This window comes from Pinus tabuliformis, chromosome 7, assembly GCF_031772625.1.
Source record: "Pinus tabuliformis cultivar Carrire ecotype Pingquan chromosome 7, CPIR1, whole genome shotgun sequence".
NCBI lineage: Eukaryota > Viridiplantae > Streptophyta > Pinopsida > Pinales > Pinaceae > Pinus > Pinus tabuliformis.
Window position 1 is genome coordinate 881,765,057 of NC_142293.1, and position 72,089 is coordinate 881,837,145.

The 72,089-nt window shown below is 34.5% G+C and overlaps 2 protein-coding genes and 1 pseudogene across 2 annotated transcripts; 2 read left to right on the forward strand and 1 right to left on the reverse strand.

The window, feature by feature from the left end:
- Positions 1–22,852: 22,852 nt before the first annotated feature.
- On the forward strand, positions 22,853–23,644 carry LOC149250427 (disease resistance RPP13-like protein 4). The gene is made up of 2 exons (XM_089453645.1): positions 22,853–23,261; positions 23,397–23,644. The coding sequence occupies exons 1-2, from the start codon at positions 22,853–22,855 to the stop codon at positions 23,642–23,644; spliced, it is 657 nt and encodes a 218-aa protein (XP_089309771.1).
- Positions 23,645–25,280: 1,636 nt separating this feature from the next.
- LOC149250428 (putative disease resistance protein At1g61300) lies at positions 25,281–26,618 on the forward strand. The gene has a single exon (XM_089453646.1). The coding sequence runs from the start codon at positions 25,281–25,283 to the stop codon at positions 26,616–26,618; it is 1,338 nt and encodes a 445-aa protein (XP_089309772.1).
- Positions 26,619–30,647: 4,029 nt separating this feature from the next.
- On the reverse strand, positions 30,648–32,945 carry LOC149250429 (ABSCISIC ACID-INSENSITIVE 5-like protein 3; annotated as a pseudogene).
- Positions 32,946–72,089: the final 39,144 nt, after the last annotated feature.

A 72,089-nucleotide genomic window follows, 5' to 3' on the forward strand; every position in this document is an offset into this window, starting at 1 on the left:
GTGATTAACTTTCCTTTCTTTTACAACATGGCTCAAATTGGTCAGACTCCTCAGGGTACAAATTTGAACAATTATTTATTTCCTGTGTTTTTTAAACCTTGATGCACAACACCATTACATAATATATTTTTCTTGTGTACATGCAGTTGTAGGTTTAGCTCGTCCTTATGTAAGGTCTTCTCTGCAAGGATTTTTTATTTGGATTTCTTCCTTCCTATCTCACTGATGCCTTACAGGTGTATAGCCTCTAGTTCTATGGCTAGATTCAACACTTAGAGAATATAACTAAGAAATTTTTCATTAATAACTTGCTAGGGAATGATAGTTAGGGCTTAATAATTTTTTGTATTTATGTCAAGAATCTTAGGAAATAAGATGTCACTGTTACGTATGTATACATAACTACTGTCATCAACAATTATAGAACCTTAATAGATAGGGATTCATTGATACTCATATTCTTAAGTGTGATTAATTTTAGATATATTTCTCGTATAACATTTCCCTATACAAAAATATTATCTATAGAAAAAGGAACTTCCTGTCGAGTGATATTATTATACTTAATTTAAATGAGAGCGATTGGCGATTTTGTTCCAGTGATTGTGTTTACTGTGTTAATTTTATTGATTTTATTCTTGTGCCAAAATGTTATTATTGGATTTTGTGGCTAGAAGTTAATTCATATTTACTATCTTTTGGTATAACTTTTCTTTTGATTTTATAGAAAGTTATGTTCTTTAACATTTGTATTCGTAGATTCAATAGTTATGCTTATGGGATATCCTTTGAATGTTTCTAGTATGTCTTAAATTGTTCTATAATTATCTTTATTTATATTTTGTGGGCCTATACCAGTTTTAGGTTGGTGTTCCAATTAACTAGACCTATGAACTAAATTGGCATATCACATTATTGCACTGCACTTCTTTTATTTCCTTGATATATTTATGGTAATAATTATATGCTATGTATATAGATAACAATGCCAAGGGGTTCATAGTTCCTTTAATCATGATTGATGAAAGGTTCCTGTTGAATACTTCTAGTATTAAAAGGTGCAGGGTTTGATTTCCCTTTCAGACCCACCAATCACCTTTTGATAATACTTACGCATCATTATTCATATTTAGAAACATGACAGATTTCCAACCCAGTGCTTTGCTCGCTAGGAAAGTCAAACATATTTCCCTTGTTCTTCTTCTATAAATAAATCAATAGAAAATTTATACTAGAGAAGAAGAAAAGAAAAAAAGCATTCATCTACAATGATAAGATATATTATTGTCCACTGGAATCATGCGTATTTCCTATTCTGTTCATTTACAAAAAATTGGTATGTTCTGTAAATACCTACTCGAATCATTCCATTCTATAAACAAAAGACTGCATTATTCTATTCTAAAAACATAAGAGGGTGGATTACTCATCTATTAAGATAAATATTATTGAGGATTTCCACTAAGGAAGTAGACCACTCCACCCACCCATGAGAATGGAAATTACGTCCAATTCTCCCCCTTAGCTTTCCACTTTCCAGAACATATTTTTTTAGACAATGACCTAGAGTAATGTTTTCTTGGACATCAACACCTTGTTATACAATATTTTTTCACACCTCCTGCACTTCCTTGTGACATACCCTAAAGTGCCCGAAACATGACCATCATGCAGTGTACTCATCCAGATATGCAATTTAGATCCTCCCTAAAACATTGACGGAAAAAATGCCTTCAGCTCCCCCTGAAGGAAAAGGATCTTAAACCCTAATTTTAGCATCATCCCTCCCCTGACACTGAGAACCTATGTTGGTCTCTAGTTGCACTATACTAGCCTCACGATACCAGTGCACTTTTGGCTTTGAGACTCGAAATGATCCCTAAAAGGAAATTTTTCCAAAGAGGACAAGAAGCTTTGTGATATAGAGGCTTCTAGAACAACGAGATTGAGGTTGTTCGGCATGGATGAGGTTCAGTTTTTTCAACTTCACCCTTTTTTCTTATCCTTATAAGCTACCTCCTTGAGATAAGGGCCTTCTCCTATCTTTGGAGAGATCCTAACTCCCTTTCCCTACCTATATATTCAGCCTCTCCCATTCCCAAATGGTTGGTCTTTGGATATTTTCACCTTTATGATGAGATTGTGCCTACATGCTACTCATTTGGCTTGGAGAAGGAGTGCTTGGAGAGCTTGAGCTTGGACTTGGACATTCACTCAAGCAGAGCTTATTAATACCAAGTTTTAGTTGTATGCTTCGTCCTTTATTCTATTAATATATACAATTTCTAGTTCACTTTCCATAAATGTGTATTTTAATGCATCATTTATCTTAATGCTCCTTGATATGTTAAGTATGTTACTTGCAATTATGCTATTTGAAATTGTATGCTTTGTTGTGTCTTGATATATTGTGTAGGCATTCAAATTCTGCGAGCATTAGGACTGAGCTCGTGACGCAAGTGATTTGAGGACTTCAACAAAGGAGGACGTTACAACATCGGAACAAGGTAGGTGATCTCCCTCCTCTCCTATTTCGATTGTAACTTAGGAAAATGTCTAGTAGATTGTCACGTAGGTTTTTAGTCCCACTCATTGGGCTAGAGGGGTCATCTTTGTCTGCAAAGAGGATTTCCTAGACAACAAAATGGCGACTCCATTGGGGAAGCTATGACCCTTTCCATCGATTCCTTCAATCATATTGCCTGATGAGTTTGACCAGCCATCAATTTCTTAGAGTGTTTGCTTCTCTGTAGCTACTTTCACTCACTAGTTATTACTTTAGGACACTCAGTCTATTCTGGCCTTGAAGAATTTTTATTTTTCCCTATTTTTCTTGCCCATCGCAGGTTTAGCCTTGACATTTGTATTATCATCGTTGATTTTTTAATTGCAGTAGCACTGATAACCCAATCATCACAAGTTTTTCTATATAAAGTAGCATTGATCCTTGAATGTGAAAATTTTTAAGGTTTCTTCCTTAGAATACAGTGTGTCTTGACCCCTAAGGTCTTTTTTCCATCCTATATGCTTGGATTTGTCAGTTCTTTGATTGATTGTCTTGATTAATTTGCAAAATTTATCTCATTGGCTTCAAAGCGAAATTTGACTGAGTTCTAGGGTTTCTTGTAAATTGATCATTTCTTGTGTCTTGTTGGTGTCATTGAGGTGTTGTTTTTGCTAATTGATTGAGTGTTGTTTTCAGTGGAAATCATTGAAAACATCATTGTGCATTTTTCTTAGATTGATTTTCAAAATTTACTTTTTGTGAAAATGCATTAGATAAGTTGCATTGAAAAGCTACTTTTTTGAGATTCATCATACTTTGACAATAGATCACATTTTTCAGTGATTGAAAGCTAAAAAATGTATTAGGTGCATCAAATCATTCAAAATGAAAAGAAAATCATAATTAATATAAGTGCATATTAGTAAAGCCAAAATCATTTTTCCTTTGAAAAATTGCATTTAGGATAGTGAAAAGTGAAATTTGTTTTTACTTTTGGCATTGCATTTGGAAGATGAAAGTGAAATTTAGTGAATGTCATTATGGATGATGCATTATTGATTGACATTTATTCCCTTGATTAGTATAACTTTCATTGAAACAAAAATTTTTCATTTTCTGATATAGTTGCATCATAGGTGTTTAGGTGACATCATTTGAGCCTTAAAGCCGAAACTTAATCCAAGATAAACTTAAAATTTACCTCAATTAACCTAAGGAGCATTTGTCATCTAACAGAAATATCTAGAGGTCTAGGCTAGAGATGTGTTCCGACATCTTTAAACATAACAATTTTCGTTAACTACCTTAATCTCATCCCAGTATGGAAGTATATAGAAGGTTCTCTAGTACTTTTGGGTATATAGGAGGCACTTCAGAATGATAAGTATATAAGTATGATCTCATCGAACGGTTCTGCATTAGACAATTCTAACACAAATTTATGCTCCCTGTACCACTGCGTATATATCGGGAGACCCCATTAGGTTGCTATTCTTTAGCCACAGGTAATCAAGTCAACCGCATTGTAAACGTGATAGACCAAACACAACATTCGAGGAGATCAGTCATCGTACGTCAAGTACTCGGTTTTAGCTAAGATGTATATAACGGTTCATGATTAATTGGTAAACCCTATTGCCTAGATTGGCCCTTTTTTATTTATTTTTGTTAAAGTTCTAAAATCAATTAATTCATCGCGGTGTTATCACTACAAAATTTCTCTAGAGTTGTTGTGAAAGAAATAATAGAGGTAACCACAAACCTACTTTTGAGATCAGGATCTAGCCTTCCTAATGCTCAGAGAGGGCTCTCTCTTTATGATTTAACTTTGTTTAGTTAATTGATTTTAGGCTAGTTATTTAGGCTCTGATTGGGTTTTGATTTTGATTTGGTGGTGGAATCACTGACTTAGATGGATAGAGGGATGTCTTTTACCATTGGGCTATGGGGTCAAGTGTCAAGAAAATAGGATTGGATCAAGTTCTAAAAATAGTGTTTACAAGGCAAGGTGGCTCAGTGAATTTAGATCTTTTAGGCTGGATGGTGAAGTGGTTTTCAATCGGGGTCAAGGAGAAATTAAGGGTTCCTCAAACTGGATAATGAGGGAAATGGTAGGGGTCAATCGAAACTAGGGAGCAATGAAGGATTCCCTACTCTGGATATCAGAAGAAAACATTAAAATGATTAACTATTCAAGATAGAGTGTACTTAAACAAATTCTGTAATAAATTTCCAGTTATTTCATTCAATTTAGATAACATTCAAGTTTGTGAAACACTTAAGAAAAATAACAATTTGACAAAGAGAAAATACTTCACTGAAGTGGCCCAACACATGAATCCTGTAATGCAATGTCTTTATTACTCAGTCCAGTCTATTGACTTGAAACAATTGTACAATGAACCCTCAGGTTTCAGACCAATACAACTATAGTAATGCCAATCAATCCACCACCTGTACTTCGAATTCTGAATTATTTATACAAAAACTTTATTATAAAATATCCCAAACTGTTTTGGGAATTAATCTAGGAAAAAGAAATATCTTCATGCAAGAAGATAGAAACAGATATTCAACTACTGCAATCTGTCCTTGTTTATTTGGCTCTATTGTCCTATGCTTTGATCTTTTATTGTTTTTCCTCCTTTGCTGTTGGTCTTCCACACTGATTTTTCTTTTACTTTTTCTTTTATACTCTTTCATCTGATACTCTTTTATCTGGCTGATCTGTTACTTTTCTTTCACTGCTCTGCTTTTAATTTTACCTTGCAATTTCATAGTAAATCATTTAATTTTTCCCAAGTCTCTGTGTTTGGTAATTTAATATTTACCATTCTTCTATAGACTTCATCTGCTTCTGTGGACTTTGCAAAGGTGGGCTTGTTCACAAAAAGGTGTTTTACCTCATGCTGAAGGTAAAATAGGTTCTCAAATGTATGGTATAGAACCTTTCCTGTAGGCATTGCTTTCATAGAAGAATTATTGGCTTGATCTCTTGCCACTTCTCTAATTTTCCTGTTATAGTCTTCCTGTGCCATTAATCTGTCATTTCTTACCAAGCGATTTGGCAGACCTTTTTGCCTTAAAGCATCAAACTTAACCATAAACCTGTCTATATCCAGCCCCATGGTTCGGCATTTGTCGTCAAGGTTCATCATTAAGTTCCTCTTGGTGAGAACTTTCTTCACCTCTAGTATAGTGTCAATTTGGTCAGCTATGTCCAACTCCTGCAATTCATACTTATTTCTAGACTTAAGGAATTGGATTATTCTGGTGGCTTCTTTGGCATGTCTCCAAGTTCAGCCTTAACTCTCTGAATTGCTTCAATAGCCTCTTTGACTAAATAATTTTGTTCAAAGATGACTTGTATAGATGGCCAAATATCATTAATAGAATCAATGATATAAGCCCAAAGTTGTTCTTTAGCTTGGGCAAGTGGCTCCTTCAATGTTAACTCTTTCTCCAAAATTTTCATTCTTTCAGTTAACCTATTTGATTTCTGTACTTCATTCTTGTGCATTATTTGGGATAGTTTATTCTCATCCTTTAGACTTCGTATTTGTTGTTTGAGTCTATTTATCTCAATGGTATGAATGGACATGTCCTCCATGGCTTTGATCAATTTACTTGCCTCATCACTTGGTTGAGTTGCTGTTGTTATTGAACCTGTTGCTAATGTAGATGTTGTTGCAGCTGGAATTGTTGTAGCTAATGGAGCTATCGGTGCCAATGAAGTTGCGAAGGTTGATGGAACTGTTGTAGTTATTGTGGGAATAACAGTGGCAATGGATGTCTCCAAGCCAGCCTGTTTCAACTATATCAAACCATCCAATTCCTTCTCCATTTCATTCAATTGATCATCTAATTGGAGAATGAGATCCATCGTCTCCTCCTGCTGGGTTTGGCTCTCTAGGACCTCCTTGTTCTATGGATGCTCTGAATGAGGAAGTTTCAATTGTTTCTTTAAAGCAACAATATCCTTATTCTTCTTCTTTATCGGTTTTTCAGTAGCTTTGACATCACTTGGATTATATCCAATTTCAATCACCAAGTCTTCCAGTGGCTTGATTCTGTTGTCCTTGGCCTGTGAGGATGCATTTTCTAACTTTAACTGTGTTGTAATGTTATCTAGTGAGCTTTGAATTTTGTGCATAGGCATTTCTTTATTTGTCATGGTGGAATAAATCATTTCACCTGCCTGCTTATGGAATTCGATTTGGTCAATAGGATGAACATCCCTAGCCAAAACTTCGAATTCAGTCTCCCTGTAGTTTGATGATGATCTGGGTTGCTAGAATGTAGGCTGCATGAAGGTCATTTTTATTTTTTTAGTTTTAATGTCAAAGGCTGACATTAACCTATTATGATTTGCAAGTGTTTTTTTGAAGTATTGGGTATAAGTCTCAACCTTTAATGCCTCATTCCTCAACTTAATTTCCTTGAACTTCTCGTTTATATCTTTCTCTTTATCCATTATCTTTCTGGATGAAGAGACTTGAATGCTAAGCTGTTTCTCAATAAGTTGATTGTTTGAGGTAGAAGGCTGGTGAGTTTCTTCTGAAACTGCTGGACCTTTTCTCTTTCCCACCATTGTGTCAGTGTTAGTTATTTCTACTGTCTCAATGGTGTCTTCTTGCTCAATTATAGGATTAAGCTTGGGCCTCTTCCTGTAACTAATCTCAAATCTGTCATCTATAGTGTCCATCGCTGAGCTAGAACCTTCTTCCCTGGTTCTTTTCATATTTATATCTTCATTGGCTGGAGTGTGCAGAATGGGAGTAGTACTCATTTGTTCTTATAGGGCTAGAACATGTAGAAAGGAACTAGTATCAATCTGCTTTTCCACATCTATTAAAGTATTCTCCACATCTATTAAAGTATTTTCCAACCATTCTATCTGGTTGGCATATCTTTCAATGTCTAGCCTCGGATCATGTATGAAAGGACTCAATTTAAATTTGAGCCTTAGTTTGTTTATGGCTCCATTAGGGTCATACTGCCACATAAAATTGCTCTTTAAGTTCATCTCCTGTAAGATTTTCTCTACCTCTGGTCCAGCTTCCCTATTATTACAAATAAAAGGGCCCAATTGGTTTTTGATCTTAAATTGAGTCTTCTTCTTAGCTGACAGGAAATTAACCTCATCAGAGTTTATGATTTGCCTAAAATATTCTAATGCAAATATCCTCATGGGGAGGTATTTGGGTAGCTTTTAGGGAGTGAGTTGGCATCCATATATTCTGATTTTTGTGTGGTCCTGGTATAGATACCAGTCTCCCACTCTACGGTTCTTAGTCAACTGTAAAAATATATTAATCTCGTCACTTATCCTGGGTTGCTAGCTACTGGTCAGCATGTTTATAACTGGATGAAAAAATTAATCAGTGAACTATTTATAAGTAAAAACAATGAAATGCATTTGGATCAATGGTGTCCAAAAGATGACAGATCTTGGATTTCCCTTGGTGTCTAACTTTTGCATGCTGACTGGAAACTTATTTGACTGAAAATATGGGAACATGTGAAACAATACAGATGATTATTTGAATACTCTCTCATTTGGAAATCTGATAAACTATTCTGGATTCTGTCTACCAAGAACTGAGCATAGTTTTAAACTGTAGTAGGAGGCTTGCCTTGGCAAAAGATAGAAATGAAAGCAAGAACAACCTCATCCACATGTTCATCAATGTTGTACCCTAGAATGCAAGAGAGAATGGTTATAAATTTTCTGCCTCTCTTAGAGAAAATGGTAGCAGCATATGGAGGACTATCTGTTGGAGTATGAGACTCTTCAATGATGAAAGTCTGAAAGATCTGAAATTTCATGGGAAGGTCTCGCTTTGTGTAGAGTTCAAGTAAGCCTTGAATGGAAAGTTGGGTCTCATTTGGGCTTGGATGGATCTACAACATTTGATTTATTGGCTCTGCAGTAGTGGTAAATAAAACCTATTAGTTAGGGGTGACTATGGCTCTTTGACTTGGGACATAGTAAGCTTGGTAGAAGAGGATGATTTCTGGGAATAAATGTACCTGTGGGAACAAGTACTTGGGAAAATTTCACTCCCATAGGTGAATGTCATCATTCTGGTTCAAAAACTTGTCATTACTCGAGTAGTGGAGTTTCAGTAGGTAGCTAGGGGAAACAACATCTTTAATTTGAAATTATCTATCAGCTAAGGAGAGGTGGTCAATATCTAGGTGAGCTGTTTGCAGGGGTCTTACATCCAAAGAGGTTTGGGAATCCATAATTTGGTATATTCAACTGGATTACTCTTTTTGTGGCTTTAGGAGTAAGGTCAGGAGGTCTAGAATTGTGGGGATGGTAATTACAGTGTGTAGAACAGGGTTTTTGGATGCACAGTAAGGATTTCTTGATTTTAACAAGGTATTTCAATTAATTAACCTTTTAATATTTACTCTTCATAGTTCAAATTTACAGGGTCATTCTTGTTCTTTCAGTAATACCTCGAAATTGACGGTTTTTGGTACACATACATGGTTATATGGTATCTACAAAGGTTACTGAGGCTTCAACTGGCTATTCATTGCTTCAACTTGATGTATGCAACATATTTGGTCGGAAAAAGGTGGTTAATTTGGTCACACAGAGGTTCAGGGTGTCAGAATTGGTTAATAGAGGTTTATAACGAAAATAAGCGAAAAGAGTAAAATGGGCTTTTTCGACCTTTCAACCAATAACAGTTACATTTTGGCACGATATTTATTGAATGAAAAGTGGGTAGTTTTGGTTTTGGCAAGGAGGTGGTTTTTAGGACATATTGCACCACTTTTGGATGGGGATGGTAATTTTCGCAAGCACGCAATATAACCTAGTGCTGCCACACAACAAAATAGTGCCCAGCCAAAACCGCGAATCTCGCATGCTCTCGGATTGTTAACTGTTGAACGATGAATCTACATGATATTGATATGCTCTGTTGGATCTAGGGGTGTGATATTGGAGGGATATCGCGCGATGAAGTTTCACGGGTGGAGTTGGAAAGTGGTTGGTAGGGCTCGGGGGTTTAATTACAATGATTTGTAATTAATTAATAAATAATGATAGGATTTTAATATAGCAATGGGTTAATTAAAATCGGGACCATGGGTTTATATGGCGGAAGGTTTTAACTATACACCAAGGTTTGGTGAGTTAAAGGGTGTCGGGGAATTATAATATGGGACTTTAGGGAATAACTTAGGATAAAGTGTTTTAGTGGGTTTTTATGGGGAAAGGGGGAAATTAATAAGGGGGGAATGTATTATTTGTAATGGGAATATGTTTCACACTAGGGAAAGGGGTTTTGGGAAGGGGGGATGATTTTTGAAGGGTAATGTCTAGGGGAATGTGTGAAAATAAAGGGATAACAGGTCAAAATGAAGGGAAAGGGTTTTTACAAGTAATGAAGGGATAATGAGGGGAGATTAATAAAGTAAGTATGTGGGGGCTAGTGAAATGAGGGGAAATTAGTAAATAAACTTTAGTGAATATCCTTTCTCTTTAAGAATTCCTCCTGCACATGAAACATAGGATTAAGCATGATGAATGTGCTTTTTGACTTAACAACCTCGTGCACCTGTAAAATTTCTTCTACCTACCCTTGATTTACCCTAGCATTTTCTCTTCATTCATTGGGTGAATTTGAGCTTGCTGACCCTTTATTTAGTTTTCATTTGAGAAGAAAAATCTCTAATTCTAACCTTATAACTTCCAATGGCTCAGATTAAACTGTTGAGCTCGTTTTTATTCTCTACCTAACTAGTGATCTACCAAGATTAAATAGTTTGGCTAGATCTTTATTCTCTATCTATCAACATGAAATTAAAAGCATGAATGAATCAAGATTAAACTATTTGACCATCATGGATTGTGGCATTTTTGACAAGCTGCACACAATATTATTTTGCAAAGTAAAGTAAAAGGTAGTGGCATTTGAATTTGCACACTTTCATGATCTATTTTCATCTATTTTTTGGGGTTCATATTTTTTACTTTTTTGATCTTTTTCTTTATTTTTGTACTTTGATTATTCTTTTAGGACATACCCTATTTACATTTTTTATTTTTAATATGGGAAAAAAATTTGCGGAAAGCAAAAGTATGTACAATATTACAAGACTTAACCATGTCCAATTCAAAATTATGAACCCCATTGCTATAGGACCCTAACAGTGGCTCCACATGGGGATGGAATTTCTTGGTGAAATGTCAAGTACTTTAAGATCAACAGCCTTTGAAGCTTTGATTGTGGTCAGCTTGTAACTGCATCCTCTATGATCTGTGTTATTCATACTTATGATGGTAGACCTTTAAAAGCTCATGGACTTCTCTTCGGGCTTAGACTTCAAAAGATTACCATCCAATACAATCTAAACTTTGCAATGTTCTATACAATGAGAAAAGTAAAATGAACTACTGTGAATACATGGATAAGTAATGCTTCAACATTCTATCATTGAATGGTCCTCCTGGTAGATCCATTCCATCTAATTGTCTCAAGAAAAATGCATTGTTACCTCTATAACCATAAATGGTATAAGAGCCTTGCCATAGGAAATTAAATTTACCATGTTTACCCTTCTCGTCTCTTCTAAAATCCCATTTAAGTACTTTGTCACCTATGTAAAAATCATTAGCTTTGGTTTTCTTATCAAAAATATCTTTGATTTTATCCTGGATCACTTGTGATTTGAAATAGACTTCTTCTCTGGTTTGCTGCAAGTGTATTGTTTGATTTATCCTCCTTTGGATATCATTTGGTTCTACTTCCAACTCTTGAATCATTTTCATCACTAGTACTCCTAAAGCGGATGGAAAAACAACATCCATGCCATATACTGGCTGATAAGGAGATGTACCAATGTACTTTTTGGTAGTTAGTATGTCTGTCCATAAGGCATTAACCAACTTTTTGTTCCAGGTCTTTACGTTGTCTTCTAGCAGTTTCTTGATGATATTAACAAGGCTTTTGTTTGAGGATTCTGCAAGTCCATTACCTTTGAGGGTAATAGGCAGTGCGATGGCCAAGGGTAATGTGATATTTGTTACAAAAGTCTACCATTTTCTTAGATTTGAAAGCAGTTGCATTATCAGTAATGAGCTTTTGAGGGCATCCAAATCTAGAAAGGATGTTGTTCTCAAGGAATGAAATGATGACAGAGACTATGGCCTGTCTAAAATGGATGCATTCTATCCATTTAGTAAAGTAATCAGTGGCTATCAAAATCCATTTATGCTGGGTTGAGGAGGATGGGTGAATTTCGCCAATGAAGTCCAAATCCCATTGTTGAAAAGGCATTTCTATGGAGATGGGTTTGAGAGGTAATGGTAAGAGTTTCCTTTTTCCTTCAAATATTTGGCACTTGTGATAGGAGGTCACATATTTCCTAACATATGCAAAAGGGTGGGCCAGTAAAAACCTTCCCTTAAAATCTTATCAGCAATTGTTTTCCATTATAGATGTCCTCCACAATCTCTTGCATGAAATTCTTGCATAACTTTGTCATCTTCATCTTTTAGTAAACAATTTAATAAAATGCCACCATTATCTTTCGAAAATAAAGCATTGTCTATGATACAATATTTCATTGATTTCATTTTCAATAATCTACTTTTAGTTCTAGATAAACCAGGAGGAGCTTGTAAATTTACTAAAACAAATATGATATCTACATACCAGGGTGAATCTATGAAAGATTCACTGACCTGTGGAGTTTCATTCTCTTCCTGATAATCTAGGGCACCAATGAAATTTATATCTAAGGCCTAACAGTTTGATTTAGCCATGAGTTTAGCTAAACCTTGGCCTTTGATAGGTTTTGTAGATTTTATTTCTATGTCATATTCCAAAATAGTGGCAATCCATTTGCCTCTCTTTCCTTTAGGCCCATTTTGTGTCAAGATGTACACTAAAAAAATTTTAATAGATAAAGAAAGTGCTTCTTTTTCCATTATGTTGTACTTTAGTGTAACATCTCTCAAAGATTTCCTGAAAAATGCAATAGGCTACTCATATCCTTGATCATTCTTTTGCAACAAGACAACTACAATAGTATGTTCTGAAGAAAAAGAAAAAATTATAAAATATTTTTTGAAATTAGGACTTATGAGGACTGGAGTTGTAGTAAGGGCTTCTTTGATTGCCTCAAAAGACTATTTAGCCTCTACTATCCGCTTAAGTGTTGAATCTTTATTTATAATGTTATTTAATTCTCTCATTAATTCTGCTCAGTTAGAAATGAATCCTCTAAGAAAAATTATTTTGCCTAAAAATGATTGTAATTCTTTAATTTTTCTAGGATGAGTGATGTTTAGGATTTTCTTTATTCTATCTGGATGTATTCTAATTCCACGTTTTGATATTATGTGTCCTAAGAGTTTTCCTTCTTCTAGACCAAAGAGTGTCTTTTTGGGATTCAAGGAAATGCCAAATTTTTTACATTTAATAAAAACTCTTCTTAAGTGATCTAGATGTTCACTATCTGATTTGGAAAGCACTGTGGTGTCATCTTGGTAAACAACTAGAAATTCATGGATTTCCTTTGCAAAAGCTATGTCCATGTCTCTTTGGAAGGTAGCCCCTACATTCATTTGTCCAAAAGGCATCTTTAAATACATGAAAGTACCCCAGGGAGTGGTAAATGCAGTCTTTTCTTGATCCTCTGGTTGAACTAAGATTTGGTTGTATCCAGAGAATCCATCAAGCAATGAAATTTTGGATGAGCCAACTACCCTCTAGAGAATATGGTCCATTTTAGGGAGAGGGTAATTATCTTTTAATGACACTTTGTTCAAGTTTCTGAAATCAACACAGAGTCTGATTTATCTTGTTTTATTTCTGTTAGTGACTAGATTAGAGACCCAATCTGAATATCTAATTGGTCCTATGATTTGTGCATCATACATCCTTTTTACTTATTTTTCAATTAATGGCATAAGAACTGGATTAATTCTCCTAATCTTCTGTTTAAAGGGTTTTTGATCTTCTTTGAGGGGTATATTATGTTGAATAATGCTGGTATCATAAGACTTAAGGTCTTCATAACTCTAGGTAAAGACATATTGAAACTCTTTGAACACACTTATGTATTTCAACTTTTCATCTGGAGGTAATTCTTTTGATATTTTGATAAGCTTGGGTTTTTCTTAGGTTCCTATGTTACATTCTTCTATGTCTGCTCTTAAAGGCTCCATTTTTGGTTTTCTAGCTACATCATTTGAATCAAACAAATCTTATAATGGGACTGATCTCTTAGGCAAAATATTATTTTTAAGGTTTAAAATCTTAGAATCATCATTGATTATTTCTTATATTTCTACTTTTTCTAAGTTATCTATTTCTAGTTTAGCGAATTTAGTGGGTTTATGTACATCTAAAGAATTTATATCTATCTCACTATTTATGATGTTCTCTACTGTACAATTAATATCTATGTTACAGTTCTGAAACTCTCCTTCAACATTCATGAAATCATAGATTTGAGAATCTTGTGAAAAAATTTGCCAATATTTCATATTATCATGTATGATAGGTCTGTGTCATACTTCAACAATGTACTGGTGGTTGGGCTGAAAAGGTAATCTACAAGTGCTAGCAAAAGTAGCTAAACTGTGAGCTTGCATGTTCTATTTCCTAGGAATAGAAACAAAATCAATTTCAAGGAGGTCCTTAATCAGATCTAGGACAATCTCTCTGTATTGGATAAGTCTAGGATTATTCACATAATATTCTCCTTTGATTTGTTTTATGATCAATTCTAAGTCTCCCATGATAGAAACTCTCTTGGCTCCAAGTTTTCATACAATTTTTAGTCCTAAGATTAAAGCCTCATACTATGCCATGTTGTTTGTGCATTTAAATTTTAATCTAAAGGCATGACCTTCAGAGTGATTATTTTCCATGTTATGAATCCAAACTCCTACACTTGCTCCTAATCTATTTACAGAGCCATCAAAATCCAAATTCCATAGAGACTCATGAAATATTTTTTCAGTATCAGGTGATCTGTATTTTTCTTCTAGAGCTCTAATTTCACTTTTGTCAGTGCCTAAATTATACAAGATAAAAGAGTCCATATCAGAATTCATGGAGTATATAGGGAAATTTTGTGGTTGTTTTGCACTACTTACCATGTATTTCATCAATGTCTCTCGGTAAATCTTTCTTTTCTGACCAAACACAAAGATGGTGCCATATGACATGTCTAACTATAGAGATCCCTGCAATTTTGCTCCCCATGAGCGAGATAACAACATTCCATACTTGGGTGGGATATCAGCAACTACTATGTCCATAACAATACTCTTTTATGGGCACTAGACTAGAGTCACACACAAATCATTAATCAAGCCAAGGTATTTGACATGGCTAGAATGAAAGGAAAACATGTCCTTATAGGGTCTGGTGATATCTAAATTTAATCTTTCCATGATTGCCTTAGGCATTAATTTATGAGATGCCCCTGAATCTAGCATAGCATTATGTACGATTTTATCATGAACATTTAATCTAATGTAGAATCTAGGAATACGCCCTTGCTGATGTGTGCCATTTACTTCTAGACCAAATAATAACTCAAGCTAATCATCATTAAGGTTCACAACATCTTCTTCTTCTCCTATGTTTAGTGTTTGAATGATTTGTGCTTTGTACGATTCATTTTTCAGTAACTCTGTCAAAGGAATTGATATTTTCAATTTGGCTATCTTAGTCTTAACATTGAATGACAATTGAGTTTTGCTTAATTGTGTGAGATCTTCTCGAGAAATTGTGGTCTGTGTAATTTTATCTTCTTTTGCAGCACTTGGCAATTCATTTTGTGTACCAGTTGTTTTGTTTTGCATTCTCTTATTTTGGAATAGTTTGACTAGTAGTTGAAGTTTGAGTTTCAGCTGAAGTTATAGCTACAATTTTTTGGCTGGAATCCTCCCGAGTTCCTCTAGGGAGAATTTGTAGCATTTTGGTCACAGGAGCTTCTATTATTTTTTTAGTTTGGATTTGGATTGATTTCATAATGGGAATTTCAGCATTCTTTTTACTTCTAAGGTTTTATTGTTTGTGAACTTCATAGATAGCAAATTTATAGCCTTGTTTGAAGTCAAAGTACTCTCCAGATTCTAATTGTAATTTTTGTAACATGTGTAATTTCTGTTCTTCCTAAGTAAGAAAAACAAAATCTTTGTTTCTAATCCCTAATAGGTTTATCTAGGTGTCATCCTCTTCTTCATGGTTTTGTGAACCTTCAGCATAATTTTCCTGGAAAGGTGGTATAACTTGTTGATCACGTATAACATTTTTTCCAATATTTAGATTTTTCCTAAAGTTGGGGTTCCTAATTGGTGGTGCTTGTTGACTTTCCCACTGCGTTTTTCTTTCCATATTTTCAAATCTATCCATTATCCTTTATAGACTTTTAGCTAAACTATCTATTTTACCATCTGAAGTGGATGGTTCCTCTTTAATGGTAACTATTTTCTCATTTCTCATCCTAGATTTCTTAGCTAATAAATTGGCTTGTACACTAACAACATTATTTTGCATTTGTTCCAATGTTTCAGCATTTCTTTCTCTCAATTAGTAAGACATATCAATGTCAAAACCATCGCGAAATTTGATTAGTTCTAGGTCTAGTGGAGGTTTAATGTTTGCAGGGATTGCATTATAGATATTGTTGATCGTAGTACAATAATCCTGAATAGATTCATTAGGAGCTCTTCTAATTTTTCATATTCAGACAATATTTGTAAATGGTTTTTCTCTCTTTCCCATCTATCAATAAACAATCTATGAAAATTAGCTAAATCAACAATATGATTAGCAGGTAAACCTTTAAACCATTTCTTGACATCCTCTGCTAGTGTTTGGGCAAATAAACTCATTTGCACATCAGACTCATCAATCTCATGTTACTCAAAGTAATCAATCATTTTATTCACATGTTGTTGGGCAGTATACTGACCAGAACCATCAAACAGAAAAATTTTACTTTGGTAGTCTTGGGGCATGGCATGCAGTTGAGCTGGTAAGACCAAAGGTGCATATCTATCTACCATGGCTAAGGTTCTAGCTTGATTAGGAGGTAGAGTAGTGGTGATTTAAGTAGGACTTGAGAAGGTTGTGGATGAACTAGGTGAGCTTGATATGTTTGGTTGAAGAGGAAGTTGAGGAATAACCTTTTTAGGGGAATGAAATGTGATGGATATTATAGGTGAGGTGGTAGTAAATGAAGCTGTATTTACAATTTTTGATGACTCTGTAGAATTTTCAGGGGTAGCAGCAGTTAAGGGAGTGAATTCAACTAATTGTTGAAGATAGGCCACATCTATATGCCTGATCAAGGTTGAGGTAAAAGCTCCTAGTTTATCAAAAGTATCCAAAACATGTAGATCTAAATCAGGATGTATAGGCACCTTTTTTGACTCAATAAATTGAATAAAATTGGGGTCTATTACAGTATCATGAATTGAATTTCCGGATTTTGTTCTAAACAAAGAAAGCTCAAATGATAGATCAAATTGAATATCCTCTAATGTTAGGCCCCTATACTACTAGTGTAACCCCTTATTGTTATTAGTACAACCCCCTTATTATATTGTTTTACCCATGTAGTCCCCATATTGTTATTATTGTGCCCCATAGAAGCCCACTATTGTTATTATTATGCACACGACCCGCCACAACGGTGCACGCTTCATTCCTCGACCACCGCAACGACAAACCGATAGGAAGTAATCCACCCACGCTTGTGACGATGCAGTAGCATGTGTTGGTTTGCGCCTCAAGTCGAGCGGCGAACCAACCTGAGCAGTTCGACATCCGATCGAGATACATCGACAACCTCCATCCGCTTCCCTCATGTTAGGCCCCTATACTACTAGTGTAATCCCTTATTATTATTAGTACAACCACCTTATTATATTGTTGTACCCATGTAGTCCCCATATTGTTATTATTGTGCCCCATAGAAGCCCACTATTATTATTATTGTGCCCTTACATTATTATTGTTTTGTCGGCTCTCATTATATTATAACCCCTTAGACTCCTATATATAGAAAGGAGGTCTTGTCATTTGTATCATCCAAGAATTGTTCATTTGTGTAATGTAAAGGAGGTTCCCCCCTCAAAGAGGCTGAATTCTAAGGTGTTGTTCTATCTTTTCTATTTTTTTGTGAGCTGGTTTCATAACATTTCGTATCAGAGCTTTGGATTCTAGGGTTTCGCTGCTCCAAATAGGTCATTGTGGCATTTTTTCTATAACTTTTTTTCTACGCCATTTCAGATGCTAAAAACAAACCCGATTTGGGTTTAAATCATTCTGAACCTTGGGTTCAAATTTCAGAGCTTTTCGTGCTATATTTGAGGAGATATGATCTGAGGAAGTTGGACTTTTTGCAGACTCCTGAATCACATTCCAAACAGCTGACCTCGGGGAAAATAGTCATAACTTTTGTTTTGAGCATTAGATTGAAATTTCGTAAGAAGTTACAGAAAGAAGATGGACTGTAGCTTCGTGTGTATATTTTTTAGATCCTATGGTCAAAACAGTGACACGTGGCACTTCATGCAAGTTTGTTCTTATGAAAAGGTATATAATGAGGTCGTCTTGGGAGATTGTGTATAACTCTTTCTTGGACAATCTAAATTCAATCAGACTAGTGGCAATTGAAAGAGGACGTAGAGGGCTACTACAGGTCACCATTTCAGAACTTAAAAATCTGAAAGTACAGAGTTATAGTTGTTTCAAGATCGAGTTTCTAAAATCAAGAAAAAATGAGATGAGGAAGTTTGATGGCAAGGATCTAGTGAATTGGATATTTCAGATGGAGAAATATTTTGGTCTACATGGTGTACCACTATTACAAAAGGTATGTATTGCACCTTCATATTTAGAACAAGATCAATTTTTATTGTATAAAGGGCTTTGTTCTCGTAAAAAAATTGTTACGTGGTCAATTTTCATAGAGGAAATTATAGCACATTATGAGAATACAAGGAGCAACACCTTCTTTAGAGCAACACCACAAAAATTGGAAGAAAAATGAGAAAAATGGCTTTGTTACAAAGTGGAAAGAAAAATTATGGCAACAAGGAATTATACCCCTCACTGCTATAAATATGGAAGTGTTGTTTCTCCTAGCCTTCCACAACCTATAAGGGTTACACCACAACAATTGGAAGAAAAAAGAGAAAAAGGGCTTTGTTACAATTGTGATAGAAAATGCACTAAAGGTCATAAGTATGCTGAGAAGGAATTATTTTACATAGAGTACGAGGAGGAGGAAGAAAAGGATCAAGAAACATCAAAATAAGAGGATATACACCAGGACACAACCCCAGATAAAGAAGAAATGAATCTGACCATATCTTGTAAAGCATTGGCAAGAATTACCACTCCTCAAACTACCAAGATAGAAGGACATATCAAGAAGAAAAATGTTCGAGAAGTGAAAGATCACATCCAGAAAGAAGAAATGAATCCAACCATATCTTGTCATTGGCCAGAATTACCACTCCTCAAACTATCAAGATAGAAGGGCATGTCAAGAAGAAAAATGTTCAAGAAGTGAAAGATCACATCGAGCAACAAGAAATGAATCCAAGCATATCTTGTAAAGCATTGGAAGAAATTACCACTCCCAAAACTCTCAAGATAGAAGGAGATATCAAGAAGAAGAAGGTTCAAACAGTGAAATATCAGGAAGAAAAGTATCAAGAAACATCAAAAGAAAAGGATACTCACCAAGAACCAACCCCAGAGAAAGAAGAAATGAATCTGACCATATCTTGTAATGCATTCGTTGGAATTACCACTTCTTAAATTGTAAAGATAAAAGGACATATCAAGGAGAAAAAGGTAATAGTGTTGATTGATTCAGGTAGTACCCATAATTTTATTAATTGTAATATAGCCAAGGACTTGAATTGCATCCTAGATCCAGCACCAAAGTGTCAAGTGACGGTTGTAAGTGTAGGAACCATAAATTGCTCTGGAAAGTAATATAATATCAAGCTATCCATGGGAGAATATGTATTGAATAGCCCAATGTTTTCCATTCCAATGGGTGGTGTTGATGTTGTACTAGGAGCCCAATGGCTACAATCCTTGGGTACAATAGCTTTTAATTTTCAAGAACGTTTTATGAAATTTTGTTTGGAAGGAAAGGAAGTTGAATTAAGGGGTATCACAGGGAAACTATGAAATATAATCAACTCTGACGGAATGATAAAGCTTCTAAAGAAAGAATAACGAGGCATAATTTCACAATTATGTTCGCTAACTGTTTGCACATCGAAATCATGTATTTCTCCATATCTCAAAAACGTCTTGGACTATAATTCTAAGGTATGTGAGACTCCGAAAGGTCTACCACATATTCGTGATCATGATCATGCTATTCATTTTATTCTAGGATGTGTTCCTCTAAACGTCAAGCCTTATAGATATCTATATGCCCAAAGGAGTGAAATTGAACATATGGTTGTAGAAATGGTAGAGGTTGGTACAATTATCCAACCAAATTTGATAAACAAAGGAAGGTATGAATGGAAGAATGGCGAAGTAGGGTGGGAACTCATTCAAAAGTCTCTGAATATCCCAGTTCCAACAATATTGCCAGAACTTGACAAGGAAGGAAAAATAATATTGGAACCTGAAGCATTTACATAACCGAGAAGTTGACACCTACGAAATCGATCAATTTCGAAGCATCTCATCAAGTGGAAGAACTTACTTGTTGAAGATTTCACATGGAAGGACAAGAATTTTATACAGAAGCATCAAGAACTACTCAACCGTTGAGGACAACACTTTTTGAAGGAGAGGGGAATGTTAGGCCCCTATACTACTAGTGTAACCCCTTATTGTTATTAGTACAACCCTATTATTATATTGTTGTACCCATGTAGTCCCCATATTGTTATTATTGTGCCCCATAGAAGCCCACTATTGTTATTATTGTGCCCTTACATTATTATTGTTATGTTGGCTCTCATTTTATTATGACCACTTAGACTCCTATATATAGAAAGGAGGTCTTGTAATTTGTATCATCCAAGAATTGTTCATTTGTGTAATGTAAAGGAGGTTTCCCCCTCGAAGAGGCTGAATTCTAAGGCATTGATCTATCTTTTCTATCTTTTTGTGAGCTGGTTTCATAACATCTAAACTTGATAACTCCTAAGGGAGTGAATTTGCTTTAATTAACTAACTACTACTTCCTTGAGTTTCTACCTTTTTTATTTTTCTTAAAATTTTGTCAGGGTCATCAACTATTGTAGCAGGGTTTGGATTTGGATTTGCCTTGGTATAGTGTGTTCTTTTGCGAGCTAGAACTTTAATTTTTTAATTGTTTAATGAAACTTTTTTAACAACTCTAAAATGATCTTAAGATGCAAAACATTGAGATTTAAGATTTCTTTAAAGTTTTATTAAACTAAGGATCGTTCCCCAGTATGGTCGCCAATAGGTTATCACTCTAAAAATTTTCTAGAGTTGTTGTGAAATAAATAGTAGAGGTAACCACAAACCTACTTTTGAGATCAGGATCTAGCCTTTCTAATGCTCAGAGGGGGCCCTATCTTTATGATTTAACTTTATTTAGTTAATTGATTTTAGGCTATTTATTTAGGCTTTGGTTGGGTTTTGATTTTGAGTCGGTGGTGGAATCAATGACTTAGATGGATAGAGGGATGTCTCTTACCATTGTGCTATGGGGTCAAGTGTCAAGAAAATAGGACTAGATCAAGTTCTAAAAATAGTGTTTGCAGGGCAAGGTACCTTAGTGAATTCAGATCTGTTTTTGCTAGATGATGAAGTGGCTTTCAATCGGGGTCAAGGATCAATTAAGGGTTCCTCATATTGGATAATGAGGGAAATGGTAGGGGTCAATCGAAGCCAAGGAGAAATGAAGGATTCCCTACTTTCGATATCATAAGAAAACGTTAAAACTAGCATTTGCACCACATGTTGCAAAGAAAACGTCGTAAGGCAATGATGAGAAACAATAGCATAGAAGAAAGAAGTCAAAAGTTTATGCAATTTTGTTTCTTTATTGATGTTTTTTTTATCATATGTTATGTTTCAGGGAGATTCCAACGGGGATATCTTCAAAGTGAAGGATTTATGAAATTTTTTGAAATTTTTTTGCCCGGATTCCGACCACTTTTGGCGGTCCAGGAAATTCCTCCGCCTCGATAAACGCCTCCAGAAATATCACGGGCGGCTCTGCTAGCTCGTGCTCATTCGGAAACAACCTTTGATTCTGGCAGTCACTTAAAGCGCCTTTTGACTATTTCACTTACTCTACAAATCTAGTCAACAACTTTAAAACTTTTGACTATTTAATTGACTTTCGAAATTTAATCAACCCTGGCATGTTGGATCTACATAAACTCAAGGGTTTGAGGCAATTGGAGATAATTGAATGTCCTAGAGTAAGTTTGTTTCTAACAGAATTTGGTCACAAAGGAGCATTTCCTCTTCTGGAAACATTTTCTCTTGCTTGGCTACCTACATTAAAGGAGTTGCCTGTAATAGAGAAAGGTGCAATGGCTTCACTTAAAATATTTAATATAATGGCACGTACAACATTAAATATATTACCAGAGAGTTATATGGATCTGAAGACACTTCAGAAAGTAAGAATTTTTGGTTGTCCAATAAGAAATATAGGAACTAGAGAGAACACTAATGTAGAAGTGATGGCAATGTCTATGGTAGACATGGAAGAAATTACAAAGAGATATTCCCAATTGTGAGATAAAAGGGAAAGTTGGTTGTATGGTGAATTTTGGTGCAATGAGCTCTTCTTCTTCAAGTACTTCCCATGGCCCTGTTGTTCCAACAGGCTCTGCAAAGATGAAATTGAACGAGGAGCCCCTTATAGTGGGACAGGATAAAGCATTTTCGATTCTCGAAAAGTTGGTGTTGTTGACAAGGGTGGATCCGAAAAAACTCTTCTTTTGAAGACGCTCTTCAATAGCCAAAAGGTACGAAGTAATTCTAAGGATGGTTGATTACTTTGGCTCACTGTTTCCCAAAGTCCCTCTTTTACAAGTCTTAGAAATGCACTACGTACCCAAATAGCCACACACAAAATGTAAATATGGGCGAAAATATGAACGAAGAAGAGGTAAAGCGATGGTTGAATTAGACAGTGCACCAGAGCACCGGGTTTATTATGTTCTTAGATGATGTATGGGGATGCAATGCTGCAGAATTGTTAGAGGAATTAGGTGTAATGTGCCCTGTAAGGAACCACTCCACCTCCAAAGTCATTGTCAGTTCCAGGGTTCGCGCTGCACTCTTAAAAACAGGTGTCGCATATAAATACATAATAACAATGGAGGACTTGTCGGAAGATGAGAGTTGGAAGTTGTTTGCTTGTCACACTTTTCCATATAATAATGGAAATCTGCCAGCAAACATAGAAGAGGGAAAAGCCAAGCTTGTGTGTAAAAGGTGCAGAGGGCTTCCCCTCACTATCAAAGTGGTTGGCAGGGAAATGGCCGGCAGTACTCATCCACAACAGTGGGAATGGGCTGTCCAAAGGCTGCCAAACGTGGACAATGTGTACAATTGTGTTAGGTTGAGTTATGATGCACTCGGCTATGAGGATGCTGACCTGCAATTGTGTTATTTATATGGAAATCTGCCAGCAAACATAGAAGAGGGAAAAGCCAAGCTTGTGTGTAAAAGGTGCAGAGGGCTTCCCCTCGCTATCAAAGTGGTTGGCAGGGCAATGGCTTGGAGTACTCATCCACAACAGTGAGAATGGGTTGTCCAAAGGCTGCCAAACGTGGACAGTGTGTACAATTCTGTTAGGTTGAGTTATGATGCACTCGGCTATGAGGATGCTGACCTACAATTGTGTTTTTTATGTGTAGCTGCAAACATCTTGGAAGACGCAGTCGTTCATGTCCAGTGGGCGATTCAGGTATGGATAGGGGAAGGCTTACTTCCCAAGAAGACATTGGAACATGAGCATCGACCCGCTTATGATCCATTCGAGCTGGGAAGATATTATCTCAACATTTTAGCAGATCGTTGTTTGATCGAGCCAATGATGAGAGACTTTGATGGGCAAGTACTCTGTTTCATGGTCCATGACTCCCTGCGTGATATGGCAATCTGAATCGCAGAGGAGGAAGAAAATTTCTACTGCCATGTGGGTAATGGTTTGACAGTTGTGAATGCAAATGAGTGTTTGGGCCGCATTCGGCTTTTGTTGAGCGAGAACAGATTGACTTCTTTCCCCTAATCACATCGTCTACACAAATATGCTCATTGCTTCTCTGTGGAAATCCATATTTAACAAAGATCCCAACAAGGGTGATCAGGAGTATGATCTCCCTTAAGGCGTTCTCTTTAAGTGGGACGTCATTGAAATCATTGCCAAAGAGTATTAGGTGTTTGGAGCAGCTAATATATTTGGGTTTAAGACACATGCCCATCAATACGTTACCTGCATCTTTTACCAGTCTTGTAAATTTGGAGATCCTTGATCTTTCCTATTCTTCCATCCAAGAATTACCGTCCGCCATCCATATGTTGTGATCTTCAAGGAAATTAATCTTGGAGGGATGTAGAGATCTGCAATTTCTACCTCCCTGTATCTCAGGGCTTACCTCTTTGGAGCATTTGGAAACTTATGGTTGCAAGGATTTTTTGGAAGAAAGATAAGGGTACCAGATGGAAAAAAAATAGCTTCTATCAACAAATTGGCAAGTTTAACACAACTTAAAACATTACAACTACAAAATAATGAGGAAATTATTAGTGATGGCACACTGGGAAAGATGACTCAAATGAAATCCCTCACATTGTCACTCATAAAGCTCGAAATTCTACCCAACGATATAAGAAACATGTCAAAATTGAGAAGACTGGTATTATTAGAATACTTTCACTTAGTTAAAATGGATTATAATTTTTATGACTTCCAATATTTAGGCTATCTTAAATTTGCTGGTTGTCATCTCTTGGAAGAACTTCCACATCTACATAAACTCAAGGGTTTGAGGCAATTGGAGATCATTAGATGTCTTAGAATAAGTTTGTTTCCAACAAAATTTGGTCGCAAAGGAGCATTTCCTCTTCTGGAAACATTTTCTCTTGCTTGGCTACCTACATTAAAGGAATTGCCTGTAATAGAGAAAGGTGCAATGGCTTCACTTAAAATATTTACTATAATGGCATGTACTATATTAAATATATTACCAGAGAGTTATATGGATCTGAAGACACTTCAGAAAGTAAGAATTTTTGGTTGTCCAAAAAGAAATATAGGAACTAGAGAGAACACTAATGTAGAAGTGATGGCAATGTCTATGGTAGACATGGCAGAAATTACAAAGAGATATTCCCAATTGTGGGATAAAAGGGAAAGTTGGTTGTATGGTGAATTTTGGTGCAGTGACCTCTTCTTCTTCAAGTACTTCCCATGGCCCTGTTGTTCCAACAGGCTTTGCAAAGATGAAATTCTTCTTCAAGTACTTCCCATGGCCCTATTGTTCCAACAGGCTCTGCAAAGATGAAATTGATCGAAGAGCCCCTTATAGTGGGACAGGATAAAGCATTTTCGATTCTCGAAAAGTTCCGGAAAAACTCTTCTTTTGGAGACGCTCTGCAATAGCCAAAAGGTACGCAGTAATTCTAAGGATGGTTTATTACTTTGGCTCACTCTTTCCCAAAGTCCCTCTTTTAAAAGTCTTAGAAATGCACTCCGTACCCAAATAGCCACACAAAAAAAGGTAAGTTTGGGCGAAAATATGAACAAAAAAGAGGTAAAGCAATGGTTGAATCAAAGAGTTCACCAGAGCACCGGGCTTATTCTGTTCTTAGATGATGTATGGGGATGGAATGCTGCAGAATTGTTAGAGGAATTAGTTGTACTGTGCCCTGTAAGGAACCACTCCACCTCCAAAGTCATTTTCAGTTCCAGGGATCGCGTTGCACTCTTAAAAACAGGTGTCGCAGATAAATACACAATAACAATGGAGGATTTGTCGGAAGATGAGAGTTGGATGTTGTTTGCTTGTCACACTTTTCCATATAATAATGGAAATCTTCCAGCAAACATAGAAGAGGGAAAAGCCAAGCTTGTGTGTAAAAGGTGCAGAGGGCTTCCCCTCGCTATCAAAGTGGTTGGCAGGGCAATGGCCAGAAGTACTCATCCAGAACAGTGGGAATGGGTTGTCCAAAGGCTGCCAAACATGGACACTGTATACAATTGTGTTAGGTTTAGTTATGATGCACTCGGCTATGAAGATGCTGACCTGCAATTGTGCTTTTTATATGGAAATCTGCCAGCAAACATAGAAGGGGGAAAAGCCAAGCTTGTGTGTAAAAGGTGCAGAGGGCTTCCCCTCGCTATCAAAGTGGTTGGCAGGGAAATAGCCAGGAGTACTCATCCACAACAGTGGGAATGGGCTGTCCAAAGGCTGCCAAACGTGGACAATGTGTACAATTATGTTAGGTTGAGTTATGATGCACTCGGCTATGAGGATGTTGACCTACAATTGTGCTTTTTATGTGTAGTTGCAAACATCTTGGAAGACGCAATCGTTCATGTCCAGTTGGCGATTCAGGTATGGATAGGGGAAGGATTACTTGCCAAGAAGACGTTGGAACATGAGCATCGACCCGCTTATGATCCATTCAAGCTGGGAAGATATTATCTCAACATTTTAGCAGATCGTTGTTTGATCGAGCCAATGATGAGATACTTTGATGGGCAAGTACTTTGTTTCAGGGTGCATGACTCCCTGCGTGATATGGCAATCCAAATCGCAGAGGAGGAAGAAAATTTCTACTGCCGTGTGGGTAAGGGTTTGACAGCTGTGAATGAAAATGAGTGTTTGGGCCACATTCGGCTTAATCACATCGTCTACACAAATATGCTCATTGCTTCTCAGTGGAAATCCATATTTAACAAAGATCCCAACAAGGGTGTCAGGAGTATGATATCCCTTAAGGCGTTCTCTTTAAGTGGAACGTCATTGAAATCATTGCCAAAGAGTTTTGGGTGTTTGGAGCAGCTAATATATTTGGGTTTTAGACACATACCCATCAATAGGTTTTACCTGCATCTTTTACCAGTCTTGTAAATCTGGAGATCCTTGATCTTTCCTATTCTTCCATCCAAGAATTACCGTCCACCATCCATATGCTGAGATCTTTAAGGAAATTAAGTTTGGAGGGATGTAGAGATCTGCAATTTCTACCTCCCAGTATCTCAGGGCTTACCTCTTTGGAGCATTTGGAAACTTACGGTTGCAAGGTTCTTTGGAAGAAAGATAAGGATACCAGATGGAAAAAAAACATCTTCTATCAACAATTTGGCAAGTTTAACACAACTTAAAACATTACAACTACAAAATAATGGGGAAATTATTAGTGAGGGCACACTAGGAAAGATGACTCAAATGAACTCCCTCACATTGAAGCTGGAAATTCTACCCAACGATATAAGAAACATGTCAAAATTGAGAAGACTGGTATTTTTAGAATACTTTCACTTGGTTAAAATGGATTATAATTTTTATGACTTTCAATATTTGGGCTATCTTAAATTTGCTGGTTGTCATTTCTTGGAAGAACTTCCACATCTACATAAACTCAAGGGTTTGAGGCAATTGGAGATCATTGAATGTCCTAGAGTAAGTAAGTTTCCAACAGAATTTGGTCACAAAGGAGCATTTCCTCTTCTGGAAACATTTTCTCTTGCTTGGCTACCTACATTAAAGGAGTTGCCTGTAATAGAGAAAGGTGCAATGGCTTCACTTAAAATATTTACTATAATGGCATGTACAACATTAAATATATTACCAGAGAGTTATATGGATCTGAAGACACTTCAGAAAGTAAGAATTTTTGGTTGTCCAATAAGAAATATTGGAACTAGAGAGAACACTAATGTAGAAGTGATGGCAATGTCTATGGTAGACATGGAAGAAATTACAAAGAGGTATTCCCAACGTGGGATAAAAGGGAAAGTTGGTTGTATGGTGAATTTTGGTGCAATGAGCTCTTCTTATTCAGAAAGCTTAATACCATTATATGATTTATGATTTATGTTTTGGCCATTATCTTTATTTATTATCAAATTTTAGACAAAAATGTTTGACATTATAGAAATGAGCTTGATAAATAGTTCATAATTCTTTATAATTCTTTAGATTTTTATGACAATTTCAATTTTTTTTTTATCTCAAAATTAAAAAAAACAATTTCAATTTCTTAATCTCTAACTTAAAAAAAAAAAAAGAAAACGGAAATTCACTTGTACATGGCTATGAAAAAGGATGAGAAATAGCGGAGAAAAAGAGTGAATCTAGGGAAAAAGAAAAAAAACAGAGCGGTCCATCTCAACAGCTTTTAAAATGACACTCCCTTGCAAGAAATAAATGTTTATTTGCAATGTCATAATGTATTAATCTTGTTGTAGAAAACTATTCAATTGAATGACCAACCTCAAGGCCTTGGCCCAGTGAAATGGTATTCACGTCTCCATAGAGTAGAGCAGCTTCACATAGTTTTATCTCTTTGTGTGACTCTTTCAGATGCCCCCACTTTGGTTGCCTTATATTGCCTATAAGGATTACAGAGTACCACGATTATATAGAGGTATATATTTTATTTGTTTTTAATTTGGAGAATGATTTTTATAGATTATTTTTAGCTAAGATACAAGGCTGTGAGGGGCACATCTACAGTAAAAGTCACTCAGAATTTACACTCAGCATCATCTAACTTAATAGAAGACCAATCACTTTACTACTTGGGCTAGACCACAATCCGGTAGGCACAGAGTACAACAAATTAAGAAAATATGGAACAGAGTACCAAAATTTCCAAATTTGGACTCACAATGGTTCCTAGCTTTTCTCATTATGAAAGGATAATTGAACCAGACTAAATTTTCAGTGCTATACAATCATGGTGCATATAATCTCCCTCCTTACTCCCGCCCCAATAAAACAACACTCACACAGTTTCAGTGCAGACATCCAAGCCTTTTTAAGTGAAAGCTTATGCAAGAATCTCTCATCAAATTTACAATACTTTGGATGACTATGTGAATTTGAAATCTGCTATACTTCAGATTGTAGCAGAGGCTTCTCAGAGAAAACTATACCGTCCACACCCAATTGGATGCATCAACGAAAAACACATTCACTAATGTCCTCATAGATGAAATCACACATTCCTGTGGACGTTGCTGAGAAAGGAAACACATACAACAGAATTCTTTGTAGAATATATTGTTGCCTGCATATTCAATATAAGTTTGATTCCTACAGTTAGTGATTAGTTTCCATCTCAACAACTTTTAAAACGACACTCCCTTGCAAAAAATAAACGTTTATTTGCAATGTAATAATATAACAAATATTTAGATTTCAGCCACTTTCCTGAATATAATTGATTGGCAACTTGTGATAAGGAATCACCAACTTACTAATAACTACATGTGAATTATGTCATTGGAACTTACTTTTGAATGTAGGGAGATGCTAGTCATTACTTGAAGAAGAAGTAGTGTCCATGTGATGAAAAATATGTTCAGGACGCATGATGCTTTTGGAGCATACCAAATGTACATCAGTATGATTCCAGCCAGGGAAGCAGCATAGGCCATTGTTGACATTGTAATCACTAGGATCCGACTCTATGAAATTAAATTTTCTTTGTTCATCAGTTTTATGCCATATACGAAAACTGGGCGATAAAATAAATGTCATGATAAGGAGAAAATGGATCTCAATTAAAGAACAAAAAACTCTTAGATTAATACCTTTTAAACAGGGGAGGTGGAAATTTGAATATGTTTTTGGATGCATTATAATCGATGTTTCCATGAGTTATAAAATTCAGATTTAGTACATTGGCATGTCAATTCAATATATAGAGTTGTGTTGAGCTGTGGAACAGATAAGGCAAGTTCTATATTTTTAAGTTGGGATTTCAAGTAACAAAGTAAACGCCCATCTTTTGCATTACTCAAATTTTCTTCACTTTCTTCACTTACTAAGGATGCTTCTCGTATTCGTCGATATGGTCATGAGGCAAATATGTGTGTATATCTGTAGATAGACAGAGCTTTATTTTTCTAATCCTACTTAAATGTTATTGATTCTGTTATCTCCTGATTTTTGAAAAGATCCAAGAAAGCAAACTCTAAACCAAATCTACATATTGGAACTAAATGATAAATGGCCATATGAATCTCAATTTAGGTATTAATAGCCATATGCCTTATCTGCATCTCGACTATTTCTATGTTTTTGAATTTCCTTATAGGTTATTTTACCCATTAACATAATTAATACCAGTTCGTCATCCAATAATTTTCCTTTTCTTTCCACTTTGTAAAAGGAATTTTTTGTCCAACATAGGGATGGCTTCAGCTGGATGAAACTGATGGGAAAAAAATCTCCCAAACAAATTTTGGATTCAAACTTCAATTTTTTAACATATCCATCTTCCTTGAAGTTAAAAGAAAAAAAACCGTGAACATGAGGGGAAAGAGTTGTACCATCGTTCAACATTTGTATCCAATACCCAATATAATAATTCCCTCAGGTGATGAAATTGATCACAATGAAAAGTTGTATGATGAGAAATATCCTACCAAAAAAAAGAGAAATTTTGGCCCTGGTTAGTATTCCTTAACAAGCAATTAATTTTAGCCTATAAGATAGAAAACATAATATCCATTTAGTGATTGATCAAACTATATCACCCAAATGTAACCAATGTAATCTTGAATTTACCATGGACAAATAGCATAGCATATACATATTCTCTTTTGGAAGACAAAGGTTATCTAGTCGTAGTATTTAGGTTAAAATTGCAAAAGACATTTTGATGACGTAGGTGATTGCTGTACGGGGGATTTGTTAGATATCATTGAACTAGTGAAACATTGCGTGAAAATATCACCAACCCCCACCCCTGGATTTGTCATCAACAGTTTTCTACAAATCAGCAAATGTAAAATTGATTCTCCAGAAGTTAATTTATCCAAGCAGATTGTTTGTGTACTTAAAAGGCACATTGTATCCAAAAAAAAAACGTGAAATGTAAAATTGATTCTCCAGAAGTTAATTTATCCAAGCAGATTGTTTGCGTACTTAAAAGGCACATTGTATCCAAAAAACGTGAAAGAAGAGAAGCATACCCGGCACCAAATCTAGCAACTTCACCTGCATCAATAGTTACAAAGACGTTAGTTTATGATACGCATTTTATGAAGTCCATGTTTGGGCAATTTTGATGTCTAATTGCAATTTGCCACAAAGTCATGAAACCTATCTAATTTAAGCAGAAACAGAGTAAAAATTGGTAATTTGAACCAGATTTGGTATTGAAATAGATTGCTGAGAATCATTTTAAGTAAACTCACCATAGAATTGAATAAAAGCAGATGGAATAAAAAAGGGGATCACCATCAGAGCAATCCACATAATGCTCTTCAAGGGCCACCATCCTGAATGCCACGAGTCACGACATTCATGCAACTTCGTAGTTCCAACTGTTGTAAGAAACATAGCGAAATAAAATATCTGAGGTGATGTTAAGGTAAACAAGTCAGACTCCAGAGGCCTATCGCTATGGTCCAATACTGTTGGGGGAAATAACGTGCTTGACATCGCACGAAGTGCCCGAGACGCATGTGCCACTTATAGTCAAATGGCATCGATACACGGATATGATTTTATGTAAGTTATGTTGCCGTGGTCATGCATTTGAAAATTTCCAAGGCCACTTGCATGTTAAAGCCCCCATAAATAATCTGGTTTGTAACCAATGGGTGGTTAGTTCTGCGTGAAAATTCAGACCTTGATACTGATCTGGATTTACCTTCTGTGAAAGACATGATGCCACTTCAAACATAAAAAGGTCATGACAAGAAATTAGAATCCGGTATCCAACGTGTTTAAAAGCCAAACAACTTGTAAGGCATATAAATTTTGAAATTGGTTACAAAGCAGCCCAGGCTTACTCGAAGCACACCTTCTGTACCCAACCAGTCATGACCTCCTTGACAGCCTTTCAAATCTGTAAAAACGAAGATCTCAAATTTATATATATATAACGAAGAAAACGGCATACAATGTAAATTAGGTTCATTTTCCAAAGCCAAATGTAATTACATGTACATCAAAAGAATAATAATCTAAATGGATGCAGATAAGTTAAAGAGCTATTTGAAAAATTCACGATTTTATGCGTAATTAATACTACCCGCCATCATAACACATCCCACTAGGTTGAGGGAGTGAACATCGCTTTTTCTAAATGCAATGACAGAATATTCTATATAACATTGTCACTCTCTCCATCGAGCACTATCTTGTCTTGCACACTTCCAAAAAGTCTTGTTTTCTCATACACATTTCCCGCACACCAGAACAAAATGCTTTCCGTCATGCGTTTTAATGGAAAGCGAATAATGGAGAGTCCTGACATGTTGGTGCGTAGTAGAGCGTAGGGGAACCTAATAAGGCATATTACTGTTCACCTTTGATGTAAAGTAGAGGAGTATGAATGGAGTTTAATTCAGGTTCTAAGAAACGCCTGTTTGATGCCACCATTCTAGCTCCTGAGATCTATGGTTGGAACAAAAATGAAGTTACAGCTAACCCAAAAATAACGTAGTAATAGAATCCCAACACAGACGCAGGAGCTTTCTTGGTAGTCCTGGACTAATTGCTACTGATAATATTTTACTGTCAAATACCCTAACCTAAGTTGATAAGAAGTGAATCTGAGACAAATAATCAAAATGTTATCTAGGTTCAGAAAGATCGAATCCCATACCTGCGTCCTTGCTCTTGAACGAGCAGCAGATTCTTGATTTTTGATCATACACTTCTGGTGCCGCTCCACGGTGTGATCTGTTATAGACTCACAACCTCGTTTCTTCCAGACAGGGTGTTCAGAGCCCGACGATGCGGCTACGACAGGGATATCAATATTACTGTTCGCCTGAGCCGATAATTCCGCAAATTGTTGGTGTTGGTGTTGAAATTGCAGCCATTCAGGTTGCTGCAGGTTTTGACCTGCAAGAACAGAATCCATTGCAAATATGGTCAAGCTGCCGTTGTTGCCCCGGTTCAGGCCATCCTCCTCCTCTTCTTCCTCTTCATCTTCCCGCTGTCCAAGGCCCGTCTGTGCAAGAAAATTCTCCATCGCCGCGGCCTGAGTAGTCTGAAAATTAGGCCTGTGAATGTCTCTCCAGACTTGATCAAGACTTCCCTGGCTGCAACGCTCACCTGGCGCTGCATGGCACAAGGTGGGGAGCTGAGAAGGCCGTCCTCCATGTTACTATTTCCTGCACTGCCATCGCCGTGAAGCTTCTCTACCCGCCTTTCCAGGGGTTGCAAGAACCTGAATTCAGAAGGAGCGAGCACTACCTGGGACCCCATATGGCTGATTCACGAGGTACCGGTTTCGGTTTCATTACCGCCCAGGGGAGGTCATGGCATGTGTAAGCGACGTGGAAATAAGGAATGGTGGCCACGGGCTCTGCAGGATACAGAGCAGAAGGAGCGTCCATGTAACTGTATCGATCTTCGTCAAAGTTAGTAACAACATGGAGGTATGTATAGTTGCTGGTTAATCTGACGGTAGAAGATGCTTCTATCGTCTAACATAGATAATCGATGGTCCATAATCGTCCACGGTAGCAGCTGGGGGTGTTGATTCTAGAGGGAATGCCTTACGACGTAATGATTAACTGTGTAAGACAGAGTGTACTTAAACAAATTTTGTAATAAATTTCTAGTTATTTCATTCAATTTAGATAACATGGAAGTTTTTGAAACACTTAAGAAAAATAACAATTCGGCAATGTCAAGAAATCCACCACCTATACTTCGAATTAGGAAGTATTTATAAAAAAACTTTATTATAAAATATCCCAAACTATTTTGGGAATTAATCTAGGAAAAAGAAATATCTTCATGCAAGAAGATAGAGATAGATATTCAACTACTGTAATTTGTCCCTGTTTGTTTGGATCTATTGTCTTATACTTTGATCTTTTGCTATTTTTTCTCCTTTGTTGTTGGTATTCCACTCTGATTGCTCTTTTACTTTGTCTTTTAACTAATACTCTTTCATCTGATACCCTTTTATCTAGCTGATCTGTTACTTTTCTTTCACTACTCTGTTTTTACTTTTACTTTGCAATTTCACAGTAAATCATTTAATTTTTCCCAAGTCTTTGTGTCTAGTAATTTAATATATACCAACATTTTGTAGACTTCATGTGCTTCTATGTACCTTGCAAAGGTGGGCTTGTTCACAAAAAGGTGTTTTACCTGATGTTGGAGGTAAAATAGGCTCTCAAATGTATGGTACAAAACCTTTCCTGTAGGCATCCCTTTCATAGAAGAATTATTGGCTTGATCTCTTGCCACTTCTCTGATTTTCTTGTTATAGTCTTCCTGTGGCATTAATCTGTCATTTGTTACCAAGGGATTTGGTAGACCTTTATGCCTTAAAGCATCAAACATAACCATGAACTTGCCTATAGCCTGCCCCATGGTTTGGAATTTGTCCTCAAGGTTCATCATTAAGTTCCTCTTGGTGAGCACTTTCTTCACCTCTAGTATAATACCAGTTCTGTCAGCTATGTCCAACTCCTGCAATTTATACTTATTTTTAGAGCTAAGGAATTGAATTATTCTAGTAGCTTCTTCTGGCATGTCTCCAAGTTCGGCCTTAACTCTCTGAATTGCTTCAGTAGCCTCTTTGACTAAATCATTTTGTTCAAATATGACTTGTATAGATGGCCAAATATCATTGACAGAGTCAATAATATTGGCCCATAGTTGTTCTTTAGCTTGGGCAAGTGGCCCCTTCAATGTTAACTCTTTCTCCAAATTTTTCATTCTTTCAGTTACCCTGTTTGATTTCTAAACTTCATTCTTGTGCATTATTTGGGCTAGTTTCTTCTCTTCCTCTAGACTCCTTATTTTCTCCTTGAGTCTATTTATCTCAGTGGTCTGAATGGACATGTCCTCCATGGCTTTGACCAATTTACTTGCCTCATCACTTGGTTGAGCTAGTGCTGTTGTTGAACCTGTTGCTGATGTAGATGTGGTTGCAGCTAGAAGTGTTGTACCTAATGGAGAAGTGGGGGCCAATGAAGCTACCAAGGTGGATGGAACTACTATAGGTACTGTCAAAATAACAGTGGCAGTGCCTGTCTCCAGGCTGGCCTGTTTCAACTGTATCAAACTGTTCAATTCCTTCATTTCTTTCAACTGATCATTTAATTGGAGAACGACATCCATCATCTCCTCCTGTTGGGTTTGGTTCTCTAGGACCTCCTCGGTCTATGGATGCTCTGAATGAGGCAGTTTCAATTGTTTCTTTAAAGAAGCAATATCCTCATGCTTCTTCTTTATCAATTTTTTTGTAGCTTTGACATCACTTGGATTATATCCAATTTCAATCACCAAATCTTCCAGTGACTTGATTATGTTATCCTTGGCATGTGAGGATGCCTTTTCTAAATTTAACTATGATGTGATGTTATCCAGTGATCTTTGAAGTTTGTGCACAGTCACTTCTTTATTTCTCATGGTGGAATAAATCATCTCACGTGCCTGCTTATGAAATTCAATTTGGTCAATAGGGTGAACATCCCTAGCCAAAACTTCGAATTCAATCTTCCTATAGTTTGTTAATGGTCTGGGCTGCTAGAATGTAGGTTGCATGAAGGTCATTTGCATCTTTCTAGTTTTAATTTCAAAGTCTGACATTAACCTATTCTGATTTGCAGGTGTTTTCCTGAAGTATTGGGCATAAGTCTTAGCCTTTAATGCCTCATTCCTCAACTTAATTTCCTTGGACTTCTCTTTTATATCTTTCTCTTTATCAACTGTCTTGCTGGATGAAGAGATTTCAATGCTAAGTTGTTTCTCAATAAGTTGAGTGTTTGAGGTAGAAGGTTGGTGAGTTTCTTCTGAAACTACCAGACCTTTGCTCTTTCCCACCATTGTGTTAGTGTCAGTGATTTCTAGTGTCTTAATGGTGTCTTATTGCTTAGTTACTAGAGTAAGCTTGGGCCTCTTCCTGTAACTGATCTCAAATCTGTCATCTATAGTGTCCATCGCTGAGCTAAAACCTTCTTCCCTTGTTCTTTTAATATTTTTGTCTTCATTGGCTGGAGTCTATAGAATGGGAGTAATACTCATTTGTTCTTGTAGGATTGGAACTTGCAAAAGGGAACTAGTATCAACTTATAGCATTTTTTCATGTTATGAAAAGAAAAACAATAACTCAAAGCACTTATCTACTTAGATTTAGGTTTCTTGGGAAAATTACATGTAAATACGATAACTCCTCCCAACCAATGATAGGAATAACTTCCACTCACTCTCCCCTCATGATAGATTCCATTTTAAGTAGAGTAGAAGACATAGATCTTTCTAGGTCTGTTCCATGTTTTCAAGAACTTAACAGTCCAACTCAAGAACTCACAGACCCACAATTCTATTTAGGATTTCCACTAGTTACAACTGTTGGCATTATGATACAAGTGTTGTCCTTGATGACAACTCACTCAGAGGTATGATACGGGTGATGGAAACTCAATCAGAGGATAGATCTTAGTACAAAAGGTCAAGAGAGAGATATACGCAGGTTAACCTTGATGAAAGTACGTATACACGCGGGAGAGAAGAAAAAAAGGCACGTATGCGTACACACGCAGGTTCACAGAAGGAAAGGCGCGTACATGTTGGAGAACTAAGTTTTGGTCCGTGGTATTTGGTCCATGGTATTTTGGTATTGGTCTGTGGTATTTGGCCTGAAGTGTTGACCCCAAGTATTGGTCTTGTTTCTACATGGTTTTGGACCATGGTATTGGGAGAAGCCTAAACCTATATAAGGAGAAGATCATTAGGCCAAGGGTGGAAGTGCAAGTAATGAATGTCTGATGAAGGGTGAAGATCTAGTATGCTAGTTATGGGTTTGTGATGCTTGGCTCAATCTGAATCAAGTTGGAAATGGCAGCGAGATATAAGTAATTATCTTTAGATCTGTACGCGGGTTCTCTCCGCTGAAAGCGCGTTTACACGTGGTTTTTACATAGTTAAGTAGCGTATACATTATGAGATTTGATGTTTCAGGTTGCTATTGATTCTAGCGGTTGTTGCAGAGTTCTGGGCTATGGTCTGTGTTCAGGTATCTGTATTTTGATGAAAGGGTTTCAGTGATTCAGTATTGGGTGATTCAGAGATTGATGATGCAGGTATAAGTTGATGATTGTATTGCAGTGGTGATTATTTTATATTTATGGATCCAGTCTAAAAATTTATGAAATGTGGTCCCCGGAAGTGAAGAGAAGGATGTAGCCTTCTATAGGTCAGCACCTACGTACTAGTACCTCAGCTAGTACAAGAGCTAAGGGGGTTGTAGCTCCCTTCTAGGAGAAGTTGGAGAACGAGAGAAGGTTGTAGCCTTCTGTAGGTAGAAGCCTACTTACTGGTATAAGACTACACTAGTATATAAATATTTTAAAAAGAAGTTTCTTATTAAAGGAAGAAAGAGATGAATTATAGCAGGTGGTTTTCACCCACATTGGGTTTCCACCTTATATCATGGTGTTCATGTGTGTTGCTTATGTGTGATGTTATGTTCTCTTATATTTCTCTTACTGTTCATATGGTTAATAATGTTCTGATGCACTCATTAAGGACCAACTAACTGAATCATAAGTTTACTTGATATACACTTGTTGCATTACATATAGTTGCGTATACACGCGATTTGTCTTAACTGAAGTAGCATATATGAATCTGAGTATAAAAATGAAAAAGTTATATTGATTTGGTAATACTGATTCACCCCCCCCCCCCCCCACCTCTCAATATTATTTTCAACAATTGGTGTCAGAGCAGGTCCTTTGGAAGAAGCTTGATTGCTTAAAGGAAAGATCCATCAGAATGGGTAATCAAGAAAGAGAGGCATCCATCAGACCACCAATATTTGATGGGAGCAACTTTATCCACTGGAAGATAAGAACCACATCATATCTACAATCGCTTGGAACATATGTTTGGGGAATCGTGGAAGGAGGATACACATATCCATCAGCAATTCCTACAGATACAGCAGAGAGAAAGCAATATGAACTCAATGCCAAAGCTGTTACTATCTTATTGGGAAGTTTGTCACAATCAAAATTTGTCAAGGTCATGCAGTTCAAATCAGCCAAAGAAATATGGGACAAAATCATTCTATGCTACGGAGGAGATGAACAGGTAAAACGAGCAAATCTTGAAACTCTCAGAATACGGTATGAAAATCTTAAGATGCATAGTAATGAAAGCATAGCTAATTACTTCCTGCGTATAGATGAGATTGTCAATTGTATGAGGAATCTGGGTGAAGAATTTAAGGAAGTTGTCTTAGTTGAAAAGGTTTTAAGATCCCTGTCTGCTAAATTTGATTCCAAAGTTTCTGCCATAGAAGAAAAGGAGGATCTGCAGAAAATCACTATGACGCAGCTTCACGGAATCTTAACTGCTTTTGAGATGAGAAAAGGAGGACCATCAGATATGAGAGAAGCCACATTTGAAGTGTCAGAAAATGAATCAGGATACATTTCAGAAGGAGAAGATGAGGTAAATTTTGTCAAGAATCTTGAATGGGGATCTGGAAGGTTCAAAGGTAAGCTACCTTTCAAATGCTTTTCATTTGGTAGAGTTGGTCATTACATTGCTAGATGCCCTCATAACAAAGGAAATATGTCTGATAGAAGTTATTATATCCATGATAAAAGTAATGACACATCCAATAGTGATGAAGACATTAGACTTCTCATGGCATATGAAAATAATAACGTAGAACCAAAAGAAGTTACCAGATTAAAAGAACAGTTGGAGTTAGTAACCATAGTAAGGGAGAAATTACAGGATATAGTAAAAGATCAGAGCATAACAATTCAGAGACTTGAATTGAAGATCCTTTCTCTAAAAGAAGATATTAAAGAATCAAAGAAGCAAAATGAAGAAGCTCTTGAAGAACAAGAACATGAAGTAATCGAATTAAAGCAACAAGTGGAAGAAGGAAGAAAAGCTGAAGAAAACATAAGGAAGTAGTATCTAGAAAAGGAAGAACAACATCAGGTTGAGGTAAATATCTTAAAAATTAAATTAGAAGAAGAGGATAAACTGTTACAATTTCAAGAGAGTACTAAGATTTTGGATGACATTCTTGGTAGTCAAAGATCCCCTACTATCAAAAACTGGTCTTCCCTTTTATGAATCTATCGAAGGTGAATCTAGCTGACAAGGCGAGGCAAGGAACTCTAATGAGAATTCTGAAATACTCAACAAGGAGATGAGAGGACAACCTCATCAACAGCCAAGGAAAGAAATTCCTCAAAGAAAATCCTTTACTCCTAACTGTGGAAGTGATAGACGATTATTTCCTCTATTGAATAATGTTGAATGTTATGTATGTCATAATCTTGGACATGTTACAGCCAGATGCAGAAGTAGAATGTTTCAAGACCATCACATAAGATCATCACATTCCGGGTACTTCAAAGGATATTGTTTTGCTTGAAATATGTTTGGCCACAAAGCAATTGATTGCAATAGAAGGAACATAAAACATGTAATATGTTATGCATGTAACAAGTTTGGACATAAAGCAAGGGAATTCAGGAGCAAAATTCAAACTCCAAAGCAAGAGGATTATACATCATCACAATTCCAGGTATTAAAGAAGACAAAATTAGAGACAGAAAGGTGTGACATAACTCAGTCAGCTGACATAACAGACACAGGGGAAATTGAAAATGTAGACCTTCAATATTCCATCTTGCATACGCTGATATAATGAAGATAAGTCACGTATTTACGTGATCTAGAGGCTGCAGAGTCACATATATGGATCTTAGAGGAAAAGGCAGCAGAACAGACTCAGGAAATGGCTTGGTCATGGTATATGATGGTTGGCACAGGCTCAGGGGGAGCATATACCTCAAATAATGCATTGTTGGCATTATGGTTAGAAGTCTTTGGTGATGATGCTTATGTGGCTAAATGATACATCTTGTTGTTTGATCAAAAGAATGGTATTGTAGGTTACATAACTGGATGCTGATGCTTATGGTGCAGATCATATATGGTGTATGATAGTGGCTAATGACTATCATGGTCTTGAATGGATTGCTGGTCTTTGTTATAAAGACCTTGCATGTGCTCAGGGGGAGCATGGATGTATTGGTACATCTTGGCATATACAAAGGGGCAGCCCAATCATAGATTTTAGCAGGTACACAGGGGGAGTATGGACAACAGAGGGAGAGAACTTCTTGGTCTTCCCTTTTCCCTTGATGTCAAAGGGGGAGGGTGACTTGGTGTGGTGGTTGCCATCAAGTCGAAAGGGGGAGATTGTTGGCATTATGATACAAGTGTTTTCCTTGATGGCAACTCACTCAGAGGTATGATACAACTCATGGAAACTCAATCAGAGGACAGATCTTAGTACAACAAGTCAAGAGAGAGATATACACAGGTTAACCTTGATGAAAGTGCATATACATGTGGGAGAGAAGAACAAAAGGCGCGTATGCGTACACACGCAGGTTCACAGAAGGAAAGGCATGTACATGCTGGAAAACTATGTTTTGGTCCGTGGTATTTGGTCCATGGTATTTTGGTATTGGTTTGTGGTATTTGGTCCATGGTATTTTGGTATTGGTCTGTTGTATTTGGTCCATGGTATTTTGGTATTGGTCCGTGGTATTTGGTCCACGGTATTTTGGTATTGTTCCATGGTATTTGGTCTGAAGTGTTGACCCCAGGTATTGGGTCCAAAGTATTGTTTCTACATGGTTTTGGACCATGGTATTGAGAGAAGCCTAAACCTATATAAGGAGAAGATCATTAGGCCAAGGGTGGAAGTGCATGTAATGAATGTCCGATGAAGGGTGTAGATCTAGTATGTTGGTTATGGGTTTGTGATGCTTGGCTCGATCTGAATCAAGTTGGAAATGGCAGCGAGATATAAGTAATTATATTTAGATCTGTACATGGGTTCTCTCTAGTGAAAGCGCGTGTACACACGGTTTTTACACAATTAAGTAGCGTATACATTATGAGATTTGATGTTTCAGGTTGTTGTTGGTTCTAGTGGCTGTTATAGAGTTCTGGGCTCCGGTCTGTGTTTAGGTAACTGTATTTTGATGACAGGGTTTCAGTGATTCAGTATTGGGTGATTCAGAGATTGATAATGCAGGTATAATTTGATGACTGTATTGCAGTGGTGATTATTTTGTATTCATGGATCCAGTCTGAAAATTTATGAAACGTGGTCCCCGGAAGTGAAGAGAAGGTTGTATCCTTCTGTAGGTTAGCACCTATGTACTAGTACCTTAGCTAGTACAAGAGCTAAGGGGGTTTTAGCTCCCTTCCAGGAGAGTTTGGAGAACGAGAGAAGGTTGTAGCCTTCTGCAGGTAGAAGCCTGCGTACTGGTATAAGACTGCACCAGTACATAAATATTGTAAAAAGAAGTTTCTTATTAAAGGAAGAAAGAGACGAGTTGCAGCAGGTGGTTTTCACCCACATTGGGTTTCCACCTTATATCATGGTGTTCATGTGTGTTGCTTATGTGTGATGATCTGTTCTGTTATACTGCTCCTATTTACTGTTCATATGGTTAATAATGTTCTGATGCACTCATTAAGGATCAACTAACTGAATCATAAGTTTACTTGATATACGCTTGTTGTATTACATATAGTTGCATATACACGCGGTTTGTCTTAACTGAAGTAGCGTATATGAATCTGAGTATGAAAATGAAAAAGTTATATTGATTTGGTAATATTGATTCACCTCCCTCCCCTCAGTATTATTTCCAACAACAACCAGCTCAGGAATAGCTCAGGAATACCCTAATTTGGTAGCATCCTTTCCTTCCTCAACAATGTCTTGTTCAAGGAAGCAAATAATTCTTTCATATCCCTTTCAGATGCCATGGGTACATTTCCTCTCTTCCCCTCCTAGCGTTTGTTCCCCAAATGAGATGATATATCTCTAGGGGTGGGAGTCATTGTCCTCTAACTATCTGGTAAATGGAACTTTCACTTAGTGACTCTTCATTGTAAATTCCTAGGATAACCATAACCAACTTTTCATTAAATCAACATAAACCTTAAACATTAAATTTTCCACCAAACCTCCACACAACCTACATTTTATTGAGTTACTATAGTAAAAGTAAACTAGATATTTACTTTTCACTTAGGGGTGTTAAATATTCCCCCCCTTGAGTGAAACGCCATCCTTGGTGTTTCTTGTGCCTCACACATAAGATCTTTATTCCTATCTTCCTAGGTAGTCTTTCCTAGTTGAATCTCTTCCACAACACTTACCCTAGGTACCCGCTTTCTTCTGTAGCATAATTTCCTCTGATTGAAAATGCGTAGCGGTTCAGCCAAGGTCACTCTATCTAGTTTGACCTACATTACAATTATTACAGTAATTAGTTTCCATCCATCATCATCATCATCATCATCATCATCATCATATATATATATATATATATATATATATATATATATATATATATCATATACAAACATTATCAGTTGTCGTTTAGATGCCCAGAAAGGTCACTAGTATGTATCACTAATATGGGTTAGTAATCTGCACTCAATCATCGCAACTCATCATTGTAAATTATTAGGTTACTTAATGTCTGGTCAACTGATAAAGATCCCACCACATGGTCCACTATAAGTTTCATACCTCATAGGTCTCAATTCTGCCAGCACTAATTGATTAACAATGATAGTATGTTCAGAAATCATTTATTATTTTTGTCTTATGAGAGACTGTGTTAAATATCACCATTATACCTTCATCATAATTCAAGTGTGACATATGCAATGATTAGAAAAGAATAGAGTTTAGAATAACTTCCTTTGCTCGCCTTACTCGAAATAGATATATTGTTGTTTGCTTTCCCAGGTAGCTTAGTTATGTATGTTTGGGATTGCTTTACTACTTCCTTTCAACGTAACAACAAAAGTCCCCTTGAAGCATGTTCCCATCTTGGAGTTATTTTCATGTTGCATTACAGGTGGTAGATAAAATTTGTATGCACTTAATTTTATGTGAAATCATGATTTTATTTTATTTTATTTTGCATTTGTACATCTATTAAATATCACATACTCCCTTGTGGATAGAGTATAGTGTTTTCTTAAATTCCAATTCTTAGCATGTCATACAATGCATTTAATCAACAAGTTAATTTAATGCATTAGCCTATAAGAGTTATGAATTGTTAAAAGAAATAGCAGTCTTATCTAAATAAGGGGATAACTATTCATCCCACAATAGTGATTTTTGTTATCATTGTTAATTAATTTGTTCATTTTGTTTATAAGGTTCAAGGGAGATCCCGTCATCCTGTTTTCAACTAATATTGGCTCCTTAGGCACCATCGTAGTTTTCATAATTTCAAATATATCATAATAAAACATTACTAGGGTTTTAGGACAATTGCATGATTTACCATTTTCATAGCAAGTTCTTTTTTCCTTGTATTTTTTATAAGTTTTTGTTGTTATATTATGGTTGGTGTGTTGGTTCCATTCATTTAATTTTGTGTTTCTTTAGTACCACCAAGAATTAAAAGCACAAGATGGAGTTAACAATGACTTAAGAACATACTTGGAATAATATAACATACTTGAATTTAACCATAAATTTGCATCACCAATTTTTAGAACAATACTCCTCAACCCTACCTCCTCATGAGTTACCCCTTAACCTCCTTATGGGGTTCACATCAATTCTTCCCTACAATTTAGGATTGAGGTTCTTGGGGAATCCTTTTCCTCATTTTTCTTGTCAACCTTCTCAACTCATTTTCCTATTGCAGTTATCTTGACATGGGTTTTGTAAACAATAGTTTATTCTAATTAGTTATTTGACCAAGAATAGTTTGTGTCATAGGATTCATATATGAGGTATTAATTCAGGGTAACATTAACTAGTGACATGCTACATTTTCCATGTCAGCAGGCATAGGTAACATTTCTGCTAATGTGCTAACAACATTTATATTCCTTAGTTTTAAATTTACTAAACGGTGATGCCATATCCCTCACTTATCTTGGTTATCTATTCATTTTTAATCATATTTTTATGTGAACCCGCAACCTATTTATCAAGGCATATTAAGACAAAAAAAATTATACATATATAATATACCCATTAGTTTGCATGTCTACCTTACACACATATATTCATGTACATATATTCTTAGGTTGCCCTTTTCATCAAACCAAAAAGACTTGGTTATCATAATTACAATTGTATTATTTTATCTTGTTATATATGTAGTTCTACTAAATTTCCCATGAGGTTTAGTGTGCATTTTCTCCCATTCACCTTATTGTATCAACTTATATTAAATATTTAGGTATCATAACTACAATTATTAGTTATTTCAATTAATAGACAATCTAGCGAACCGCTTTAGAATATAGTAGGGTGAGCCTATAACTCAAAAAATTCTTGAGTCCTCTACTAGTACAAAAATTTGAAAACATAAGATTCCTTTCCCATGTTTCAAACCATTGCATTCCTTAGTAAAGTTTGATATTTTCAACGTTGTTCTTACTCACTTTACACTTTCTAAATTGTGATCTAATGCAAGACATTCTTCTGGATATCAATCACGTCATTTGGACATGCTTCCCTATTTATTTTGTGTCAACGAGTATCCTAGATACGATTACACTTAAAATTTTCACCTATATTATTTACATGTTACTACCAAGGTTGGTTTTCTTCCATGATATTTGTCCCAACCTAACTCTATTTCGTTTCTCCTCAATCAGGTATCATATTTAACAATTCTACTATAGCTCACAACGATATTACTCCCACAATATTCCATGTTGGCGGTTTCTTCTAATTGTTTTGCTGTGATAACCATTCTCTTTGTCACTTTCTTCTAATAAAACCCATTTTTGTAAAAAAATTTATTAATTCATTTATCAGTCTAGATTTCATCTCTGTCAATCATGAAATTTATATCAACCAATATCGTTATATTGGACTTATTTATACCTCAGTATATTATTAACATATAAAAAATATATCCTTTAATAAAAAATATATCCTTTAATATCACCACTTGTCAATATCTACTATATTAATTGAAAATTTCCAATCATTCCACCAATCGCCCATCCTTGACTCATATCATACATACATTTAGTAATCATAGGAATCCTATATGTCCATGCAACTCAGGAAGGAGTTATCCTTACATATTCTCAACTAACTTCCTTGGGGTACATCAATATATTGTACATCTTGTTATATGTATTACAAGGTTCTTGATTTTTTTTTAATATGTTTTGTAGTTTAAAACATATAATGCATTCAACATGGTGAGGGTTTTTACGATGTGACTATAGCTTTTCCTATGAAGCAAATATTCGAAATTTTAGATATCACCAACAATTTTCGTCACTTCTTTATTCAAAAAGGTCTATAAGTTGTGTATCGAAATGATCCCTAGTAAAATGAATTTCACAATTGTTAATAAGTAGCCATCTTATATATAATCCCATATTCCTCAAGATGATCTCACAAGAAATACCTAACTCCCTCCTCAAACATATCCAAAGTGTAGGAATGTTACTTTGTTGACTTAATTAGTATTCATCTTATGTCTTTTCAATGCATATGCTTCCTCTTCATTCCAAACCATGAAACAATTGTAATAGATAATGATTTTCTTAGTTGTCACTTTTATCAAATAAATATTTCAACGATAGTTGTTACAATTTTCCCTTCAATAGATCATAGTGTTGAACCCTTCAGCGTTGATACCACTTGTAACATTGCCAAATATTCTTTTAATGGTGGATTACAAAACCCATGGTCAATGTTTGTAGTAATAATTTGTATCATATTCACTTATTGACCACACTAGGTTTCTAAATCATTGATTATTCTAGGATATCAATGAGTCAACTATTTAATAATTTTAGTACTTGTTACTCCTAAACATCATAATTTTTATGGTGGCAACTAATTCTCTTGGCACTAATTATAGTGATTATAACTAAAGTATATTTGTTTAACAACTAACCCTAACCAGGGTTCCCACTGCTTAAGAATTATCTGGATTTTTGTCTTGGACATAGTTTTCAACCTTCTCCAAAATTTGTGTGATTCCACCTCAACAGATTTGATCTAGTACGTTGAGACCTACATCTTAGGAGTGATCTATGTGGTTAGAGGAACTACCTGTTCATCCCATCACCTCGACTAGTATTATTGTGACATCTATCGATTGGGAGAAATTGTCTCTACAAGTGGAATTAGGGTTTGAGGGTCCAAGAATATTTTCTGGAGCAACTCGTGCCTGGAACGACTATCCAGTTACTGTGACAAGGTAAAACCTCATTTTGTGCTTGTTTTCGAGAATTTTATGTATTTTTAATACGGGTTTCTAATAGTATAATGGGCATGCTTAAGGATTTTCCATCGAATGCCAAAAACCTCTTGGCCATTTCACAAACTCAACTTCTCAATTTAGGAAGGTTTTTTTTTTCCACCGACTAATCTTGTATTCTATTAATTCCTTCAAAGGCATAGGATATTTCAATTTAATTGACATTCTTGGGTTATATAAGTTAGGGCATCAACCAATATATCACTGTAAGCAATCCCTCTCTATTTATTATATGATTTACTTTCAGTTGGCCTTCTAAATTCTATTACTGATATCTGCAACTCTAAATAAACTAATTCAATTTGGGTTTTTAGCACGTAATTTGCTTCCACTAGCAATTCAATTACAGTCATCCCTCTTTCAATATCGTTCATGCTTACACATACCATTTGGACTTTCGAAATTATACTTATTTTGAGCTCTTATATTATGCCTTAATCCACAGTTGGAAGGTTTGTAAGTTTACTTTCAGCCTTATGACGTTTTTTGTACTTTATAGTATCTTTTCCTTTGAGGTATTTTGGCTTGCCAACACCCTCTTCTAGGAGATTTGAGACCATATACTCGGGGGGGTTTTTCCTTCTCTTTATGGTGTAAGCCTCTCCCACACAAGGAATGTGCGGAATTATTGCATGAATTGTACACTCATATTATCAATATTAATATTATAATTTTGTGTTAATTTTTCTTTTGTTTGAAAGGAAACTTGGATATGGTTCCTTAATCTGTATGTTAGATATTAGTCATTAATTTCCATTATGTATCATATGCTTAGTTACATTTAAATTTCTTGTAAATTTCCGGAAAAGAAAGAGTTAAAGGGTTCCAGGGTGTTCTTTCATTTGTTTTTGGTCCCAAAATTATCTATTTCTCTTGCATAATAATGATTTCTTAGTCATTATTATTTCCATGCATTCAAAGAATAATAAATAAATTACCAACAAAGTCATGATCTGTTCTTAACTTAGTATTCTCTATAATATATTCATATCGATGCGCTCAATATAGTTAAATTTCCCTTTGTTGTTCTCAGCTCTAACATGCTACCATTGTAAATTTCATATATATTTGTAACAAATTAGATGATTCTAAACACTGCTACAATTTTTATGGGTGGATAAATATTCCTTTGAATTTGTAATTTTTTAACTTGATAATAATTTGTCTTTTGTCAATTTTTCTGCTAAAACTGGTAGTTAGTTTTTGTCGCACTCTTTCATGTTCGTATAACAATCAAATTCTTCAAATTTTCAAGTTCAAGAGTTGTGCGCTTTAATTTTTTCCATAATTATATATCATAGTTTACATTGTCACTCATGTATATAAATGAAAATGTGAAATGAAAGTTAATGGAGACTTTCAAAATGCTTAACGCTACTTGCTATTCATGTTAATACTCTTTTGATTAAATTATATATTTTTCTACTAACAAGAGTATGTGCCCCTTATCTTCATGTTATTGTTAGTTTTTTTATTGATCCATATTTTTTTCCTCTGAGTGCTTCAAAGATTTTCTAGAAAGTTTTGGTCATACATAGAGGTCGATGCCCTTATGCATCACGATATGTGATGCAATACACCATAATGCTATGAGTGGTTTCCTCCATACCTTGTTCTAGGAAATTGAACTTGAAATAGCTACCATACACTATTATCATCTTTAATGTAGCTACGCATAACAATGAGATAAGTGACTAAAAGGAACTTGAGGCTATCTGTTATGTTCATGGATAACCTCTCCTTTTCCTCACATGGTCATGCTCCTTTTATGTATACAGAGCAGTGGCTAGTTCCTACAACACTTATCACTACGGAACATAAGGTGGGTGCATCGACTTACCACTGCGGCATTAAGAAACAGTTCGCAACTACTATAGATATGAATAATAAAATGTATATTTAAGGTAGGATATGCTCTCTTCTATCTCCACTGAGGGGGTCAACAACGACAACAAACGAGACTAGGAGGGGGTCAAAAACGACAACAAACAAGACTAGGGTTGTTTTTCCAGAACAACGAATATTCCACAATTGGACTTCGGTAAGTTAAGTTGGAACTAACTATTTTAAAAAATTCCTAATGGAGAATTATACCAAACTTCCCATAACCTTTTCCATACTTCCATAATAGATTCAATGGAAATTTCTTAAGAGAAAGATCATTGCTTAAAAAAAAACTTCTCGTAACCACTTCCATACTTTTACAGTAGTTTCAATACAAATTTCTTAACAATTTTTTTTTCCTTCATAGCTAAACATTACTGTACGTATTACAAATTTCTACAAGAAAAATTTACAATATCTTTTCCTGTTCTGAAAGATAAACAATAACGCAAAGAACTTATCTTCTTAGCTTTAGGTTGCCTCAGAAAATTACAGGGAAATATGATCACTCATCTCGACCAACGAGAGCGATAATGTAAATGTAGGGAGTTAGAAAATTTTGACACAAATTACCCATGAGGAATTATCTAAATCACTATTTCAAATCCTCATTAACCATTAAATAAAACATTCATCATTACATAGATAACTTTTAATAGAGGAATAATAAGTTGCATAACCATTAACAATGACAGTTGTAGTATATTAACATAAAATGTATGATGAACATTGCACCCATTTCATGAATCCCTTAACCATATTAATTAATCACATACTTGAAATTATAAACATCACACCATTCAAGGAATCACCATCATCATACTGACACAATAATCAATCACATCCTTGAACATCGATATATCTTGGAAGCCCGTAGGTTGAAAACCATAAAACATTTAATTTTATTATTAAACTCTCATGAGGGTGTTCACCCCTAACTCAATGGCCTATAAGGGAGTCCATCCCTTAACCATTGTCATAAATTATTACAAAGAAATAGCAATAAATATAACTTATCTAGCTAAAAGCTATTACAATCATCATCACGTAAGTTACCCACAAATATTCAATCTTTATATCTTTTTGGCCTCATTTTTTCATCAGTGAACCATATTGCAACTCACTCTCATCATCATAGACCATCAGTTCTTTACCTTCCACAATGTTAAACATAATATTCCCCTTACACAAGTCACCATCCTTTGCTACCATTGTTGTCGTTAGCATATTTTGATATCATAATTAGATAAAGCATTAATCAACCAATAATCAGTGTTTAAAAGAGATCATTCAACATATATTCATGTGCATACATGAAATTCAAATAAAAGATCACAACATGCTTCCTCTAACAATACTACTCATACATTAATTACAACATATAATAATGTCAAGTAAGTATCGCATTACTATGATTCTTCTCCCACCGTCACATATTATTTCCCAAAGGAACACCACTTTAACCATCCATTTTCATTCAAAGCATACTAACATCTTAGCTTTTATTTCCATTCATGTAGTCAAATAAAAATGATTCAAATAAAGATAGCCTCTCAGTGAATGTAAGTAAGTAATCTTTCCAATGCAATAAATATTACTATTATTATCATGCATGAAAATTCATGCCCAATTCTAAGGGAAATCTAACTCAATAGATACCATTATTGTGCATTCAAATGTAGGTCCCTTTTCCAAAAGCATCCTTTCTAGGGTAGATTTATTCACAAGGTCTATTGTACATTCAATTGCATGTTCTGTTCTAAAAGATAACTAACAAGCTAGTTATTATTTCTTTTCAAAGAAACCAACATCATAGGTGTAATTTTCATGCTTGCAAAGATTATATTTCTTTTCAAGAGATCAAACACAATATACTGAATATAATGAATCCAAATGTCAAATCCTTTCTCCAAATTGAATGTACTGAATCCGTCGTCGTGATGACCCCAAGTTCACTGTTAAATGAATAAATCATTTTTCAAAATCTAAAATCATTTAGTACCGAGAACGCTTCAGTTAATATGGAGCTTTAACCAGGCTCTTGTAATTGTCATTTTGTCTCAATCATTGGCAATTCCAATAACCTCACCTCATCTGCAACCCTCGAGAGACAAAAATGTGGAGGTTGCCTTCCAATGGTTGCAACTGAATTAACTACATTTCATTATAATTGTCGTGTGTATGAGTAACACCGTGAACACTACACTCTTTAAAAAATATGTATGTGTGTCATCATCACTACATAAACATTTATTTAAATAATAGATCCTTGACAAATAAAGTGTAAAATGATAGCAAGAACTATTTACCTCTAACCTATTCGACATTTTCGACTAAAACAAGCCTTTTTAACTCCTTAGTATTTTACATTATGAAATCATGACTACGTTCTTGGAATAGGGATAAACCTTATTAATTAAAATTTTCACTTGGTAAACATGAGAGTATTTACTTAGGTTTTTAGAGGAATTAGAGTATGGATGTTACATACTCCCCCTCTTAATGAGAGCACCATCCTTGGTGTTCTTATCCCATTGGAACTTTAAATTTTACAAATGATATAATAATCTAAACAACCTAGAAGGGAATCCTTCCCCTTCAAAATGAAGGATTTCATTTTCCAAGGAATATCAATGAGTAAAATCATAACGTTTTATCAATAGTCATAAGTATTTATTGCTACAAAAATAACAATTTCTATTTCCTTCATTTAGCCATTATTCAACCACAAAATTTAAAAAAAAACCTAGATACCAACTTACCAATTACTCTGGGAAGTCATGGTCACTTTTATGCAAACACGTTAAGAATGGTTCGACAACCCATCAAAAGTCTATCCTGCAATCTATGACTAACAAATCCAACATAATCATATCAGTCACAATATTTTAAATCAAATGAAATACTTTGAAGTATCAATCATTCATGGAATGTCAAGTGATATTTTAGTTGTGGTACTTCCTAAAGTACTTAGAGAGCAACAACCCTTTAGTGATCAAAATGATAAATCACTGCACCACATGCACACTGTTTGAGCTCTCACTAAATACATCCACACATTACTTATAAAAGTATTCAGAGAGAACCTAGCTCTCTAATGACTGAAATGATCAACAAATGCACCAAGCGTATATTGTCCTAGTCCCTGCTAAGACATTCAAAATATTAGTAATACAATAAAGGAACTCCACTGCCATTTATTCCTTACCGAGCACTAGGCTCCTTTCCCTTCAAGATGTATTAGATTTCTTTCTTGCCAAGATGTACTTAAAATATTTACACAATTATATAGAAAAATGATTTTTAACATAACACATAACTGACTAGTTAATTTAATCTACTATGAGAACCAAAGTGGCAAAGGAATGCTCTTCCAAACCCATGGGAACTAATTTCCACAACCAGATCAATGCATTTTCACATCCATACAGTTCTTTGATAGACACCATACTAGGTCCATTCTATAATTCCACTGGCCAACCAACTCAAGAATTCCAATGACCACAAAGGTTCAAATAAAATATTTGTCTTGGTAGTGTCCTTCCTATTCCTCCAACAAGATCCCGTCTATGAGGAACTTTGGGCCTCCTCCAACAGGATCCAAAATCAACAGAGTTTCCTCATAAATTTTACCCTCTTCGCCATATTGGCCAACTCTTTTCCCTTACTGTGATCATCTATCTCTAGGGAGAGTAAATCTGGGCAAGCAAGTGCCATCAACCCCTCTGGGTAGGAAACCGCCATCCACCCAAGGCCTTCTAGCCTTTCACAAATTTATACAACTATTTGGCATGTTAAATTTCTCTTATAGCACTCTTTCCCGTAGTAGTTTACATAATGAACCATATGCACATTATTATTAAAAAAAAAAAACATTTATGTATATCATGCATTCATGCAACATGAGTCCACAATATCTAGATCGGCAGGAAACATAACTAACATACATGTGGTATATATTCAGATTTTCCAGGTAACACAATCATGTATATAATAACATTATACTTTCTCATTTATGATCGCAATTCACATTGCAACATTTTACCTTCACAAGTTTTCTTGTTTCCATTAAGGTACCCTACTTAATTCCATCAACAACGTTAGTCACAAATATACATTGTTTAAACAAGTTTTCACTTTCCCAATCATTTTAGTCTCATGCATACAATATTTTCATGCATAAAAGAATATTAAAATATTCATTAATATGGAAATGTCAATAACGGTTAGGGTAACAATCCAAACATTTCCAATCACCACATTATACTATTACCAACAAAATGACACATAAAGTAACTACCATAAGCACTTGTTTGCAACTTGCAATAATCTTAAATCAAAACAAATTCATGCATATAATTTTTAATAGTTAGCTATGCAACACTAACTAATCAGTGTTACCAATCATCTTAATGCATCCACGACATGACTCAATCAACAACTAGCCATTACAGTTAAGTCTCACAACTTTACTCATTGTGTAATTTTAACATCTAAAAGGCTTCATTATAATTCTTTTTTTAAAACACTTTATCGTCCTCTTCAAGGACATTCCTCATATTTCTCATTCATGCATTTATTCTTTATCAATATTGCATTGTAACTTTAGTCATGTATCATTAATATTTTCATATTTGTGAAGCTTGGTAGTTTTTTCTCACTTTCCTTAGTGAGTGTTTAAGATTGTTAATAAGTGTGACAAAGGTTTTATGGTCTTTTATCCTCTCACGATTCAAATGTCATGAACATAGTTTTGTAGAATACTTTATCACTTACTCATCTTTAATGAAATTATAAACATGAATCGCACATCTCATGTCAAAAGTAGTCTATTTCATATATGAATATGTAGATTGTTAGGCTCATACCTGAGTTGATTCCCACTAGTAACATAACTCGAGTTCTTTTTCACTTAACAATTCCAAAAGGCTCTAGTACTACAACCTTAAGCTTTGATACCACTTGTAACATCCCCCAGTGACCTCACATGAAAATGTAGGAAGTTAGAAAATTTTGACACAAATTACCCATTAGTAATTATCTAAATCACTATTCCAGATCCTCATTAACAATTAGATAAAATGTTCATCGGTACATAGAATAACTTTTAATAGAGGAATAATAAGTTTCATAACCATTAACAACCATTGTTGTAGTATATTAACATAAACTGTATGATGAACCTTACACCCATTTCATAATTCCCTTAACCATATTAATCAATCACATACTTGGACTATAACCATCACACCATGCAAGGAATCATCATCATCGTACCAACACAATAATCCATCTCATCATTGAACATCGATATACCTTAGAAACCCTGTAGGGTGAAAATGAGAAAACATTTAATTTCATTATTAAATACTCATGAGGATGTTCACCCCTCACTCAATGGCTTATAAGGGAATACATCCCTTAAGCATTGTCATAAATTCTTAAAAATAAATATAATTAAATATAAAATATCTAAGTAAAACCTATTAGAATCATCATGATGTAATTTACCCACAAATCTTCAATCTTTATATCTTTATGGCCTAGTTGTTTCATCAGTGGAACATCCTATAGCTCGCTCTCATCTACATGGATCATTAGTTCTTTACCTTCCACAATGTTAAACATAATCTATCCCTTACATTGGTCACCATACTTTCCTGTGATTGTTGTCATTAGCATATTTTGATATCATAACTAGATAAAGCATTAATTAACCAATAATCAATATTTAAAAGAGATCCTTCATCATCTATTCACATGCATACATGAAATGCAAATAAAATATCACAACATGCTTCCTCTAACAATATTTCTCATACATTAATTATAAAGATATAAGCATCTCAAGTAAGTACCACATTACTATGATTCTTCTCGCACTAACACGTTATTTCCCAAAGGAAATCCACTTTTAACCATCCATTTTTATTTAAAGGATACTAGCATCTTAGCTTTTATTTCTATGCATGTAATTAAATAAAACTTTTTGAAATAAAGTTAGTCCCTCAGTGCACATAACTAAGTAATCTTTCCAATGCAATAGATATTACTATTATTATTATGCATGAAAATGCATGCCCCATACTAAGGGAAAACTAAATCAATATATACCATTATCGTGCATGCAAATGCAGGTCCATTTTCAAAAATCATCATTTCCAGGATATATATATTCACAATATCTATTGTACATGAAATTACATGTTATGTTCTAAAAGATAACTAACCTACTAGTTATTATTTCTTTTCAAAGAAGCCAACATCATAGGTTTATTTTTCATGGTTGCAAAGATTATATTTCTTTTCAAGAGATCAAACACAATATTTCTATTTTTCGTGCAAGAAAATAGCATATTTCTTTTCAAAAAATATTAAACATAGTATTTCTATTTTGTGCATGAAAATAACTTATTTCCTCTCAAGAAATATCAAGCATAATAGTCTATTTTTGTGCATGCAAAGAATTTATTTCCTCTCAAGAAATATCAAGCATAATAGTCTATTTTGGTGCATGCAAAGAATTTATTTCTTCTCAAGAAGTATAAGGCATGTTAGTTTTATTTTGGTGCATGCAAAGAAATTATTTCTTCTCAATAAATATAAATCATGGTAGTCCTATTTTGTTCACATTTCTCATCAAGAGAATCTAATAAAATACACACATATTCCTCTTAAGTATCTAGTGATTCCTTTTAGGAATATAATGCATAAGAATCATGTGAATAACTTCAAAAGAGTTAATAGTCTAACTTCCCCCACATAATTTCATGCAATCTCTTGTCCTTTAATAAATAAACTAAGTTAATTTATCTTTTCTCGAGCAATAATCACATGCATTCTTTATGAAAAATAACACGAAATCTTAAATTTTTTGTGCATGAAACCTATGTCTTTTAACAGAATCACATTTCCTTCTATGTATACAACACTTAATATGCATTTCCTTCTATGCATACAAACACATAATATTTTCTGAAAACAAACATGGGTTCTTTTATATATGCACATGTTTTATAAGCAAGTTTCCAAGAAAATACTCTTGGTTCTTATCGTTTAATGCACAAGAATTCATACATTTTTCTTTCCAAAGAATTAGCACAAATAATATTTTAAAAACTTATTCGTTTTATTACCATATATTTTATTTTCGAAAAAATTATTATTTTATCCAAAAAATCAAACATAATAATTCTATTTGCAAAACACATATTCCTTATCCAGGAGAATATTATAAATTCCTTTTTTTTTTTATCTTTCTGCACAAGATTATTTTATCCAATAAATCAAACATAATAATTATGTCTGCAAAACACACATTCCTTATCCAAGAGAATATTATGAATTCTTTTTCTTATCTTTCAACACACAAAGATTATATGCATAAAAATTAGCAAGGATTACTTATCTTTTTAACGCTTGGAATCTCTTAACCCAAGGAGCTCCCAATGTAGCTTTGTATGTTGAACCAATGACCTCAACCACATTTCTCTAGCTAATGGTGGCCAAGTAGAAGATGAGTGGTGTGCGCTGAGCTGGCCATAGGATCATGCTTTTGCACTATGGCTCCAACCGAAACAAAAACCCCTGATAAAGAAACATCCTATATCGTTTCCAATGAGAAGAGGAAAATGGGTTGCCTTCATCTCTCAAGTATCGATCTCTTACATATAAAAATAAATGTTGAATCCTTTCTCCATATTGAATACACTGAATTAGGGAAAATTTTAAGAACCCCCCCTAAATTTACATGTATAATAAATGGGCGAATCTCCATGGTATATAGAAAAAATGGAAGGCGATTTTATCAATAATATGATATGTACATATAATTTTTTGGGGAATCTCTCACCAGGCATGGCGAATATTTTTTACTCAATTATAAAATCTTGTGTTTATTGAATACACAAATGAAATCATTGCATTTCTTTAAAATATCTTTTGAAATCAAAATTACCAAAATTACATATCGATAACCTAGTAGGTGTAGGATAAAATTCACCCCTGCCATTCACATAAAGCATGAGAAAAAACCTAATACTATATATAAAACCAAGAAAAATATTCATCACTTCTAGGGACCTCGTAACCACCCTGCCAATACACAAGTATGTTCCGCAATTAGAAAAATTACCCAAATTACAATCTATTTACTCCAACATATGTTGGAAAGTTATAGAAGGATGACTAGTGCAATCAATCCATTCCTTTTAGCCGTGGATTTGTTTCAGTTTAAAACAGAAGTATACAAATATACTCGTCCAATGACTATGCTTTAACCATTCACCTTAAGATGTTTTTACAATATAATTTCCTAAGTCTATTTAATATCTTCATTATCATAAAAACCAACCTATATCCATTTTAACTCCACATCTACCACTATTAGGGGGATGAAATCTATTTATCCCTTTGAGCACATGGTAGACCCAGAATTAAGATGGATCTAAAATGATAGAATTTCTCCTTTAAATAGTCTATGCTCACATGAATACCATGGGTTATCATAAACCTGGAGCTTAAAAATTACTATTATTAATTTATGAAAATTAATAAAATTAATAGTTGATTTTTATTTTAACGAAGCTAAAATGTTTAACATACATTAAATTAAAACATCCATTTTTGCTCTTGATCGGATCAAATATTTTTTCACTCTATGCTAGTTTTCATATCACGATATTTGATACCTCTCGGGGGTTAGTAGATCCAGAGTAAAGATGGATCTATGCTGGTTTAATTCCCCCATTTAAATAGGTTACATTCCAGGTGAATACCATGGGTCAATACCATGTGCCATTTTTGTGAATACCATGGGTCAATACCATGTGCCATTTTTATTTTTATTAATACTAATATTAGGGTTAATAATGTTTTTTTTGCATGGTATTAATAACAATCTAGTCCATGGTATTTGTCCCATAGTATTTTTCCCATAGGTTTCACCTAAATATAACACATTTTTTGAGTGTTTGTAAATATAAGGTGACTTATGGAGTAAATATAAAAAAAAAAGTTTTATTTGTTTACCATACCTCTCGTTTATTTATATTTTTATTAATTTACCATACCTCTTTTACAAATATGGTATTTGGCCCATAGGATTCACTTAAATAAAACCTCTTTCTTGAGGCTTCATAAATAGAAAGAGGGTTATGGACTAAATATAAAAAGAGGTTTTATTTATTTACCATGCGTCTAGTTTATTTATATTTTTATTTATTTACCATACCTTTTGAGTAAGTATAAAAAGATGTTTTATTTATTTACCATACCTCCACTTTACTTATATTTTTATTTGTTTACACCCTTTGCATGTATATAAGGTTACTTATGGAGTAAATATAAAAAATGTTTTATTTATTTACCATACCTCTCATTTATTTATATTTTTATTAATTTGCCATACCTCTTTTATAAATATGGTATTTGGGCCTTTGGCCCATACGATTCACTTAAATAAAACCTATTCTTGAAAATGGGTGAATGGGTTCACTTAAATAAAATCTATTCTTGAAAATGGGCGAATGGAAGGTTGTAACTCCTAATTTCAAGGGTTAAATTTACCTTTTTTACCCTCCCCCTTAAAATAAGGTGGGCTATTTGAGGTGATTTGTAAAAATGTACTATGATACAAAATATTCGCCCACTAAAAATTTAAAACCCCTTAATTTCGCCAAAGGGCGAACATTCGCCCCTAAAATCACCCCTACACTGAATCTGTTGACATGATGACCCTAGGTTCACTGTCAAACGAATAAGGGCGACTGCGTAGTGGCAGTCCCTGCCTATAAGAGACTACTTTATAAGAGCAGTACGCCTGTATGAGACTGATTGGTAATGGATTAAAACTATTTACAGATTGGTAATGGATTGAAACTATTTCAACAGCTGTCCATGGGAGCGAGCTTGCTGAGTAGTTGGTTATATGTTAACTACTTTAACAAGTCCAATCTCACACCAGGTGAACGTAAACAATAACATAAATATTTTTAATTTCCAGAAAAATCAAGTAAAATCATGAAAAAGTATTTATAAAGCAAGAAAATAATCGTATAGAAAAGGTAAAACATATTGCAAAGTGTTGTGAAATGTAAAAATGGAAAACATATTACAATCCTGGAGCATTCTGAAACTTGAAAAATGGCCGCAGAATATGTACTACACAATGAAAGTGGAGAAAGAAAGGACTTTTCTTCCCCAAGTCTAGCTTATGTGACAATGCTGATGGTTTAAAACAAATATATGGCCAACCAAGAACCATGATCGAAACATTTCGGGGATCTGCCTCTCAGGGGTATGTGATTGAAGACTACATATTTAAAAGTTTCACAGACTATTGATATAGACTATAAATCTATTTACACCTTAAGAATCAAGCCCAGTCCATGAAGATTGTCAGTCCTTCCATGTCACGATATATTGTGACTTTGAAGCCAATTATCTAGGAAAAAAAGGATCTTGTATAGATAGGGGGGAAAGATTTATAAGAATTAGCAGTGAATACAACCACTAAATCTTGAGATATTGGTGTTTGTGATTTCTGCAAGTTCTAATATTGTCAAAGAACTTCATCTTTAACCATTGCATTACAATATCACACCTACAATTGAGTACTATAGCTGTGCAATTGACCTTAGCTATGCGGCTGACCTTGGCCGTGCTGGCTATATAGACAAACCAAAATAATTTATCAAGAAAATGCGAAGAAAAGCTGATGCTTCTATATGAGTTTGTTTCATGGTCCCTGTAGAACAGATAAAAATATAGAGCTAGGAGAAAAGGCATGTCTTCCATTGATTCAGTGAATTCTTGAAGTTTGAAACCAAGTTGTTTCTCATGGAATAAAATGTTTTCAATTGAACGGAGTTGCTAAAGGTTTGGCACTTTGGAAACAACATGAACTTGTGGTTGGTGGCATGTTGAAGAAAATAGCATCAAGCCAACTAAACTGCCTTGTCGAGAGTTTAGAAAGAAGTGGCAAAAGTATGTACTCTATCCAGCAGTGTTACAAAACTCAACACACAGTATACAACACTGTTGCAGAACTCTCCAATTCCTCGTACCTTCTTTGAGTTAAGTAGATGACATTGAAATCTAACCACAAATTTGATGACAAAACTTCCATGAAGTTTGATGCACCTATATGATGATAGATTTACTGCCCACTTCTTAAAAGAAGTGTTTACAATTTGCTTCACTTGTAGATTGAGCTGGCCCGACTTGTGATTTGAACCCTAGAAAATGGCAAATGAAAATGGAGCCTAAACAAAACTGAGCTTGATCCCTAGGGAAAAAAAACGGAGGAAACATCAGATAAGAATGTATGCACAATCGCAAAAGCAGCTTATATATGCAGAACATTACATCACTAATGAAATCAGTACCTAACAGAGATGAAATGCATATACATTTCAAGGATTACTGCCAAAACAGTGCGAAAACGATACAGAGAAATCCTAAACAATGCTAAACCGCAAGCCCAAAAATACCTGTCAAATAAAGATGATGAACTTCAAAGCCTGTCGAATTAAACTAGACCTCAAATGCTGTAGCAGTTCACTGCTCTGAAATTGTAATGTATAAAAGCAAAGACAAACTGTAACTGCAGTGGTCCCTCCCTGGTTTGAAATCTTTATAACTATGTTATTATTAGTTTGCACTGCAAAGGCTTGATCCTTGCCTGGTTTGAAATATTTTTTTAACTTATTATAAGCATATTATTAGTAGTTTGCACTTCAAAGGCTTGATCAATCTTTATTTGGTAAAATTTTTGGACAAAGTAATTAATCTTCTCTGGTACAAATAAAATTCAGAACACCCAACAACATTAGATAACCTCTCATTATACATTTGTAAGAGTTTGCAATGACTTTGTAAAGAGTGATTTAATGAATTGAAGAGGCCCATCAGTGCCTATGAGTGTGCTATTCACGGTCCATTTGCAGCCTTTGAAACAACTATCTATTAGTTCCAGTGTTTGAGACAACTATTTGTATTAGTTCCAGTGTTCGAGACAACTATTTGTCTCCGATCTATATGATAATCATATATAACTGTTTCTGTTTTAGAGCTGAAAGACGAGCTTTTCTCAATCCTTATTATATACGATAGAGATTTCATTACTTCGGTATTCCTCAAAGGAACATTTGTTTTTCATAGCACTGGGAGAACATGGGAGGTTTTTAATACTTTATTGATTTAGAAAGGCGAAGCATATATATCACAATGCGTTTTAATTTCAAATTCGTTTTGAGAGGAGTGTTCGTGGGTTGATTCCTCAACTCCTCTCTGCATTACATTACGAATGAACCATAAAAACCCTCTCAATATTACCACAAAAATCCCTCTCAATTTTACCATGAAAAATTCCAATCACATGTTTATTTTTCATTCTGAAATCATTAAAATTTTGTTTTCATTTAAAAAAAAATTAACAGACTCTTGAATAGAAAGATTCAAAGAACAAAAAAATACCAAGCCAAAATGCATGGATCAAACAATGCTTGAGAAACCGCCACTGATTTGAGTTTCGAAGGCAAGACAAAGTGTCTCTCCGTTTCGGATGCCCGGGTTAAAATATTGCACAAAACAATTTCCACTATGTGATTATAAGAATAAACTTTGATCTACGGACTCCTACCGAATAAAACCACCTCGGATTAATCACATACCTGCAAATTCTACCACCTGATTAAATCCCAGTGCAAGTAAGAAACCCCTAAATTAGAAAAGATTGTCCATACCAGCAATGCAATATAAATATATATAACCAAAATTAATTGTACGACTCCATAATGAATGTGATGTCCTGTAAGAATGTACGGCACCGCCTAAAATAATTGACTGCAAACCAGCCAAATGGAAAAATTTATGAAGATTAAAAAAAACCCTTATCAAATATTGATAGAAAAACAAATGCCGCCTAAATTAAAAACATCACCCACGGGCTTTATGGCAAACTACGTACTTGCAGGCTGCAACCCAGCCATCACTTACTCAAGCGAAAGTAGCAAATAAAAATCACATTGAGCGTGCTGTGGACCCTTTAGCTTGTCTTTAGAAAAGAGAAACAGCTAAGATCAAAATCGCTGCTCTGCCACCGCCTTAGATTTCATCCCTACTTTATTTATTTCTTTGCATTCGACAACAAAATAAAATCAGTTTGCAAAACAATTCACACACAGTAAATAAAAAATAAAAGAGAAAGTGCAATCAAACCAAAACACCCCATACCATAAAAAACCCATAAACAAAAAGGAATCAACATGGCCATGCTGCTAAATGAAGAACGTTAAACAAGCCAAGCCAAGACAAAACCGCCTTTAAAAAGACACTTGTAAGACATGGAAAAACGCCATTCTATAGTCAAAATCTCTGAAAAGACTCTACAATAGAATGTACAATACATGAATGAAGGAATTGATGGAAGAAACCCAGCCATCAATAATGGAATTTATATCAGTAAAACCCAGTGGCCACAAATGAAAGTTGGACAGGGTGATTTGAGATGGCAAACAGAGTGAAAACAAAGAGTAGAGTTTCTACTGTCCTTCACTTAATGAAACACATCCATAAAATCTTACGGATTTTTGGAAAATAAATATAAAAGATATGGGATTGACACCCTTTTGTTACTACCTCAACATCAATAACCAGCCTCTGCCAAGAAAATGAAGGAACATTCAGAAAATTATACTGAAAATGTAGTTGTCACAACATTGGACATGAATCGTTGTGGTTGTTGTTAAAGTCCGACGACAAGTCAAAATCGTGTTCAATGAAGAATCATGGTGAAATGGCTAATTATATTTTTTATTAAATTAAAAATAAAACTTTGATTAAAAATAAAAGATAAAAGTAGTAAAGTAATAAATAAAGTTAAATTAAACCCCAAAAAACCATGTGGAACCAAGTGGCTCTTGCATGTAGCAGCGCGTTCTAGATCTTTAGCCTTCAGCTCCAACATGAGCCAGGTGGTTGCCCCTTCTAAGGTGGTACTTTTTTTGTTTAGTATGCTCCTCTGGCTTATCCTTTTTCCGCCAAGATTCTTCGCTCGTTGGAAATTTTTGAGCTTGAATTCATGTGGGTGGCTTCCTGGTTTCTGCATCTCTAGCCCTCTTTACATCCTCCTCATTTTTTTCCACTATTTTCTTATCCTCGACCTGTCTCTCTATCTTCTGATCTGCTTCTTTCATCTTTTTCTCCTGCTCCTTCCTCTTATCTTCATCGGCCTATCTCTCTGCTTTCTCATATTCTTCTTTCGTCTTTTTCTCCTGCTCCTTCCTCTTATCTTCCTCGGCCTTTTTCAATGGCTGCTCTTCCCTTTTCTCATTCGCTCCTTTCTCAGCAAATGGCTTGTGCTATTCTTTGGTCTGTACACCTCCGAGAGTTTGTGCTCTCGTAGATTTCCTGCCCTGGTCAATTTTTCCCAGATCATTTCTTTGTGCAGATGATCCCTTATTACTCTGCAGGGCACATTAAGCCTGCTCTTGCTGCCATCTCTTCTCGACATCACTTCTGGCCCAGCTTGGTGCCATGACTAGGAAGCCATCAATTGAGCAGAATAATTTTAATGACAGATTTCAACAAAGACTAAAATACATTAATGTAACAATATATGGCAAATCACCTGGATTGAAGGGGTCAAAATTCTTGAGAGCTAGAGCTTGGGTGGTGAAGAATAGTCAACATGTAGAAGTGTGGAGGGAAGAAGAATAGAGATGTGGAGAGATGCCGAGCGCAGTGCACTTCGATTGTGGAAGACAAGTGCAGTTCTTTTTTCCCCAAAAATTCATACGCGGTGAAATAAGGGTGCTTCAGCCCATATGCTTTCCCAAAAGGGGCAGGACCTTAATACGTGTAGTCGCATTTTCTGATTTTAGTAAAGTAGGTTATAAGAAAGCCAAGAAAGCCAGCTAGGCTTATGCAGAATAATAAAGGGGAGGTCGATATGCCTAGTTTGCAGGAAAATTCTGATCAGGAAACATAATTGATGATAATACTCTTTTAAAGAACATTATTGTTGTCAAAGAGGGCAGGATTCTGAAGAAAATTATTGCTTTGAAGGAGGGAAAGAACTCAAAATTTCGTGAGGAGACATGGTCTGGGCAAAGGTGAAATCTCATCCCTAGTGGCCATTTGCCTCGTGCCTTCGACTAAAAAGGTGAGCCTCCAAGGCCCATTTCAAGACTATTGCTGTAATTCTTTCTATATGAAATGTGGAAACATTCTACCCTGAATCCGCCCTGAATCCAATTTCCACTTGAGTAAATCTGTCCATTACGAGTCATAGTCACATGAAACCATAAGCTTTCCTGCCCTCGCTAACCCAGAGCCAGCTTGATCGAGCTAGAGCCAGCAGTAGAGCCAGTCCCCAGTGAATAACCAACAGATTCATATGCACATCTATCACGTGTTCCGGATTTTGGTACATTCACCCTTGTTCCTTTGTGCACATTCTAGTATGCCTAACCTTCTGATTCCCCTCTTTTTCTAACCTGCAAGTAAGGTATCAATGCGGTGCCTGAAAAACACTGCACTATACTTCGATGGGAACTCCATTGTCGAAAGCCTATAGCGTGAGTAATATTGTCACATTGTTCAATTTTCTACAATAGATGAGACTACATGCAGCGACCATTCAACGACATGTGCTACGAGGTAGTTGCCAGGGAGTTATCAGTGAGAGCGAGGGACTTGCCAGGGAGTTATCAGTGAGAGGGGATAGGAGCGTAGAAGAAGTGACAGGTGCCCAGAAGAAATGGTAGATGGCAGCTGGCTTCTGCAAAACATTTGTTTTGAAAAACTTACGATAAAATTACTTGTCCTAGCTGAAATAACATTGGAGCTGAGACCTTGAATTCACAAGTTTGCTTATAAGTTTCTTACACCGATATTTCTAGGCATAAACTTTTCTTAAAATTGGTTAAACACTGAAATTTTATGGTCAACTGAAGAAGTAATACATGGTCAATGCTCGATTGAACGCTATAGTCCCTGCTATTCTGGAGGCAGGGACTAATAAAGTATTTTTCGAGAGTTGAAATCATTGAGTGTCGATACTGCCTCAGCTAATCTGAGATTTGACCAGGGTCTTGTAATCTCCATTTCGTCTCAATCATTGGAAATTCCAAGAACCTCTCCTCATCTACAACCCTCGGGAGACAAAGAACATGGAGATTACTTTCTAGTGGTTGCAACGAAATTAACTACATTTGATTATAACTTCCATGCATATGTGTAACACCATGAACACTATACTCTCTCAAAAAATATGTATGCATGCCATCATCACTAGGTAAATATTTTTGTGATGAATCGATACCTAACAAATAAAGAATTAAAGGATACCAACAACCATTTACCTCTAATCGATTCAAGGTTGCCGACTAAAACAAACTTTTTAACTCCATAGTATTTTACATTATGAAATCATGACTACATTCTCAGAATAGGGATAAACCTTATTAATTAAAATTTTCACCTTATTATTTAAAATTTTTGCTTTGTAAACATGTGAGCATTTATTTAGGTTTTGATTGGAGTTATAGTGCTTGTCAACCATTATAGAGTTTGTTAAGTTACATTGACTTTTAGTAAATTTAAACAATTATATTTGTATGAGATGGCTCGGAGTTATAGTGTTTATCAACGACTGTAGTGTGTTACAGAGTTTGTTAAGTTACATTGACTTTTAATAAATTTAAAAAATTATATTTGTGCCAGATGGCTCTATGGGCACCAATTCTAATATGTTCATATTCTAATTAGATGGGGAAATTAATATATAGGCAAATTTTATTTAGCAAAATGATACATTTTACAATAAGATGTGTAATTCTTTTTTTTCTCAAGTGAAATTAGATTGGTGCCACTTGACTCCCCTCTCACCAATTTCCTATGGATTTGAGATTATTATAATTCTAATAAATTCATATTCCGATTAGATGGGGAAATTAATATATAATCTTTTTATACATGGTTAATCATGTAAATGTGTGCATAAGACATTCTAAGTGTTGTAATAGTTTTTTTTGTTATATCTATGAAGCTTTTGCTTATATCAACTACATTAATATTTTTAATGAGATTATACTAGTTATATGTTTATTGGAATGAAAAATGCTCTAAAACCTAATATAAAAAATATGTTGTCTTTGTTGTAAATAAGTATAGACATTTAAATGTTAATTTAATATAAAAAAAATCTATAAAATCAAATATTAAAATAATAATAATAATAATCATAATAATAAAGAATAATATTTACACTAATTTATTTTCTAACAGAAACTATTTATTTTTGCATACATATTGAAGAACGAAGAACGTATGCATCACAAGTTACAACAGAAGAAGACAAACAACAGTTAGACTAAATTCAAGATGAGAAGGGGAGAAAAAGGTATTGGTTGAAATTCAGACTACATACCCTGATTACATATCTCAATGTTAATATAATGTTACATATAACCCTCACCCGTGGAAAAATAAATATATTATTGCATTCTAACAACAAATATTTATTTTTGCATAAATATTGCAGAACGAAGTGGAGTAGGGCTAAAGAGAAAAGATGGAAAAGCATCACAAGTTCATTGTCATTCACATGTCGCTATCAGTATGCCCAAAGTGGATCCCATATCTCATAAATATCCATGGCCTTATTCTGTTGTAGTGACGCATTGTAATAGAGAGGACCCCAACCTCTGGTAATTAATGTTAGATAACTGTGCATAATAATGTTAGACAGTTGTGCTTCTATAGAATCTAGTTTGGACTGCAGCTCCACTACCTTTTTCTCCAAATCATTGATTACTGCTAAAGATGTCACAGGAAATCTAATAATATTTTGGTTGACTCAATTTCTATGCAATCACGTTACTTCTAGGTTTGGAGTGCCTCAGGCCATTGTCACCGACCATGGCTCCCATTTTTTAGATTACATGATGGTTGGGCTGACCTCTACGTTGGGCTTGCACCGTGATGTCTCAACCCTATACTACCCTCAGGCTAATGACCAAGTTGAAGATGTGAACAAAGTTTTGGTCACGATGCTTCAGTGCACCATAGGGATGCACAAGTCAAATTGGCATTTCATGCTCTTTTCAACTCTGTGGGCTTACTGAACCTCGACCAAGGACGCAACTCAATTCACACCATTCTAGCTAGTCTACAATCTCGAATCAACTTTATCAATTGAGTGCGAAATTCCATCCCTCAAGCTAGCTATCGAACTTCTGCTCGAGACCTCACCCAAGGAAGAGCGTCTCTTAATCCTAGAATGACTTGATGAGACTCGTTATCTTGCTACTCTGGTCATCAAAGCATAGAAAAAGCGGGTCAAATCCAACTTTGATCAGTCTATCTCTCCTTGACCCTTTTCTGAGGGCGATTTGTTTTCTGTATGATCAGGCTAATGATAAGCTAGGGGTAGGCATAAATTATTTTAAAATTTCTTTTTATTCCTTTCAGATGGATGATCTATGTAAAATACTAAATCGAAAGCTAAAAGAACCGGAAGTAATTTCATGACATGTGCAGTTCTGAATGTCCTCTTCACTAACAAGAACATTTGGAAATCGTCCTGTGGGAAAAATGGCGCGAGCACGCATTTTTCTGAGCATTTATTTCTCTAGGTCTTGCAACCCGTGCAAGGAGAATTCAATGTTTTCTCAGTAGTGTTGTCCATCTGCAAACAATTTTACGAGGAGTTTCTTCTGTTAGTAACAGTTTTCTCAGAATTAATGGTTGAAATTTATTTTCAAAGTAGTTATGTATTTTTTAATCTTTTAAATAAATTGAATAATTAAAAAAATATCATATAAACAAATATAATTTGAAATAAATTATGTTTTTTTAAGTATATGGTATTGGTAACCATCATATTTGACCATAATATTATAACAAAAATATATTATAATATTGTAACAAAAATTTATTTATAGAATTTCCATAATAAAATAAAAATATTATTCTTCCTTTCTTGAAATATATATATATAATGATAATAACATTACAATTTAATTAATTATAAAAAAAAAAAAAAAAAAAAATTAACCCTTTTTATATATTATAAAATAAATATTTTAATAATTAATATAAATTAAATTGATGTTTATCTTAATTTATAAAATTTTATAATACAAACTTCCATTATACTTTTCTACTATGCAAAAGGATTACCATAACTATACATAGCGATTACCAAGAATCAAATTTTAGTGGGAAAATAATAGATTGCGTTCTCTTTTAACGGGCATCGTAGTCAGCCCGCAAGACCCACCAGCCTTCAGTATTGTAATCCGTTGAGATCTAAAGTGCGCGCGCCATAACAGTAACAAATATTTACTTTTAAAAAGGAATGAATTGGGAATGGAAAAAATATTTAATTAATTTATAATAAAATATTCATGAGTTATTAATAAAATTTAGGAAAAAAATTAAACTAATTGATAATGAAAAAAATATAATATTTAATCTATTCATAATTCATGGTATAATTCCAAGTGGGACTAAACATGGTCGAAAATGACGTGGATTAGGGATGGTGGGCTATGGCTCCAATAAATAGTTCTCTCTAACATGCCACTTAGCATGAGTAAACATTATTTCACATTATTTCATTTCTTGGATAATATGCCCACCCACTTCACACATCATTTTGGATTGATTATGTTTATGTTGTTGAAGACTCCAAATATATCAAGTCAATGCCTTTCTTTAGTTTTATTGTTAGGCTTTCCCATTTGGTTAGGGTAATCTTCTCTTAGTTATTTCTATTATTGTCCATGATTTTTAATTATAATTCTTTCGTGCTCAGGTCTTCACCTAGTTACCTCTTGCTAGCTTTCCTCTCATCCTCATCAGAATTAAAGGTTTGTAAGGGGTACAACAAGGTGATCACTAATTCAAACTACATCTTCCATAAAGGAATTAGTATCCTATTACCTTTTCTAACTTCTTTATTTCTTCCCTCGATAACAATGACCAACTAGAGAGCTTGAAGTTGGATGGTGGTGGAGGAAGTGATAATATCGCTGGTTCAAGGACACAGTTTGGTGTTGAGGCCTCTATAAATCACTATCAAGCCCACATTCCCTCTAACATTCATTGGAGAATTCATTTCACTAAGGATAAGTTTTGGCATGAGTCGAAATATATTTTAGATTCTAAGGCTTCAAAGGGTCTTGCAGCCTAGATCCCTGACACTCAGAATACCAAGGGAACACAAAAACATTACTTGTACACAATGGACTTATATTGGCATATCAAACTACTTCTATGAAATGTATTGGTTTGTATACAAGATGCTAAGGACAATATTTTACTCAAGTTAGATGAACTAAAGTTTTTGTTAATAGTCATTGAAGGATGGCCTACTTTCCTCGAAATGGGCTAACCTCAAGGCCTAGCAATGAAGCCTCATTGCAAGGACACAAAATATCCCATCAACTTGGACACTTCATTATCTTTATGATCTATATGTTTCCTTTATTTTTTGTTATATCTATGATGTTTATAGCTATGGCTACTATGGATTCCGTTTATCTATCTAGTTTTCTCACATATGGGATGACTATCTTCTTTTTTGCTCCATTGTTTTCATACTCTAGATTGATTTTCATACTTCAGGTTAGTTTTCCCACAAGATGAATAACACTTATTCTCCTTTGTTTTATGCCTTCACTCTTCATTTTTTGTTATTGGTTGATAAACAATTATATTGTCTCTCGTCTTGTTTTTCCAATTAGTAAGCTAGAGACAAATAACAACTTATTAATTTCATAATTTTGTAGCATAGTAATAGAAAATTTATGGGGAAATTTATTCACATCACACTCATAACATTAAGCGACATCAAAAGAAATAATTACATACATACATATCTATATTTATATTAAAAATATATTTTTTTTTATGTGTGTGCGCCCTCAAAACAACAAATATATATTTTAAACATAAATTTATCAAATATATAGAGGTAACAAAATTTTTAATATGTAATTTTATTATTTAATATGAATTTATCGAAAACTCTAAAATCAAATTTATTGAAGTGTAATTCTTTATCATCTAATATAAAAAATATTAATACATATAGAATTAGAAGATAATTAAATTTATACTTCAACAAAATTGATTCTTCTTAATATTTATACATTTACATATAAAAACTAATTTATATAAATTAAATAATACAAATAGAAATTTAAAATATAATCTATTATTTATATATGGGGTCATCTACGAGGCTGAGGAATTGCCTGAATGGGGCAAAACATGAACCCAAAATCTTAAAATTTGAAAGTTGTAACCTAGATTTAATAAAATCCTTAGTAGATTTTATCAAAATATTGTGTAAATTTACATAATTTTCAGAACCTGATGAGATTCACATTTAAAAATTAATTTATATAAATTAAATAATACAAATAAAATTATAATCTACCTATAATTTAGTTTCATTTATTATAAATTATTTAAAATTTTCTTTACAAAACATATTATATAATTCAATGTTTTTAAATATTTATACTTTTAAAGTGCCATTTTGTCTCAATTTTAATTATCAACAACTTTTTACATGATTTGATTCAAATTGTAGTAGTACAAATTTTAGTTTCCAAAACTCTAAAAAAATTGCAAATCTTACCCTTTCTAAATAATACTCTCTCCAAATTTTAGTTATGCACAGCTCTTTGAAAATTACAAATAAATCTGAAATATTGATAAAGTTTTTATCTTGTACTTTGTCCAATTGTACTTGTCAACATCCCTCTATCCAATTGTACTTGTGAACATCTCCCAAGAAACAAATCAATATGAAAATGTATGAAATATCTGAAGTTAAGATCGTATAATTAGATATCATTACAGTGATACAAGAAATGTCTATCAAACTTATATATATGATATAAAAAATCTCATAGAGAATACATTTTTTTATCCATTAAACTATGATATATTTTATAATAAATATGGTATAAGGTAAAGTTAGAATATATGGAGGTGGATTATGGTTATTGATGTATATAATATTAGTTTATAATAAGTTATATATTTTTTCATATATATAATTTTTAAAATTTTATTATAGTTTTTGTAGTTTTAAATATATATATATTTTGTTTAAAATTATATTTTAACTTAAATTTGATTAATGTATATTTTTAATTAAAAAATTTAAGTTGATTTAATTTTTCATTTTTATTTACATTTTCAATAAATTGCTTTCAATAAATTGCTAATGTTCTAAGACTAATGTCAATCTATTATCAACTAATTATTATTAATCAAAGTTTTACATTAATGTGTGACTAATGGTAGAGTTCTTAGAAACCACATTCTCCATTCAATGGAATCTACCAAAAGTCTAATGTCCATCTGTAATGTAAGGATATCCAATCAAAATATTATAACATAAAGATTTCTGTAATGTAAGGATATCCGATTAAAATATTATAACATAAAGATTTATAAGTAGTAGTTTGAATTTGAAGGTTGATTTTTCAATTTCGGAGAGATGTGCAAATTCAACAACATACAATATAAAGTAAAGGTCACTCCTTTGAATTTTAAGGTTGATTTGCAATTTGTGGAAAACTGCAGATATTTTCGTACCATAAAAAGATGTTGAACTTTGATCTTAATTCATAATATTGAGTCAAAATGTCTTTAAAATGTCATGGATTACTTCCCATCTTATTTTGTTGAATTGAAATGATTGACGCTTTGCCATCCTGAAATTATGGTCAGGTTTAATTCTTATTCTTATAACTTTGGCCCGATTATTCATAACTGCATATTCACGTTGCTATTTTTGTAATAAGATTTCTTTTGGTAGAATTATGGTCAATTTACCTATTGCTTGCATGTATGGTAAATTTACCTATTGCTTGTATGTAGATAACATAAAAGAAATCTATTTTAAAATAAAAAACCTTTATCCAGAAAATTAAAATAATTTAATTATTTTTTATTTTAATATTTAATTTCATAGGTTTTAATATTTTTATATAAATTAATAAAATAATTATATTTTGATAAATTTGTTTTTTTAATGTTTTGTTAAAATTATATTGAAATTTTTAAAATATAATTGTGCATATATATACTTTTACAATTATATTTGTTAATAAAAATTTAATAAATTTATATTAACTATATTTATTAATATTTATATTTATTAATAATAATAATTATACTCATAACAATTATTACAATAAAAAAATTATTATTATAATATAACTATAACAATTATAAAACAAAATTATAATTATTATAAAAAATATAATTGCCATAATAAAAAATTATTATAAAAAAAAAATTATTATTATAAAAAATATAGTTGTTGTAAAAAAAAAATATAATTATTATGATATATATATATATATATATATATATATATATATATATATATATATATATATAATATATACTAAATTTTTTTTTTTTGTAAGCTAAGGTAGGGCCTCGTTTTCTATTTATATAAAAGCAAACTAAAACCACATATAGTTAATAGGTGGCCTCAACTTGCCCATTGGGAAACCAAGTCTGTTGGCCACCTATGCATATTGTAAGCCATCCAAAAATGGTAAGATATCAGTCTTTCTACCCAAGCAATATATACATAATTATTTAAAAACCAGTCTATAGTCTTAGATCCCATAAGCATGCATGTAAAAGAAAGTTACCCGCTAAAAAATAGAATCTTGAGGTCATTGAACTCATCTATTCTTTGAGGTCTTATGGCTCTGACTCCACAGTTGCTGGATCTTCAACTGAATCTCCAGGTGCTGGTGCCATCTCAATAATACATGGAATGTGTCGCTCTATATGGTCCAATCTTATGTCCTACTTGCAGAGTTGGAATTGGATTGTTTGCAGGTCCTTTTTATAGTCTGACATGTCTCTGACGATTAGCATCATCCCCATAGACACTTGCTCCATTGCTTTCCCTACCAGTATTTTCATGAGCCAGTACAGGTGCAGAGTCTGTTTAAATTGAGACAGTCTCCCTCTGGTGTTCCCAGGATCTGGGATGTGGTCTTTCCAATCATCCATTTCTTCCTTAGAGTCCTCTTCCAAAATTCTATCCTCCATTTCTTTGATAATTTTCTGGATCCCAGCGTCTGCACCTGCCTTGTAAGCTTTTGCTGCCGCC

What these genes read in the sequence shown, in the direction of transcription:
- LOC149250427 (XM_089453645.1), top strand. Translation starts at nt 22,853, where the DNA reads ATGGAGGACTTGTCGGAAGATGAGAGTTGGAAGTTGTTTGCTTGTCAC. An exon ending in TGGCAGGGCAATGGCTTGGA is followed by an intron (nt 23,262 to 23,396) that starts GTACTCATCCAC and finishes TTTTATGTGTAG; the next exon opens with CTGCAAACATCTTGGAAGAC.
- LOC149250428 (XM_089453646.1), top strand. Translation starts at nt 25,281, where the DNA reads ATGAACAAAAAAGAGGTAAAGCAATGGTTGAATCAAAGAGTTCACCAG.